Source organism: Aythya fuligula, chromosome 7, assembly GCF_009819795.1.
Source record: "Aythya fuligula isolate bAytFul2 chromosome 7, bAytFul2.pri, whole genome shotgun sequence".
NCBI lineage: Eukaryota > Metazoa > Chordata > Aves > Anseriformes > Anatidae > Aythya > Aythya fuligula.
In genome coordinates this window covers 24,093,139-24,148,401 of record NC_045565.1, presented here as the reverse complement: position 1 = coordinate 24,148,401, position 55,263 = coordinate 24,093,139, and the positions used below count along the sequence as shown (strand labels likewise).

At 66.2% G+C, this 55,263-nt stretch overlaps 7 protein-coding genes across 7 annotated transcripts; 5 read left to right on the top strand and 2 right to left on the bottom strand.

Annotated features, from left to right (window-relative positions):
* The first annotated feature begins 13,083 nt into the window (after positions 1 to 13,083).
* On the top strand, positions 13,084 to 18,855 carry SEMA4G (semaphorin 4G). The gene is given in 14 exon segments (XM_032190867.1): positions 13,084 to 13,155; positions 13,331 to 13,479; positions 13,607 to 13,669; positions 13,755 to 13,853; positions 14,477 to 14,570; positions 14,684 to 14,797; positions 14,955 to 15,121; positions 15,262 to 15,431; positions 15,517 to 15,661; positions 15,760 to 15,982; positions 16,061 to 16,176; positions 16,263 to 16,423; positions 16,500 to 16,558; positions 16,660 to 18,855. Coding segments are annotated over 14 exon segments (2,511 nt in total). The 5' UTR covers positions 13,084 to 13,085; the 3' UTR covers positions 17,541 to 18,855.
* On the bottom strand, positions 17,783 to 20,355 carry MRPL43 (mitochondrial ribosomal protein L43). Its single transcript, XM_032190895.1, has 3 exons — positions 20,219 to 20,355; positions 19,999 to 20,105; positions 17,783 to 19,130 (listed from the first exon to the last, which is right to left on the bottom strand). Exons 1-3 carry the CDS (start codon positions 20,347 to 20,349, stop codon positions 18,913 to 18,915), a joined length of 456 nt encoding a protein of 151 aa, XP_032046786.1. The 5' UTR covers positions 20,350 to 20,355; the 3' UTR covers positions 17,783 to 18,912.
* Positions 20,356 to 20,594: 239 nt separating this feature from the next.
* Positions 20,595 to 23,637, top strand: TWNK (twinkle mtDNA helicase). Its single transcript, XM_032190879.1, has 5 exons — positions 20,595 to 21,717; positions 21,947 to 22,187; positions 22,395 to 22,502; positions 22,644 to 22,785; positions 22,906 to 23,637. The coding sequence occupies exons 1-5, from the start codon at positions 20,610 to 20,612 to the stop codon at positions 23,164 to 23,166; spliced, it is 1,860 nt and encodes a 619-aa protein (XP_032046770.1). The 5' UTR covers positions 20,595 to 20,609; the 3' UTR covers positions 23,167 to 23,637.
* Positions 23,638 to 24,631: 994 nt separating this feature from the next.
* LZTS2 (leucine zipper tumor suppressor 2) lies at positions 24,632 to 28,603 on the top strand. The gene is made up of 5 exons (XM_032190872.1): positions 24,632 to 24,688; positions 25,645 to 26,121; positions 26,504 to 27,073; positions 27,489 to 27,758; positions 27,864 to 28,603. The coding sequence occupies exons 2-5, from the start codon at positions 25,684 to 25,686 to the stop codon at positions 28,533 to 28,535; spliced, it is 1,950 nt and encodes a 649-aa protein (XP_032046763.1). The 5' UTR covers positions 24,632 to 24,688; positions 25,645 to 25,683; the 3' UTR covers positions 28,536 to 28,603.
* A 1,167-nt stretch (positions 28,604 to 29,770) lies between these two features.
* Positions 29,771 to 35,237, bottom strand: PDZD7 (PDZ domain containing 7). The gene is made up of 15 exons (XM_032191219.1): positions 35,051 to 35,237; positions 34,822 to 34,962; positions 34,449 to 34,623; positions 33,999 to 34,175; positions 33,714 to 33,861; positions 33,446 to 33,506; positions 32,568 to 32,996; positions 32,272 to 32,475; positions 31,684 to 31,841; positions 31,488 to 31,579; positions 31,300 to 31,391; positions 31,146 to 31,217; positions 30,426 to 30,539; positions 30,046 to 30,146; positions 29,771 to 29,920 (listed from the first exon to the last, which is right to left on the bottom strand). The coding sequence occupies exons 1-15, from the start codon at positions 35,235 to 35,237 to the stop codon at positions 29,771 to 29,773; spliced, it is 2,301 nt and encodes a 766-aa protein (XP_032047110.1).
* Positions 35,238 to 36,920: 1,683 nt separating this feature from the next.
* SFXN3 (sideroflexin 3) lies at positions 36,921 to 40,245 on the top strand. Its single transcript, XM_032190888.1, has 11 exons — positions 36,921 to 36,966; positions 37,163 to 37,329; positions 37,425 to 37,595; positions 37,705 to 37,803; positions 37,887 to 37,962; positions 38,147 to 38,232; positions 38,376 to 38,503; positions 38,584 to 38,633; positions 38,749 to 38,798; positions 39,117 to 39,164; positions 39,304 to 40,245. The coding sequence occupies exons 2-11, from the start codon at positions 37,166 to 37,168 to the stop codon at positions 39,398 to 39,400; spliced, it is 969 nt and encodes a 322-aa protein (XP_032046779.1). The 5' UTR covers positions 36,921 to 36,966; positions 37,163 to 37,165; the 3' UTR covers positions 39,401 to 40,245.
* Positions 40,246 to 45,713: 5,468 nt separating this feature from the next.
* Positions 45,714 to 48,813, top strand: KAZALD1 (Kazal type serine peptidase inhibitor domain 1). Its single transcript, XM_032190889.1, has 4 exons — positions 45,714 to 46,277; positions 47,063 to 47,223; positions 47,963 to 48,110; positions 48,239 to 48,813. The coding sequence occupies exons 1-4, from the start codon at positions 45,776 to 45,778 to the stop codon at positions 48,322 to 48,324; spliced, it is 897 nt and encodes a 298-aa protein (XP_032046780.1). The 5' UTR covers positions 45,714 to 45,775; the 3' UTR covers positions 48,325 to 48,813.
* The last annotated feature ends 6,450 nt before the right edge of the window (positions 48,814 to 55,263 follow it).

Genomic DNA, 55,263 nt, shown 5'->3' with positions numbered 1-55,263 from the left:
GTGCTTTTAGTTTTGTCTGCCTGCTGCTTTCAGCCAGCATTTCTTCATCCCGGCAGCGAGGAAGTTGAAAGGGAGCGTGTTATCGGGTATCGAAAGTAGCGCCGGGTGGTGAGAGAGGAAAAACATTCCCATCTTCCTGCCCTGATATTTCGGTCCGGGTGCTGAAAGCCAGGCCCCATGCTTGCTGGGTGGAAGTGCTGCCTGCGGAGATGCGTTTCCACGTGGCTTTTAAGCAGCTTTTGGATGCCTTGTAGTTCTTTGTCTCCCCTCTCTCAGCCTGCTGAGTAACATTTTGTCTCCTCCAGCATCCCTGCCTCCCCCAGTTCCATGTGGGGCGGTAACGGGGAGGGAAATGGAACAACTGGAAGTGTTCCTTTGGCTGATATTGGGGTGTCTCAGGCTTTGCCACCAGCCCTGGAGATGTTGAAAGGCCACTGCCCTTCCCCAGGGTGGCAAGTGCTGGGAATTGGGGCTTGGCTCAGAGGCTCCAGGGCTTGGCTACCTGTCTCTGGCTCTGTTTTCTCAAAGCCTGCTTGGAGATGAAAGTCCTGGCTCTTGCAGCTCGGGCAGTAGCAGGAGGTCCGTTTCTTCCGCAGGCTGACCACCAGGCTGCTGTTGGAATCAAAATTCGAGCTGCAAGCTTTCAGGCTCGGCGCTGGGTCGAGGAGGATGGCTAGGCAGGATGTTCTGTGCTTTATTCACCCTGCAGGCTTTCGTAGAGGCGATGGAAATCACGCAGGGCAGCTGCGGGCTCTTCAGACAGCACCAGTCAGGCTCGTAGACACTGATCTGCGTGCTGAAACCGAATCTGTGTCCCCTGGCTGCAGGTGAGACCACGTAGGAGCTGCGCTGCGTATCAGTTCCCTTCCACATTTATGGGGGAGCCTCCTCCCTCCCCCGTGTGCTAACCTATTTCTCCAGCATCTGTGCTCCAGCACCGTCACGGCGCAGTTCGCGCAGCGCGTTTTTCATTCCGGCTGACTTTCTCTTCTTATTAGCCCACTTTTATTTTTTTTTTTCCCCTTGCCCTCATTCTGTATTTTTCTTTTCCCAGCGCTACGCAGCTGCTGCTCGCCGAGGAGCTGTGTCAGCCTGGCAGGAGCAGCCGTGCTGGAGATGCCACCCGTGGTTCGGAGCCGGCGGTGAGCTCCTCGGGGATGTGGGGCCGTGCCCAACGGGGCCGTGCCACAGGAGGACTGCGAGGAGCCCGCAGTGAGTACCTGGGGCGCGTCTCTGCTGGCTGTGGGATCTCGGAGAGTGGCCCCAGCCCTCGCCGGGGTGTATCAGCCTCTAGGCTTAGCCCTTCGGGTGGGAGCCTGCGTACGTGTGTGCTCCTAGGGTGGGGATAAAGCAAGGCGCCGTGCTCTGCGTCTGCTCAGCTCGGCCGTGGGTAATAGTGGTGCTGCTGGGAGGTGAGATGGGAGCTCTACAATCACACGGCCTAAAAAAAAGGGCAGAGAGAGGAGTTATTCAATGCTGCTCTGTAATTTGACTTCAGCCTCTGTAGAGCTTTTATTAGCGTGAAGGCTCAAAGCAAACCGAAGGAGACGGAGCTGGGAATCTTCCTGCCTCGGGATGCTGAAAGCCAAGATGTTCAAAAAGTGTTTCGTGGCAGAAAAACCCATCAGAGGCTACAAAAAAAGCAGCCATCTCTGGCTGAGAAAGCTTCAAGATGCAGATCCCTGGAGGGAGCGGGACGGTGCCAGGAGGCATCCCCACGTGCCTGTCCTCTTCCTGCACCCCCAAGGCCCTGGGGCTCTGGTCCGAATGCGCTGGGCCTTTGTTTTTTTTTTTTACATTGGGGGTGAAGCGAGGGGTTTTGTGTCACCCCGTCTCAGTTCCCAAAGTGTCACGTTCCCGATTGTCTCTCTCCTGCTCCTGAGAGATGTCACTGTCAGAGCTGTCACACGCCAGCCCTCGGGAGGTCTGTGTGACCAGTTCTCACGTGGCTGAGGAAAACCCAGTGTCCTTTTTTTTTTTTTTTTTGTTTGGGTCCCTAATGACATTGCAAGAAAGACTTGGAGAAACATCGTATGGTTCAGGATCTCCAGCAGGACGTGGTAAAGCCAAGCAGCCACCCACCAAAAGCCGCCTCCTCCCCTCCCACCCCATCCAGTAGCTGTTGGCAGCTAGCGGAGCAGGAAGAATAAGGGCAAGGCGCTATCTTTGGGGCAGAACTCGGGGTTTTTCCCTCCGTGCTTGCTGTGTCGGATTTGCCTCTTGGGGGCAACCTCGCCCTGCTCCAGCCCGGAGCGTGGCTTTTGTGCTTGCAAAGACAAAAGGGAGCTCAGCGGGCCTGGGAGAGGAGGGCTCGCTGTCCCTCCCTGCCTTTGCGTTATCAGGCAACTTTTGGCAGTCGCTGCAGTTATTTGCTGAAAGGATTTAAGGAAGGCTGCCAAGGCTGGGCTGCTCGCTGCTTTCCAGAAACGAGCCGCTTGGCTCCTGAAGGGCCCTTCCAAATCCTTCCTGCCCCTCTGTGGCAGGAGAGGGACGGCTCCTCTGCGGCTCCCGGCTAGCGAGCAGCACGTAAATGCACACGTGTAGGATTTGCAGCCATCTCCCCGCTGTTCTTCTGCCCGGGATCCCTTGGGCAATCCCTAATCCTATCGGCGCTGCGGTGAGCACACTCACTGCTCCAGCCCCGTTGTAGGGCCGTGCTCCCCAGCAGATGTGTCATCCGTGCCCGGTCCCTAAATAACCATTTACCTTTATTTAAAGGGCGTTGAGGTGCGTGCTGGAAGAAAGGGAGCATTATTCACGCGTCGTGCTCTGGTTCCTAATGGGGCTTTTACGCCCCGATGGGACCTACAAAGCCGCTCGTTCCGCGCCCGCAGCGCCCCGATCTGCTTCTTACCCTGTGGGTCAGAAAGGACGGGAATAAACGGCGGTGACGGGCACCTCGCGTGGCAGTGTCCTTGCAGGGGAGGCGCTGGGGACATTGCAGGCAGGGGGGGCACATGAATCAGCTTCGGCTTGCGGTGCAAAATCGATGCTTTCCTGTTTTGTGCCTTCATATTTCGTGCCTTCCCTGAAGAGAAGCCATGGCCAGGTAGGAGGGGGACCCCGCATGCTCCTCGCACAGCAGTGGGGATGGTGGCACCGGGGGCTGGAGCCCCACAGCCCCCCCCCAGCGTCCCGTTTGGGGCTGGTGGCAGCAGCCAGGGCTGCGGGGTGCCTGTGGGGACAGCGTCAGCCCTGCTGGGACAGCGGCGCTGGCTCCAGCCAGCCGGGGAGGGAACGTGGAGCTCATTAAGCCGGCCCTCCGGCGTGCGCCCTGCTGGCTTTGCCACCGTCCTGCTTAACAGCTCCCTCCTCTTCTCCTCTCTGCCTTTTTGTTTTGTTTATAAAGGTAAATGAGCTGTGCGGATACGCAGGGACATGAATCAAAGGAATTCGGCTGACTCCCGCGTGCCCCGTTTGCCCCGTCACGTAACAGGAGATGCGCCCTGAGTGCTGCCCGCTCTGAAAACACCCCGGGACAAAAAACTGTTTGGGAGGCGTCTCAGTGCAACTTCCCAAAATCTGGTTACGTAAGGGGAAAAAAAAAATAATAATAATCCAGCTTTGGAATACATTAACTTGGTCGGACAGTCCTGGGCGGAGGTAGCAGTCAGAAACAAATCAATTAGCGAAGGCTGCGGAGAAATTTCGCTGGTTTTGAGCTGCAGAGCCAGGCTGGGGAGGTGCATCTTCCACCTCTAACATTTAACACGGGGTGTTTGAAACATCACCCGTGTCTAAAGAGCCCACGAGGTGACGTGAGAGGAGCCTCGGGCCCATGCTGTGCTTTTGATGGGTTAACCCCCAACTTTAAAAATAAAAACGAAAGCAGGGGGAGGGGGAGGCTGCAGCGCTCCTCGGCTGGAAGCAAAAATCAGCACGGAATGAAAGCCGGGCTGCTTTTGGGACGCGTGCTGATGGCTGTGTTGTTAGGAGGGAGATGTTTCCATGGCAAAACCATCGCCCTCGGCGCTGCTGCACGGCGCGGGGATGCGGCGGTGGCCCTGGGGAGCGTCCTGCTGCGCGCTCAGCATCTCCCCAACGCAGGGTGGGAGCTCGGGGCCGTGCCTGCTCAGCATTTATTTGCCAGCCCTCCCGACTTTAAAGGAAAACTACAAGCGAAGGCGAGACCGAAATAGCTCATTTTTGTCTCAGCAGAGAAATTCTTGCTTTGAGCATCGTTGTCACTCAGCCTAAATTGGTTTTAAATGCTTGTCGGGATGGGGCAGCGTTTTTCAGCCGCTCGTTCCCCGGCACCCTGCTGGGGCAGAGTCTGGCTGTGAAGGCCAAGGACTCAGCCATCACCGTGCTTCTTCCTGACGTCCCCTCGGCTTTATCATTGGATTTCTGAGAGAAAATCCAAAATCCTCTCTGTGCCTGGCCGGGCCATCCCTCCAGGGACACCGTTTGCCACGCAGGTCTCCCAGATCCCTCCTGCAGAGGCAGGCGTGGCGCTGCTCGGGGCTGTATTTTTAAACCCACGCTGATAAATTTTGGAAGCTCCTTGCCTTCCCCTGCCCCCTTGCCCCTCTCAAAGTGTCAGAGACGAAGGGAAGCCCTGAGAGTGATGGACGAGCTCGGCTTCGGCTGCTGGTGGGTTATTTACTGTGCCACCCTTCCCTCGCAGTGCGGATGGGGTTAGCCGGGCTCGGGGGAGAGAAAAGTCCCGGCCCTACAAGAAACCCAGCCCTGAGCTGGCGCTGAGGCAGCAGGGGCCGTGCCGCTGCCTCCTGGCACGTCGCAGCTTTCTCAGACAAATCCCTCAGCAATTGTAATTTTCCTCGCTGGCTCCCAGCCCGCAGAAGGAAGAGGGGTTTGGGAAAGTTTGCTCCAAGGGAAGAGGATCCTTGTGCCCTGTGCCCCCTGGGGCATTTACCCCAGGGCCCACGCGGGGCATTTTGGCAGGGATCATCCATGGCTTTGTGCAGAAAAGCCGGGCTGGGAAGTCCCGAGAGCTGCTGGAGGGATGGGGGCAAAGAGGGAGAGGAAACCCCAAAATCAAGGGGCCGGGAGGCAGCAGGCACGGGGCGTGCTGGCGTGGTTGGAGCGCGGGGCTTTGCGGGTTTCATAAATCCCCGAGCGAGGAGGTTTTGTAACTCAGGAGGCAGCCAGCCAAATCCCCGGGCTGGGGGTTGTGTCTTCTGCTCCCGCTCGGGGCGAGGGTGAGGTTTTGGGCCAAAGGAGGTGAATTTGGGGCTCCGTGCGTGTGATGGGGAGAGCCCAGCTGCAAGGCATCGGGGTGCCGGGGCTGTCTTAGAGGTACCGGTCACCTGGGGGGTGGGGATGTGGGTGGAATTTGGGGTTTGGTGGTGCTGGCTGGGCATCAGAGGGGTGAAGCGGGCTGTGAGGAGGCACAGTGGGAACCAGCCCGGTTTTGGGAACGAGAGCAAAGCCCAATTAACGAGCAGCCAGGCTGGGCAGGGCACCACGGCGGCTCCTCTGCTGCCCCACGGGGCCGGGCTGGCTTCGGCTCCCGGCTGCTGGGACCCCGCCGAGGCCCCCGGGAAGCCGTGAGAAGAAGGCAAAGGGCGCCAGCGGGGCCCTAAATTCCTTCGGAGGATCTCACGGGGGCAGCAGAGCGAGCGGAGGGCTCTGGAAATAGATCTCCTTCCAGCTGCCGATGAGTCGCGTTAATTAATTAAAGCCTCGCAAGCTCGGGCCTGTAACTACGCAGCGCGCCGGGCTCAGCTCGCGCCTTGCTCATGCACTAATTACCCCGCTGCGAGGCTGGGAGCTAGCGCAACCCCAAATTGGGCTTGTAGCCACGTGGGTGGGCAAGGAGCCCTGCTGCGGGACGGGACGGGACGGGATGGGATGAGATGGGACGGGCCAGACCTGCCTGCCCTCTCCCAGGACAGCAGGCACGCAGGCAGCGTCCCCTCTGTGCCTTTTTTTGGGGTGCCTTTTTTTTGGGGAAAGCCTCCGGTGTTCACCCTGCTGAGATCCCTAAAAAGCAGGGCCCTGCTCGCTTCCCACGGGAGGTCGGGGAGAGCGCAGCCCACGGATTTCTGTGGGGTGGGAGGCGAGGCGTGGAGCCGCTCGGGTTTTGCTCAGGGACGGGAGGAAATGGCAATTAGCTGCCCGAGCGTGCAGGCGGGGCGGGAGGGAGGCCAACAGCACACGAGGAGGTGATTAGGGTCTCCCCTCTGCTCGTAGGGCCCCAGGAGTGCAGGTTGAGAGTTTGTGCTGGAAAAAAAAGGGCCATGGGGGCAGGCACCGTGCCCGCAGGAGCCCCCGGAGGTTTTATTTTGGCTCTGCCCCCCCCAGATTTCCCACGTCCAGGTGGTGAGGAGCAGTTTCCATGCGGGCTGACCCTCATCCCGCAGCCATCCTCCAAAAATCGCTCTCCAGCACCTCCCACCTGGCACCCAGCCCGGCTGTGGGGCGCAGGGGTAAGGGACAGGGGGGACACACGGCCTCTTTACCCCCTTTCCTATGGGGTTGGCGTGGAGAGGAGGGGCCACGCGGTGCCCGCTGGCAGCGTGCCGGCACCAGGTGCTGTACGGCTTGGCAAACACGGCGCAGCCACGGGAGGAGCTGCAGAAGCCACCCAGGACACCAAGGCTCCGTGTGGGGCCTCTTTGGGGTTACCCAGCCCCAAAAAGAGCTCCTGCTGGGTGACCACAGGCTGTAGGGGGACGCACGGTGTGACACGGGACACGGTGAGCGTGGCATGGCACAAGGTGGCACCGTGCCACGCACCCACACCACCAGGACACCCCAAAGGGCTCAGCACCCCTCCGGCGAACCCCCAATCCCCCAAAACCCAAACCCAAGCCCACGGTGGGGCCACCCCCATCCCCAAACCCCCCTCTCCGCCGCCCCTAAGGCCACGTCCCCCCCTGGGTGCACGCTTTGGGAGACTTTGCCCCTCTCCGCGCCACGCCGGGCGCGCTGCCCAGATACGGCAACCTCGAGGAGGGGGGGGTGCCACGAAGCAGGGACGGTCCCGGGGCCTCTCAATTGGGGTTTTTAGAGGGGGGCAGAGCCCCGGTGTCGCTCCCAACCCCACACAAACCCGGCCCGGTACCGGCGGGGCTGCGCGCAGCCGGCAGAGGGCGGCGCGGGGCGGCTCGGCACGGCCCACGGCGGGGCTGCGCGCAGCGACCTGCGCCGGGCGGCTCGCCCCGAGCCGAAAGGAGCCGAGAGGAGCCGCGCCGAGCCGCAGGCGAGTGAAAAAGGGGCAAGGTCGGGTTGGCCCGCATGTGGGGAGCGTGTAGGGGTGAGGATTTTTTGGGGGGGTGGGGGCCCGGCCGGCAGCGGGAGGGCTGGGGGTTGCGCCCGTGGGTAGGGTGGTGAGGGAGGAGGAGGGGGCTGGGAGCTGTTTGGAGGAGGGAGGGGAGGGTTTGGGGGGATGTGGGGCGCCCCATAGAGGGGGTGGGGGTGGGGGGAGCTGGAGAAGAGCCATGGGGAGAGGGGAGAATATGGGGGGGGTTGTGGTGCAGGTGGGGGTTCGGGGAGGCGAGGGCTGAAAGGGGGGAGGGATGCGTGGGGGTGGTGTAGGCGCTGGTGCCCGGCTTTGGGGACAGTTTTAGGGACAGTTTTGGGGGCTGGGGGACCTGGGTAGGGGCAACAAGGGGTGAGGTGACTGCAGCAGGCAGGGCTCCAGCTGGGGGGGGTTTGGTGCAGCCCCCCACGGCTGCAAGCTTGGGGTCACAGCTGTGCTGGGGGGAGCCCGGAGCTATCGGGGGCCCCAGCGGAGCCATGCAACCCTGCGGGGGGCTGCGGGGGGCTGTGGGGGGCTGTGGGGTCGGGGCTGTGCAGGGCTGGGGGCAGGAGGGACCCGCCGTGCAGCCGGGATCGGGGTCTGGGCTCTGTCTGGCGGCACGCACACGGCCTTGACATCGCGGGGCTCGATTTGGGAAATGGGGGGGGGACACACACACCGTGAGAGGGCTCTGGTGGTGCCAAGAAAAATCCTCCGGGGAGACAAAGAGGCTGCCCAAAATGGATGAGGAGCGCAGATTCCCCCCAGAGGCTGGGAAATTATTAATAACAGCGCTGCCGGGGTTTGTGCTACTTGTGCTGCCGCCGTGGGCTCCTGCTGCTTCTCCCCTCTCCGGCTGGGTAGGATCTGGCCGTGCTCCCCGTGCTCAGCCCCTACACGGACCCCGTCCCCCTTTTTGGTCCCCCCTGGGACGTGGCCTTGGCCGGGCCGGAGGTGCCCGGAGGGCTGCGGGGTGGAGAGCTGCCCCCCGCTGCCGTGATCTCTATCTTGGCTTTGGGGTTTGTGTTGCAACCCGAGGGGAAAAAAAAAAAAAAAAAAAAAGCAAAGCAACAAGGAAAATGAAACCCGACAAACCCGACGCAACCCTTTCGGTTCCTGCAAGCCAGGGCTTTGTGGCGTCAGGCTTTTTCTTTCCCCCCCCCTTTTTTTTTTTTTTTTTCCCAACCAACATCCACGTGAACCTTTCCCTGCTTTCCCCGCCAGGAATGCCGGAGCCGGGAGGTTTTTTGGGCAAAAGCTGGCAGCGAATTCGGGCCGAGAGCAGCCAGGTGTGCTCGGCGGGGCTGCCCGTGGCAGCGTGCACGGCCGGCACCCGGGGGGCTGGGGATTTCCAACCCCCCCCCGGGGCTCGGCACGGCGTCGTGACGGGGTTTGCTGGGGAGCTGGGGGGGGGTGAGAGGTTGTGGGGCTCTGCTGGGGGGTCCCCAGGGGTCCTGGTGCTTTGGGATGTTTCCTGGATGGGTTGAACCAGCTGGGGGGCAGCAGGAGGAGGGTTTTGGGGTCTTAAAGGCTGATGCTTGGAGGATGAGGCTGTCCCAAATCGTGCTGGGACTGGGAGTCTCTCCCCTCTTCCTGCTGCCGAGCCCATGCAAATCCCCGCCGGGGCTGGCTGCACGCAAACCACTCCGGGAAAGGCCGAGGGAAAAAGCTCAGGGCTCCGAGTGTGCGGGCTTTGGACCCGGGGTTAAAAAGGCCGTGGGCTCCGCTCTGACCCCGAAACCGAAGCTTCCTCGGAGGGCAACCCAAGCAAACAAGATGAGGTCGGGTTAAGCCGGGACCGACAAAAACGCTGCTGTCATCTGGTTTTGCTGGCCGTTCGGGAAGAGGAGAAGAAAAAAACAGTTTATCTTTGGGATAAATAAAACGGGAGAGGGCCGGGCTTGCGGTCAGAAGCCTTGAACTGGGGCGAGGCCGGCTTGGTCGGGCTCCAGCTGCCCCCGCAGCCTCTGATGTGCCCCAAAAGCCCGCGGGCCGGGAGCCCCCTCGCCGTGCCGGGCACCTCCGTGGGAACGGCGCCGTGGGCAGCACGCGGCTCTGAAACCTGAGAAGAAAGTGGAAGGCAAAGCAGCTCTGAGCAAACCCCCGCGCAAATTCACTGCCCCGCATTGTACGAGCCCAGCCAGACGAAACAAAGCGTCCACGGGGATGAAAACGGCCCCGAATTCACCCAAAAACCCGAGCGAGGCTACGCCGGCAGCAGCGGGCTCTGCAGCGTCCCTTTAAATTTAAGGCTGGGGCTTTGGGTTGTTTTCTTTCATTTTTTTTTTTTTTTTTTAATTGTTCCTGGGAGTCGAATTCTGAAACGATCCCGCTCGTTGTGCCGTGGCAGCAACGCGCCTCGGCCGCAGAGCCTTGTAAGGCTGAGCTGCAGCTCGCAGCCAGCCAGCCCCTTGCGACGAGCTGCGGCGTGTGAGCGAGGCGCCGCACGCCCCCTCGCTGGGAACCTCTGCTGTGGCGTGTAGGGCTGTCCGTCCGTCTGTCTGTCCGTCCAGCCGTGCCGTCCCGGCCTGCCACAGCGAGGAAAAAAAAAAAAAAAAAAAATGGCACAGAAAAATAACTGTTGATTTTTGGTGGCGACGTTCCCAGCGCTGCGTCTGCCTCTTCCTCCCAGCGCTTCCCCGGGGTGGTGCGGGGCGATGCAGAGGGTGCCGGAGGTGGGATCGGGGCTGGCTTCGTTCACCCCACGGCTGCTTTTCCCCCTCGTTCCCTGCAGAGCATCCCTGCAGCATCCCCCAGGTCCCGTGCCGAGGCTCCACACCCCGCATCCCCGTCCCGTACAGGGCAGGGCTGGCAGCAGGGGGAAGTCAGCGCCCGGCCGCGGCGTCCCGGCGGTGTCTCGGCTCCCTTCAGGTTTTGTTTCACTTCTCTGTCCCTTCGGCTCCTGCGGTGTCTCCGTGCAGACGCCGTGGGGATGTGGGGTGACGTGCTGGCTGGGGGGCTCGCTGCGTTCGCTCTCCTTCCCCTCTGCAGCGCCCGAATCCCTAATTTGGGGGAAGGAGCACCAGCTCACGAGCCACCGGCACCCAAACGCATCACAGAGCCCGTTTTCCCGGAGGACTTTTGGCAAGTTGGCATTTTGCTTGCTGCTGTTGGCAAAACCCCGGCCGGTTGGGAAATTTCTGTCCTGCGGCTCCCCTCCGGCCCCGGGACGCAGCCGCTGGGGCTGGCGTTTGGGGACGGTGCCGGGAGGAGCCGGTGCTGGACCCCGCGGCTGCTTTCCAGCCTGCAAGTTGGGAAAAAGCCGAATTAAAGTTGCCCGGCAACCCTCATCCCAGCTGCCCTCGCCGGGCGCCGCGGGATCTCGCAGGATTTCGCAGCCTCTCTCCAACCGGGGACGCGCTCGCGGCTCCTCGCTTCTGCCGGGCTCCCCTCGCCCGTCCCCATTCCCGCAGCTGCAGGGCTCCGAGGAGTTTGCTGCCCCACAGAGCGCGGATTTGGGATGTTGGGGGAGCTCCCTGCCTCGTCCCGCTCCTCGGGCAGACCCCAAAGCTCCCCACGTGCCCGTGTTGCTGCTCGATGTGGGCATTTTAAGGAGCCGAGGACCGGGCCGGCTCGTCTGGGTGTGCTGCGCAGAGCGGAGGCTGCCCCAGCCACTCTCCAGTTGTGACCCAGTAAACCCAGTCCGACCTGACCGGGGCTGGCTGCCGGTGACACCCTGCTCTTCCTTCAGCACCGCCCGGCAGCTGGGGGCGTTTTTGGGGTCCCCCTGCCCGCGTTGTCCTCGTGCCAGGCACGGGGAGCGCAGCTGGTGCCCGGCCTCCAGCACCGGAGCATCCTAAGGGTGCCGGGTGGTTTTCTCCTCAAATCCCAGGTTTTGGCAGAGCCGCCGCCGCCTCCTCTCTCCCTTTTGTCTCCCTCCCGTGGAGAAATCTCTCCGTGGCATTCCTCCTTCTGCCTTTTCCCCTTTTCTGACGGGAAAGCCGCGTGCGTCCCGTGGCCCTGAGCTCTCTGCCCCTGGCACGGAGCCTGAGCTTGGGATTTGCTTTTTGGGGAGCAGCGGTGCCGGGTGAGCCTGGCGCGGTGATCCAAGAAGCACCAGGGATGCTCTCAGCTCTCCTGCTCCTTCCCCCATCCTCAGGTGTTAAAAAAAAAAAAACCTCGCACACTAAAACAAATAAAAAAAAAAAAGAACATCTGGAAACAGCCCTTCCCTGGGAGTAAAACATTAACCAGCCCTCGGAGCGCAGCGATTCGTTTCCTTCGGGACAAAGTTAAGAGCGGAGCGGGGCCGAAGGAGCCTTTGCACATGGGCGCAGCCGCTGGGCTGGAACAGCCGCGTGCGCCCCGGCCCTGCCTCGAGCCCTGGCGGCGCTGGCGCGGGGTAAAGTCCACGGGCGCTGCGTGAGCGGGGGCAGGACGCCGGGGAGGGGGCACCCAGCAAAGGTCAGGGCTCGTTTGGGGGCAGGAGACGTGGTCTGGTCTGTATGGCCGCGCTGCTTTTGGTCGCGGTGTAGGGCTGAAGCCCCCCAGCCAGCTCTGGGGTGACACCGAGGGGTCGGGGCCACCCCCAGAAGGATTTGGGACCGGGACCGTGCTCCTCCCGGGCCCTTCTGGTTCCTGCCTTGTTTTGCTTTGCCCTCCCCTCTGTCTGAAGCCCGGCCGGCGAGGTATTTGCTTTAGGGAAACCGTCTGCAGCCGAGCGTGTTTGAACAGCTTTGCTAGAGGGCCAGGTATTTTTGGTGTGTGTAGAAGGAAACCCTAAGCAAACAGATTAGTGCCGGCTGCTTTGCGGGGAGGTCTCCCCGTCGGAGACACCCCACGGGCTCTGTCCTCCTCGGCACCCCCGAGGCCCCCAGGCAGCTGCGGGGTGCCGGGGGTCCCTTTTAGGAAACGGGGTGCCCCTTTCTCCGGGCTCGCTTCCCGGCCAGGAGGACGGAGGTGCTGCACCTTGATGGCTGTTTTAGGGGATCCCCAGCCCCGTGCTCCCTCCCCACGTCTCCCCATCCTCCTGCCCGGCCCCACTCCAGCCCGCTTGCAGTTTTGTTTCCCCGGGGCCGTGCCGCCCGCCTCGCTATCTCCCCGCTCTGGTTTCACACCTCCTGCCCGGGGCCGGCTGAGGTGGGGTTTGGGGGGAGCGGCAGCCTTTTTGGCCGGGTTTTTTTTTTTTTTTTTTTGCTTTTTGCTTCCTGGCTGGGAGCGGAGGCAGATGCTGAGCTTCAAGGCAGCTTTTGATGAAAGGGAAGCTGAAATGTAGTGGAAAAACATTGGGGGGGAAAACAACCTCCTCGTTTGGAAAGACCTGGTGGAGGAGCCAAATGGCTCCGGATCACTTCTCCCCTGCCCTGCGCTGCACGTGCCTGGAGCATCCTTCCCCGGCCCTTTGTCCTGAGCAGTTTCAGGCCAAATTTCCATGTTTTTGGGTTTTCTTTCCTTCCTGCCAGCTCCTCTCTCCTGCGGGGACCCCAGGGCTCAGGGATCTGGGGAAGGGGCAGAGCCCTTTGGCGTTTGGGGCGCACCAGCTGCCTGGGGACAGCTCGGGGACGGTCCCCACGTGGTGGCTGCCGGCCAGGTGCTGCTGGGGGCTTTTGGGGCACTTCTGCTCCTGCACCTGCTGCGGAGAGACGTGCGGTCTCGTGACGCGCTTGCCTCCCCGACCACGGGACCGTGGCATCCTCCGCCACTCCCCCTCACTGCGCCTTCACCCCCCGTGCACGCCTCTGGGGCTGAAAGTCCCCAAATCCCCATGGCTGGCAGCACCCCCGACCCCCTCTCTGCGTTTCAGGAGGGTCCCGGGGAGCCCGTCCCCAGCAGTGGCTCTGCCGGGCCCCCCCAGCCCGGGGGCCAGCCTCGCCGGGGGCCGGGGAAGATGCTCGGGGGCACGCTGAGGGTCCTGGCTGCCCTCCTGGTGGCCGCGGTCATGGGCTACCCGTCCCGGCGCTCCGCCACCGACCTGGATGCCACCCCCAGGACAACGGTCACTTTTGAGGGTAAGGGGGGCGCAGTTTGGGTGCCGGGAGGGAAAACGGGAAGGAAGCTCAGCCCGCTTTCGAGTGCTTTGCGGCGAGAAACCGCTTCGAGACTTTCCCCCGTGAAGCCGGATCCCAAAATCCGGGGTGGTGGCCGTGTGCCCCCCGCCCCCAGCGCCCCCATTTTCTCTCGCAGAGCTCTCCGGGGTGCGGCGGTTCAGCGGGCACAGCCTGAACTACACCACGCTGCTGCTGGAGGACGAGCGGGGCATCCTCTACGTGGGGGCCCGCGGGGCCATCTTCGCCCTCAACGCCAGCAATGTGGCCGACAGCTTGCACCGCACGGTGAGCACGGCCCCGTGGCCCCGTCCCCTCGTCCCCGAGCGGCCTCCAAACGGGGAGAGAGGCTTTTTGGAGCCTCCCCCGTGCCACAGGGGGGGTTGTGAGGTGGTGTCTGCTTTTCCCCGTGCAGATCCATTGGGAAGCGTCCCCGGAGAAGCAGCTGGACTGCCTGCAGAAGGGCAGAAACAACAAGGTAGGGCCAGCACCGGGCGGCGAGGGGGGGACACGGTGGCGGTGTCACCGGCTGGTGACCGGGGTCCTCCTCCTCCTCTCTGCAGACCGAGTGCTTCAACCACGTGCGGTTCCTGCAGAGGCTCAACAGCACGCACCTCTACACCTGTGGCACCTACGCCTTCCACCCGCTCTGCGCTGCCATCGTGAGTCCTCCCGACCCCGTTCCCGGCCCTTTTTGGGGCTCAGGGACCCCGTGTCCGGGCGCGTGCCTTTGGGGTGGCAGCGCCGCGGCGTGGTCAATGTCACGCAGACGCCGCCAGTCCCCACCCCGGCGCTGGGGCTGGACTCTGATCCCACAGCGGGGTGGTGCTGGGGACGTGTGGGGACACGGGGGGGGACAAAAGAGTGGGATGTGCTGGTGTTTGGGGTCTCAGAGCCGTGCTGTGTGTCCCTGGGGGTGTCCCACAGCCCGGGGGGGACAGAGGGGCCACGGTGCACGTCCCCACGTCCCCAGCTGCCCGTGGCACTGCGAGGCTGTTCCCACGGCCCTGCTGCCCGTCTGGTTTGTCCCCAGCCGCTGACGGAGCCGCCACGCCGCTTGGCCCCGTCATTATTTGAAGCGCTTTGAACTGCAAAACCCCAAAGAAAATAACTCCTGTGGTGACACAGCGACGTCGCTGCGGCCCCGGGGGGACCCAGCCCGGCTGGGCAGCGGCCACTTGGCCAGGCTGAGGCTTGCTGGGGTGCAGAAACCCCACAGGCGCTCGTGTGGGGTTTTTTTTTTGGGGGGAGGCTCGTCCCGCTGACGCTGCCCCCGGTCCCGCAGGACGCCGACAGGTTCACGCTGCCCGCCCGCTTGGAGGAAGGCAAGGAGAAGTGCCCCTACGACCCCTCCCGCGGCTACACCGGCCTCATCGTGGGTAAGCGGCCCCGTAGCCACACGGGACACTCCTCCACGTGGACGTGGGGGGGTTTTTGGGGCTGTCCCCGCTGCGCAGTGGTGGCCGTGCTGACGGGTGCCCGCCCCATGCAGATGGTGGCTTGTACACGGCCACGCGCTACGAATTTCGGAGCCTTCCCGACATCCGCAGGAACCTGCACCAGCGGCCGCTGAAGATGGAGGAGTCCCCGCTGCACTGGCTGAACGGTAGGGCTGTCCCCATCCCTGTCCCTGTCCCCGTCCCTGTCCCCTCGGACTGGTGGCACTGGTGCTTGCCCCAAGCGCTTTGCTGCAAGGGGAAACCGAGGCAGGGAGGGACCCTGGAGAGCCCCCGGGTGCCACCTTCCCACCCTGCGTCCCCCAGACGCTGACTTTGTGGCCTCCGTGCTGGTCCGGGAGAGCAAGGACAGCCCCGTGGGGGACGATGACAAAATCTACTACTTCTTCACGGAGCGGGCGGGCGAGGAGACCACCTCCTTCTTCGACAAGAGCCAGGTGGCCCGCGTGGCCCGGGTGGCCCGCGTCTGCAAGGTGAGGGTGGCCCTGGGGAGCGGGGCGCCGCTCCTCCAGCTGCAGGGCCTCCGAGTTTAACCCCCCCCCGGGGGGGGGGGAAACTGAGGCACGGGCAGGGCAGAATAACAGCCTGCAACATCCCCCGGCGTGCCCTTCAGAGCGACGTGGGGGGGAAGAAGATCCTGCAGCGCAAGTGGACGTCCTTCATGAAGGCCCGCCTGGTGTGCTACATCCCCTACTACGAGGTGCTGCGCAGCGTCTGCAGCCTGGACGGGGGCGGCTGGGCCAGCACCGTCTTCTACGCCGCCTTCACCCTCTCGGCGCAGTGGTGAGCGGGGCCGGGTGGGCACGAGGATGGAAAAAAAAAAAAAAAAAAAAAGGAAAGCCCGGGTTGACTTGAGCTGTGCGCCCAGGAGGACGATGGAGGCGTCGGCCGTGTGCCGCTACAACATCTCCGAGGTGCAGCGCGCCTTCGAGGGCCCCTACATGGAGTACCAGGACTCCTCTCGCAAGTGGTCCCGCTACGACGGCGCCGTGCCCGAGCCCCGGCCCGGCTCTGTGAGTGCTGGAGGAGTTTTTGGGTTTTTTTTGGGGTGGTGCAAGCGGGTGAGCCACCCGCTGATGGCTCTCTGTGTCCCCCTACGTTCCCCGGGCAGTGCATCACGGACGGCTCCCGCAGGAAGGGCTTCAACTCGTCGCAGGACCTGCCCAACAGCGTGCTGGACTTCGTCAAGCTGCACCCGCTGATGTTCGAGGAGGTGCAGCCGGCGGGTGGCGAGCCGCTGCTGGTCAAGAGGAGCGTGGCCTACAGCCGCCTGGCCGTGGACCGCGTGCGGGCCCTCGACGGGCGCCCCTACGACGTGCTCTTTATGGGGACGGGTGAGTGCGGGACGCGGGACGGGTCCCCGAGGAGCAGCGGGGATGGGGTTGGTGTCCCCTGAGCGCCCGGCTCCGCAGGGGACGGCTGGCTGCACAAGGCCGTGGTGCTGGACTCCGGCGTGCACATCATCGAGGAGGTGCAGCTGTTCGGGGAGCCGCAGCCCGTGGAGACCCTGGTGGTCTCCCGCAAGCAGGTGAGGGGGTGGAAACGGGGTTGGGGGGCTTGCAGGGGTGCCCCCTGCGTGGGGTGACGCTGCGAGCTTGGCCCTTTTCACCCCAGAGGAGCCTGTACGTGGGGGCAGCCAGCGGGGTCCTGCAGGTGCCCCTGGCCTCCTGCGCCAGGTACACCTCCTGCTACGACTGCGTCCTCGCCCGGGACCCCTACTGCGCCTGGGACGGCCGGGCTTGCCGTGACACAGCCAACAGGGACAGGTAGGGACAGCCCTGGGGGTGCCCATCGCCCCGATAATTTCGGGGCTGTGCAGGCTGCAGGGTGCTGACCCCCCTTGTCCCGCAGCACGGGGCTGGTGCAGGACGTGCAGGGCGGCAACGCGGGATGCCGGAGCGGCTCCGGGCGCAGTGAGTCCACGCACATAGGGGTGGGGGCTTCACGGGGTGCCGGGTGGCTCGGGGAGGGGATCCACGACACCGTAACAACGCGGCGTGCACCCCCATAGGCTCCTTGCCGTGGAAGAACCGGACGGTGCTGCGTGGGGACGACGTGCTGCTGCCCTGCGACCAGCGCTCCAACCTGGCGCGGGCCGTGTGGCTGCTGAACGGCAGCGAGGTGCCGGGCGCGGGGCAGGAGCGGCTGCGCGTGGGGGTGGACGGGCTGCTGGTGACCGACACGCTGCCGGAGCACGGCGGCGAGTACCGCTGCTACGGCGAGGAGCGAGGGCTGCGGACGCTGCTGGCCGCTTACAGCCTCAGCGTGCTGCCCGAGCTGCCCCGCGCCGCCGCCACCGCCGCCACCGCCGAGCCGCACGCCGCCTCCCGGCTGGCCGGCGACGCCAAGGTGGCTTACGTCTCCACCATCGTGGTGCTGGTGGTGCTGTGCGCCGTGCTGGCCATCGTCCTGCTCTACGTGTCCTGCCTGGAGAAGCGCAAGGGCAAGTACGTCCTGGGCGAGCCGCGGGCCGCCAACGCCGAGCTGCAGACGGTCTCGGCCAGCTGCCTCCGCAAGGGCCGCAAGGAGGAGGAGGAGGAGGAGGAGGATGAAGAGCGGCTCGCTTACCCCGACGGCTGCCTGCGCATCATCCCCGGCGAGGCGCCCACGGCCGCCACCTCGCCGGTCAAGGAGCTGCCGGCGGTGGTGCCGCCGCCGCCGCTGCTACCGCCGCCGCCGCCGCTGCTGCTGCCCTCGGAGCTGAGCAACGGGGTGGGCGCCCTGCCCAGCGTCCTGCGCAAGATGAACGGCAACAGCTACATGCTGCTGCAGCAGGACGAGCCCCTGGCCTCGCCGCTCTGCAGCGCGTCCTTCACCGAGGAGCTCAGCAAGATCCTGGAGAAGAGGAAACACACGACGCTGGTGGAGAAGCTGGACGAGAGCTCCGTGTAGGGGCCGGGGAGGGGGGGAACTCCCCTCCGGCCCCCTTCTCCCACCCCCCCCCCCCTTGCCAGCAGTGTTATGAGACTCAGGTGGAAACTACCTCCGGGACCGCCAGCGTTGGGCCGGGCCCAGCCTCGTCGGTTCCTTTGGCTTTTCGTTCACTTTTAAAGACTTGGGATGTCCGAAAACTAGAAAAAAAAAAAACGGAAAAGGAGAGGAAAAAAAAAAAAAAAAAAAAACCCAGAGAAGAATCTATTTAAATTTGAAACCTTTATTTAAGTACAAAAAACCCACTGACGGCGGTCACAAGCTGGAGGCAGGAGCTGGCGCCTGGCTGAAGGTGGACACGGGGCCGGGAGGGGAGGGAGCCTTTCTGTCCGTCCGTCCGTCTGTCTGTCCAGGCCAGAGACCCCATCCCAGACGTGAGGACGCCCCCTCGGGCAGCCCTGGCCCCGGGTGCCCGGCAGCCAGGTGGGTGCTGAGCGGGAATTGGGGGGCGCAGGGGGGGCTGTGGGGCCGCCAGCCCCTGCCCGCTGCCATGTCTGCTCCCCCCAGGGCTCACTCTTCTGGCAGGATGCTCAGCGAGGAAGAGGAGGAGGAGGAGGAAGAGGAGAGCTACCCCGTGCCCACCCCGAGGAGGGATCGGTAGCGCCGGGTGAGTTGTGGGATGGGTGCCACAGGGAGGTGGCCCTACAGCTGGGGGGTTAACCCTGATGGCACTCTGCTCCCTCCCCGCAGGGCGCTGCTGGTGGCACAGAGGGGACGTGGTGGCAGGCAGCAGGACGCTGGCAGCGAGGTTGTTCTGTCCCCAAGGGTTGTCCCTGTCCTCGCCCTGCAGTGTGGGAAGGGACCAGCACCGCTCCTGTGTCTTCGCGCAGCCCGGAGACGGCACATTTCAGCCCTCCCCCGCGGCACGATGGATGTTTGGGGGGTGTCGGGCACTGCCCTGTCCCCCGTGGCACAAAGATGTCCCCTCGGCGGTCCCTTGTGCACCAAGGAGGATCCCTGCACCAGGGCCTGCCTCCTATAGGGCCACTTCATGGCACTACCAGGGGCAGCCACCAGCCTTGAATCCCCAAATCCCGCCCCAACTCTCTCCGTGTCCCAGTGACAGGGAGGAGGTGACACTGGAGGACAAACCTGGGCTGGGGAATTCCTTTTCCATACCCCCAAGCGTTGCCCAGGGATCAGCCCCCTCCTGCCTCTTCCCTCTGAAGAGTTGGGGGGGGGGCAAAATCCACCCCGTACGCCCCTAAGGGGGCATCACCCTCCCTGCCTGCTCCCCCCTGGCACGGCCCCGGGGCAATAAACGTGATGGTCAGTCTGGAGGTGTCTCTGTGGGGACAGGGGCCGAGGTTTTTGGTGTTTTTTTTTTTTTTTTTTATTGGGGGGGTGCCAGGCGGGGACCCCGCAGGAGGAGGGCGGGGGGCTTGTTGGTGAGGGGGTGCCACTGGCCCTGGATGCTGGGGTTGTCGGTGTGGAAGGGCTTGCGGATGCGCACCATGTCCAGGCCGGACTGGTTGGCCAGTTTGGTGGCCAGCTGGGCGATCTCCTCGCTGCTCTTGTTGGCGATCAGCTCCTCCCGCACCGTCCCGTTCACTGCGGTACAGGGGGGTGAGGCTGGGGGGTCCCCAGTGCCCCCCCCTTGTGTGTCCCTTCCTTCTGTACCCCTCTCCCTCTGGTGCCTGCCCCCATTTTCCCCTTCTCCTCCTGGTGCCCCCCCAGTGCCCCCTCCCCTCCCAGTGCCTCCCTCCCAGTTCCCCCGCCCCTCCCAGTGTCCCCCCTCCCCATACCCTTCTCCTTCCAGTGTCCCACCAGTTCCCTCCCCTCCCAGTCCCCTCCCAGTTCCCCTTCTCCTCCCAGTACCCCCCCAGTTCCCTCCCCTCCCAGTCCCCCCTCACCCTTCTCCTTCCAGTGCCTCCCAGTCCCTCCTCTCCCTCCCAGTGCCCCATACCCAGTATCCTCCCTCCAGTGTCCCCTCTCCTCCCAGTCCCCCCCCTCCCTCCCAGTGCCCTTCCAGTTCCCCCTCTCCTCCCAGTTACCCCCACCAGTCCCCCCTCTTCTCCCAGTACCCCAACCAGTTCCCCCTCCCTTCCCAGTCCCCCTCCCCTCCCAGTATCCCCCCTCCCCATACCCTTCTCTTCCCAGTGGCCCCCCAGTCCGCCCTCTCCTCCCAGTGCCCCCCTCCCAGTATCCCCCCTCCAGTCTCCCTCTCCTCCCAGTTGCCCCTCTCCCTCCCAGTACCCCCCCCTCCCAGTACTCCCCATCCAGTCTCCCCCTCCTCCCAGTTCCCTCCCAGTATCTCCTCTCCCCCCCAGTCCCTCCCAGTCCCCCCTCTCCCTCCCAGTGCCCCCCTCCCCGTCCCCCCCCCTCCAACCTCCTCCTCCTCCCAGCTCCCCTCCCAGCTCCCCCCCAGTCCCTCCAGTCCCTCCCAGTCCCTCCCAGTGCTCCCAGTCCCCCCACTCACAGTACTCTGCCCGCAGCACTGGGGCCGCCCCCCCCTCGTTCCGCACGTACAGCACCACCTCAGGGTGCCCGCGGGCGAACTCCGCCGCCCTCTCCTCCACGAACTGCCTGCGGGGCGGCACAGAACCCCCAAAAAACAACACCCTCAGCGCTCAAACACCACCATAAACCCCAAATAAACCCCAAATAAACCCAAAACACCTCGATTATCCCCGCTCTACCTGGCCCCGCGGGCGTCGGGCGCGACGGGGCTGAAGAGGAGCTGCAGGCGCTGCAGCTGCCTCACGTAGCGCCCCAGCCCGCAGCACAGGGCGGCCCCCAAAAACCTGCTGGGAGCCCCCCGGGCCGTCATGGCGGCTCCTGCTGCCCCGGAAGAGGAGGAGGAGGAGAAACAGAGGAGGAGGAGGAGGAACGAGGGAGGCGGGCCGCGAAATGGCGGCGCCCGCCGGGCTCCACGCGAGGGGCGCGGCGTGAGGGGGGGAAGCTGAGGGGGGGGAGATGGCGGCGGGGCCGCTGCGCCCCTGCAGAGCCGCCGCCGGGTTCTCGGCAATTTGGAGCCGCGGGGGGGTGATGATGATGATGATGGTGGGGATGGAGAAGGCTGTGGGGAGGATGAGGCAGCGCCGCTTCAAGAGGGCCGTGCTGCCCGAGCCCGCTGCCTCTGTCCCCGCCGTGTCGGTCACCGAGATCCGCAGGTATCTCCGTGAGCAGGGGCTGCCCTTCCACGATGGCCACAGCTGCCTGCACGCCCCCAGCCTCTTCGCCCCCGGCCCCGCCGCGCCGCCCTTCACGCTCTTCATCGACAAGACGACCGGCGGCTTCCTCTGCACCGCCACGCTGGCCGAGGGCACCTGGCAGGACCTGCAGGCTGCCGTGGAGCTGCGCCACCGTGGGCTGCCTCCTCCCAGCCCTCGGGAGGATGAGGAGGAGGAGGAAGACGAAGGCAGGAGGGCGAGGGAGGCCGCCCGGCGCATCTGGGAGCGGGCGCTGCCGCTCGGGGAGCTGCTGGACGAAGAGGAGAGCCGGGCCACCAAGGCGGCGTTCGGCATCGCCCAGCTGGCCGACGCCACCCTGAAGCGTTTCGGGGTGCGCTACCTGCGCGCCGCCAGGGCGCTCGTCTTCCCTTGGTTCGCCCCCCGCGACGGCGCCCTGCGGGGGCTGAAGCTGGTGGGCGCCGCGGAGGAGACGTTCCCCCGCTTCGACGCCTACCACAACCTCTTCGGGTTGCCTTTAATCGGGCGCCGCGACACCGAGGTGGTGCTGACGGGGCGCGAGCTCGACGCCCTGGCCCTGCACCAAGCCACCGGGGTGCCCAGCCTGGCCCTGCCGCGGGGGGCTACCTGCTTGCCCCCGGCGCTGCTGCCCTACCTGGAGCAGTTCAAGCGCGTCACGCTGTGGCTGGGCGACGACCTGCGCTCCTGGGAGGCCGCCAAGCTCTTCGCCCGCAAGCTGAGCGTCAAGCGCTGCTCCCTGGTGCGCCCCGGGGACCTCCAGCCCCGGCCCTTGGAGGCGTTGAACCGGGGGCTGAACCTCACCAAGATCCTGCGCGCCGCCCTGCCCGCCGGCCACAAGTCCATCGTCTCCTTCAGGCAGCTGCGCGAGGAGGTTTTCGGGGAGCTGGCCAACAGCGAGCAGGTGGCCGGCGTCAAGTGGGCGCGCTTCCCCGAGCTCAACAAGCTCCTCAAGGGGCACCGCAAAGGCGAGCTCACCGTCTTCACAGGTGAGGGGCGCGCAGGGCGCAGCCAGCCCCCAAATCCCAGCTGGGAGATGCACGAGGCGCTAGGGTGATGCGCGAGCACCCAGGCGTGGGGTGCTGCCTGCTCCTGGTGGAAACGCCGGGTTTGGGTTGCTCTTGGCTGTATCCAGGTGTTTTTTTCCTTCAAATACCCTCCCGAGCGATCAGCACGGGTTGCAGCTTCTCCCCCAGCTCATTTCTCCCTTTCCCCCAGGCCCGACGGGCAGCGGGAAGACGACGTTCATCAGCGAGTACGCGCTGGACCTGTGCACGCAGGGGGTGTGCACGCTGTGGGGCAGCTTCGAGATCAACAACATCCGCCTGGCCAAGATCATGCTGACCCAGTTTGCGGCGCGGCGCCTGGAGGACCAGTTGGAGCTGTACGACGAGTGGGCCGACCGCTTCGAGGAGCTGCCGCTCTACTTCATGACCTTCCACGGCCAGCAGAACATCAAGTACGGCCCCGTTCCTTTATTCTCCCCAAAATCTTGCTCTCTGTGTGCTGGCGGGGTGAGGGGACATGTGGGGCAGGGCGTGCTGTGGCTCTCAGGGCTGCGTGGCAGCGTCCCTGCTGTCACCAGCGCTGTTCTGGCTTGCTTCTGCATCTCGCCGTGCCTGGCTCGGTGTCTGTGTCCCCAATAATTTTGGTGTCCCCCATGCAGGACGGTTCTCGACACCATGAAGCACGCTGTCTACATGTACGACATCACCCACGTGGTCGTGGACAACTTGCAGTTCATGATGGGGCACGAGCAGCTCTCGGCAGACAGGTAACACTTCTCTGGGATTTATAACACCAAATTGGTGTCCTGTTGTGGTCCCATCCAACGCGACAGCCCCGTTTTGGGGTGGTGGCTGCAATTGGGAGCGTGGGGCTGCCCCCGACGTGCCCTCGCTGTCCCCCCCCGCAGGCTCGCAGCCCAGGATTTCATCATCGGTGCCTTCCGCAAGTTCGCCACGGACAACACGTGCCACATCACGCTGATCATCCACCCCCGCAAGGAGGACGACGAGAAGGAGCTGCAGACCGCCTCCATCTTCGGCTCCGCCAAGGTGCCTCCTCCCGGCCGCTTTGGGACTGTCCCCACAGCTCACCGGGACGGGGTGGGGTATCGGGGGCGCCCCTTTCCCCATGCGGCACCCCCTGGAGATGTTTTTTTTTTCTCCCCGCAGGCCAGCCAGGAGGCCGACAACGTCCTCATCCTGCAGGACCGCAAGCTGACGACGGGCCCCGGGAAGCGGTACCTGCAGGTGGCCAAGAACCGCTTCGACGGGGACGTGGGCGTCTTCCCCCTGGAGTTCAGCAAGGCCTCGCTCACCTTCTCCTCCAGCAAGAGCAAGGCCAAGCTGAAGAAGGTGAAGGAGGAGAAGGCGCCTTCGGCCAAGAAGGATCCGGACGGAGGTTCCAGCACCGGGGGCTCCAGCAAGCCCTGAGCGCGGCGATTCCCTTCCCTGGCCATGGAGCACCGCGGTTTTGGGGTGCACCGGGAGCAGTAGGGCCATGTGCCCATGTTCTGTCCTCCTGTGTGAAGCAGCCCCGTTGTCCTGCGGGGTGTGAGGGGAGCAGGAGAGAAGGCACCTGGAATTTAGGGTCTCTGGATGCGGGGCAGGTCCTTAAATTGCTGCGAAAGCGGGGCCAAATGCCCGGGGGGGTCACGGTCCAGGTTTGCCTCCTGCTGCGTGCCGCGGGGCTCCTGCAGCTCTGCGGGGTCCGGCCCCTGCTTGGGGTCACCCCAAACCCCCCGTTCTCGTGGGGCATCACCAGCATCACACCCTCAGGGAGCAGCCCCCGGGGGACCTGGGGGCGTTTTATGGCAAAATACTGTGACGTGGCCCGGCCCCGCTGCGGCGGGGAGCCCGCGGTGGGCTCCGGGTCCGACCCTTGGGGTTTTATTAAAGCAGAAACGTTGAGTGCTGTGCCTGTGCCCTGTCCTCTGCTACCTGGGACCGGGGAGGGGGGTGTCCCTATGCTGTAACCCATCCCAAATCCCCCACATCCAGGCCGTGGAGCCCCGTTTCTCCCCGCGGGTGCGGGTTGGGCACGTGCCCTGCATTTAGGGTCTGGGGTCTGTGTTCCCGTGCTATGTGAGGACGGTGCTATGGGGCCACGCTGCCCCACATACTCCATCCCCATGCGCCTCCCACACCCCACAGCACCCCCAACCTCAAGGAACCGACCCCACAACGGGCAAAAGCAGCTGTGCCCCACCGGGAATAGAGCCCCGGGGGGTGACCCTATCCCCCCTAAACACCCCCCTAACCCCACAAGCGACCCCAGGACCACCTCCCCCGGCGGGGGGCAGCCTCCCAACCCCTTTCCCTTTTCGGCTCCGGTGCCGGTCGCTGCCGGGCGCCCCGGCCGTAGGGCTCCCCCCTGCCGCCTCCCGCTCCGCTCCGCTGCGGGGCCGGGGGCCGGGGGCGGCGGGGGCGGGCGGGGCCTGGCGGGGCCCGGGCCGGCGGGGAGCGGCGGCGGAGCCAGGGGTGAGCGGGGCAGGGACCGGGGGAGCCCCCCGGAGGGGGACCCCAAAGCTCGGCGGTGGGCGAGGAGGGGATGGGATAAAAGGGAAGGGGTCGGGGAACGGGGCGCTGGCGGATCGAGGGGGTCCGGGAGCCGGCTGGGGCTGCGGGAGCCCCCCCGCTGCGCACCGGGTGCTCGCACCGGGATATGGGGCGCATGGGGGGCGCGGCGCCGGCCCCCTTTTTTCCCTCGTTACCCCACAGAGGGAAAGAGGGAGGGGGGAAGAAGGAGAAGATGGAGGCGCCGCCGCCCGCCCCCGGCACGGCTCCCCCCCGCCGGCCGCCTCCCCAAAGCCGGTCCCGGGGGGGGGGTTCCGGGGGTCCCGGTGCGCCCTGACCCCATCCCTTGCCCCCCTTTTCCCCCTCCTCCGGCTCTTTCCCGTTGCAGGAGCCGAGCCGGGAGCCGGGCACACCGCCCGGATGGGCCTCGGCTGGCGAGGTGAGCACCGGGGGGGTCCCCAAAACACCGGGGGGGGGCACCCCGAGGGGACCCCCGGTGCCGGGGGGCAGCGCCCCGACCCCACAGCGCGCTCCCGTTCCCATGGGGCTGGGACCCCCGCTACCTATAGGCTAAGGGGGGCACCCCCCAGCCCAGCCCATCCTTATTTTTTAGTTTTTGGGGTGGGGGGCGCACAGGGTGGTTCGGGGGGGGGTCCCCCGATGGTGGGACCCGGGGGGGCGGCCCCGGGGGCGGCCCGGAGGGGACCGGGGCGGTGCCAGCCCGGCGGGCGGAGCGAGGCGGCCCGAGCGCATCATGGGGCGCCCCGGCCCAGGTGGGTGTAGGGCCGGATCTGGGGGGGGTCCCCGGTTATCCCCCTCCCCCCGTTATCCCCCGTAGCCCCCCGGTAGCCCCGGAGCTCGGGGGGATCCTTTAGGGGCCGCCCGTCGGGGCGCCGGGGGGCGCGGGGTGGTGGTGGGGGTATGGGGGGGGTAATGGGGGTGTGGGGTTGTGGTTATGGGGCTGGGGGGGCTGGGGGCTGTGGGGAGGTGGGTGGGGGGTGTGGGGCACGTAGGGGTGTGGAGGGGGTGAGTGGGGCAGGGTTTGGGGGTGCTTGGGGGTGTTGGAGCTGTAGGGTAGAGTTGTGGGGTGGGGGTGCTTTGGGGATGGATGTTTGGGGTGCTGGGTGCTTTTGGGGTGTTTGGGGCAGGGAGCTGGGGCATGGCAGCGTGGCGATGCTGGGGGGCAGGGTTTGGGGCAGGGTTTGGGGCAGCAGCACAGCCCCCCCCATACCCTGTGCGCCCCCCCCCAGTTAATCCCAGCTTTATTCCACTTCGCTCGGTGCCACCCCTCGCTCCTGCCCCGCGGCACCCCATTATCAGGGATGTTTGGGGTGGGTGCAGACGGGTTTTTCCCTCATGCCCAGTGTCCCCACACCGCCCTTCTCCTCCCCACAGGCTGCCTGCGCCCCCCAGCCCGCCGGGGGCCCCCCCGCCATGGCCATCGTGCAGACTCTGCCCGTCTCCATCGAGGCCGCCCCTGAGGGGGCCGCCCAGCTCCGCGCTGCCGCCCGCTCCCCCAAATCCTCTCGGGGCGCCATGGGCAGCGTGGGCAGCCTCATCGCCGGCCGGCCCTGCCACGACCGCTCCTGCCAGCCCCCCGCCACCAGCTCCTTCCTCCTGCACGACGGGCTGCTGCGGGCCAGCCCCCCGGACCCTTTGCTCCACGCGCTGCCCCCCAAAAAACCCTGCTCTGCCGCTCCCGGCGTCGCCCACGCCTACGCCAACGAAGGTTTCCACGGGGAGTGGTTGGAGGCAGCCTCTCCGGTCAGCCCCTGCAGCGATTCGGACGAGGCCCGGGATGAACGAGCCCCCGGTGGCAGCATTCGGGGGCCGCCCCCCAAGCTTGTCCCCGTGTCCGGGAAGCTGGAGGAGGTAGGGTGGGAGAGGTGCTGGGGTCTCTGCTCGGCGCCCGGTGCTGTGCCGGGGGTGGGGGCCTCGGGGAGGTGTGTGGGTAGGGGCTGTGTGGTCACGTTGTCCCTGTCCCTGGGGGTGGAGGTGGTCTCTGCGCTCCTGATGTCCCCTACATCGTGCCAGGGGTGGCACTGTGAATGTGGGAGCCTTCCCGACCCCATCTGGGGGCAGAGAGCGTTTGGTGCTTGTCCCCTTCAGCACGTGGAAGTTTTCGGGTTGGGGACACCTCCAAGCGTTGCATGGGGACAGGATCAGAGGGTTACCAGAGGGTTACGAGGTGTGGGGCCACCCTCTGGAGGCTGCCAGCTCCCGGAGCCGCGCTCTCCCCTCTTTCCCTCCCCAGAACGTGGAGAAGACCCTGATCCGCCCCATGGCCTTCAAACCGGTGGTACCCAAAATCAGGACTGCTCCGGGGCCGGCCAGCTTGGGGGTGCGCCCGGCGGCCCCGGCGCTTTCGGAGAGCCAGGTGAGCCTCACCCACCTGCTGGGGGCCGCCGGGGCTGAGAAACCCGGCTCGCTGAGCTGCCGCGCCAGCAGCCACTCGGGCACGCTCTCGGACTCGGGGCGCAACTCCCTGTCCAGCCTGCCCACCTACAGCACGGGCTGCAGCCAGCACGCCGAGGCGGGCGCCCTGCCGGCCACCCCACACGGCCACCCCGAGCCCCCGGGTGGCTACCGCCCGCCCGCCGGCCCCTCCAACTCGGACAGCGGCCGCTCGTCCTCCAGCAAGAGCACGGGCTCGCTGAGCGGCCGGGGGAGACCCTCCTCCGAAAGCGGCTCCTGTGGGCGCTCGCCCCTGCCCGGAGAGGAGGCCCTGCTGGTGCGGGAGCTGGAGGACAAGCTGCGGGAGAGGGAGGCCGAGCTGCAGCAGCTGCGGGATAGCCTGGACGAGAACGAGGTGGCCATCTGCCAGGTGGGTGCCCTCAGGGGCTAAACGGGCTTGGAAATTGGGGTGGGGGGCTCCTCGGTGGGTGCTGGTGGTGGTGGGGTGGGCATGGGGGTGCTGTTGGGGCAGGGCTTAGGAATGGGCTGGGAATTAGGTGGGGTGGAATTAGGAATATAATAGGAATATAATTAGGAATATAATAGGAATATAATTAGGAATATAATAGGAATTAGGTGGGGTGGGCTCCACGGGTTGAGGGAGCCCCTTGGAGACTCCGCATGCGCATTTTGGGGTCTGGCACGGGGGCGGCAGCACTCCGTCCCGTTCTGGGAAGCGCAAACCTCCAGGACACCCCTCCAGCCGTGAGGACGTGGGGGTGGCAGTATTTGGGATCCCATCCTGGGGTTGCTGTGCCGCTTATCCAGCACGTTCCCGTGCCCAGGTGTACGAGGAGAAGCAGCGGCGCTGCGAGCAGGAGCTGGAGGGTTTGCGGCAGCGCTGCGCGGCCCAGGTGCGGCAGGCGGCGCAGCAGGCGCAGCGCGGGCAGCAGGTCCTGCAGCTCCAGGTGCTGCAGCTGCAGCAGGAGAAGAAGCAGCTGCAGGAGGACTTTGCCCAGCTGCTGCAGGAGCGCGAGCTGCTGGAGCGGCGCTGCGCCTCCTTCCAGAGGGAGCACACCGAGCTGGGACCCCGGCTGGAGGAGACCAAGTGGGAGGTGAGCCACGGCGCGGTGGTCCCCCTGCACCGCGGGGCGACCGCGGTGTCCCCGTCCCCGAGAGGCTGGGATGGGGACGGGACCTGAGTCACCGCCGCCCCGCAGGTGTGCCAGAAGTCGGGGGAGATCTCCCTGCTGAAGCAGCAGCTGAAGGAGTCGCAGGCGGAGCTGGCGCAGCGGGGCACGGAGCTGCTGGTGCTGCGGGCGCAGCTGCGGGAGGCGCGGGCCGAGCTGCAGGCGGGCGAGCAGACGGCGCGGGGGCTGCAGGAGGCCGCCCGGCTCAAGGCGCTGGAGCTGGAGGTGTGCGCCAACGAACTGCAGCGCCGCAAGAGCGAGGCCGACCTCTTCCGTGCCAAAGCGGGACGCCTGGAGCAGGAGGTGGCGGGGCTGCGGGAAGCCGCCCGAGGACGCTGCCCCTGCCCCGAGCCCGGCGAGGGCTGCCCGGAGCCCGGCGAGGAGGCGCGGGGCACGGCGGGGCTGCGGAGGCAGCTGGAGAGGCTGCGGGCGGAGGTGGCCCTGGAGAGGCGGCGCGGGCAGGAGCAGCGGGACGCCTTCGAGCAGGAGAGGAGCACGTGGCAGGGCGAGAAGGAGCGGGTGATCCGCTACCAGAAGCAGCTGCAGTACAACTACATCCAGATGTACCGCCGCAACCGGCGCCTCGAGCAGCGCCTCCAGCACCTCCGGCTGCAGGGCGAGGACCCCCCGGCCTCCTCCGAGCCCTGCGAGCCCCCCGGGATGGACCCGGCCTTCGAGGAGATCACGGCCACCGAGATCTGAGACGCTGCCTGCGCCCCGGCCCCCTGCTCGGACAGCGGGGGGGCTCCAGCCCCTTGGATTTTGGGGGGTCCCCGCTCCGCAGAGACCGCCGGTGCTGGGAGGGGGCAGAGGGGACCTCGGGAGCTGCCCCCTCCCTGGTGTTGAGGCATTGGGGTGAGGTTGTGGTGGCCCCCCCGCTGTGGCAGGGGGGTGCCCCGGAGCTGTGGGGTCTTGGGGTGCTGCGTCACGGCCCCGGGGCCTCTTGGGGCTGGTTTCCTGCTGATCCTCTTAGCGCCCGGGGATTAGCAGCGCTGCCTTCAGCCGGGGTCACCTTGGGCACGGGGAGGGTGGCTCGTCCCCTCCCTCCCGTCCCTCCCAGCACTGTCACCCAGCCGCTGTCCCCTGGGGGAGCGCTGCCCTGTCCCTGCCTTCCTTCCACCCGCCCGCCCCCTGCGTGTTTGTCAGGGGATTGGTTTCTGTGCCATTTTAAAGAACTCTATTTTTATAGGACCTACCAAAAAAAAACAAACAAAACACAAACCAGCACCCGCTCCGTGCTCACGCCCTGCCTGGCTGCGGACCCCTCACCCCCGCCACCGGGCGCGTTGCCCTCAGTGCCTTCCCCGTGCCCTTGCCCCCAGCATCCCTGTGTGTCTCCCCCCAAAAAAAAACCACCCAAAATCCCAGCCCGTGCCCCTGTGATGCCCGGCCTGCTCGGCCCGGGGGAGAGGGGCTCGGTGCGGGGCAGCCAGCGCCGGCCACCAGTGGGGGACACCTCGGGGACACCGGGGTTTTGGGGGTCAGGCTCTGTGCCCGCGGGGTCAAACCAAAGGAAAAGCCTGGCCGTGCCCAGCTCTGGCTTGCTCGCCCCCGAGTTGTTTTTGGGGGAGGTGGGGGGGGGGGGAGAGAGTTGGAATTGTATTTTTGTACTTTTATTTCCGTTGTGTCCCATTTCCAGAGCCCGGCTCGCCCTTGTACCACCTGGAAACGCCGATTAAAAGCAAGCCCCCGGCTGTGTTTTTTTTTTCAGGGCAGCGTCCGTGTGGCTGGAGCCACTTGTTCCGGGGTCAGGTCCGCTTGTTTTCCCCCCTCCCCACCTTCTTTTCCGTGCCCCCACCTCAGTCCCTCTCCGGGCACCTCTTCGGTCCCCCTGTCCCTGCTGGCTGAGGCCGGCCACAGCTCGGTGCAGGAACGAGCCGGCTCCGTGGGGTCCCGGGAAGGCTTTTTGGGTCCGGGGGGGGGAAATATTTTTGAAATCACTCCGGGGGGGGTCCGGGCACCCTCACCACCAGCTCCATGGGCTCCTTGGCTTTGTTGCGGTAGGCCTGGCGGATGATGTCCACGGCCCGCTGGTGCGTCACGTTCTGCAGGCTCTCCCCGTCCACCGACACCAGCTCGTGGCCCGCCTGGCCCCAAGGGGATGGGGGTGGTGGGGGGAAGGCAGCGGGGTGAAACGCAGCCCCAGGAGGGGCTGGGGGGCAAGGGGAAGGGGCCCTGTCCCACCCTGTCCCCAAAAAGGCAGGCGGGGTACCTTGAGGACGCCGCTGAGGAAGGCGGCTCCCCCGGGGAAGATCTTCTCGATCTTCACCACCGGCTGCGCCCGCGACTCGATGCCTCCCGAGATGCTGATCCCTAAAAGGGAGCCCCGATGCCTTTGGGTGCGGGTAGATGGGGTGTTGTGCCCCTCCCCCCCCAAACCCCCATGGGGCTGTATGGCCTCTCTCCGTCCCCTACACGAGGGTATGGGGCTGGAGGAACGGGGACTGGCACTGCTCAGGGCTTCACCCATATCCCTGCCCCCATAAAGAGCCCAAGGGGACCCCACCCACCCCAAAGGTTCAGATGGGGGGGTCCCCATCCCACCCCAACCCTGCGTCACCCCCCAAAACCCTCCCAGCAAGACCCACGCACCCAGCGAGTGCTTCAGCTTGGAGAGGGTGACGGTCAGCAGCCGCTCTTCCTCCTCCTCCTCCTCCTCCTCCTCCTTGGGGCCATTGGCGGCCGGCGCAGCCCCCACCTCCCCTCCTGGCCCCCCAAAAAGGGGCGCGAGGGGGGCCCGCGCCCTCCGGGGCTTCCCCAGCCCCTCACCCACCCTGGGGGGCTCTGTGCGCCGGGTGGGCTGGGGGCTGCGCCTGCGCCCTTCCCGGGGGGGCTCGGCCAGCAGCCAGCTTTTTTGGGGGGGGCCCCGGTCCTGGGGTGGCCGGGGGGCCGCTGGCGCTGTTGTAGGAGTCCACTGGCACGTCGGGGAGCGGGGTGTAGGGGCGGGGGTGAAGCCGGTGAGGGCTGGGGGGTGCCCGTGGCCGGGCTGGGCTCGGTGGCAGCCCCCCGACATCCTCGGGATCCGGGGTCCCCGCTGGCTTCAGGAGGAATCCGCCGCGGTAGTCTGCAACAAAAGGGGTCGGGGGGGCAAAGAGAGGGGTCAGCGGGGGCACGAGGTGTCCACGGCCCCCTTGGCACCACGGTTCCGGGGTCATCCTCCTCCAGGAACCCCCCCAGAGCCCTCTCTCTCCGCAAAGACCCCATAACGCCCCGCACCTGGTGCCCCCCTCGGAGCCGAGCTCCCCGTTTCGCACCCCCCCCCGGGCTGTCCCCAAAATCCCTGCCCCTTCCTGGCACCCCGCTGGCACCCACCAGGCACTGGCGTGATGAGGTGTCTCTTGGGGGGGACGTCGTGGTGGGCCGGGCGGAGGGCAGGCGACCGCACTGCGGGGGGGGAGAGCAGCGGGGGTCACCCCTGCGCCCCCTCCCCAAACCCTCCCCACGGTTTTTTGGGGCCGGGCTCTACCCGAGCGGCTCTTGAGGGCGTCGAAGGCTTCCAGCTCCAGGGGCATCACCATGCTGTCGAAGCGACCCAGGTCCGTGGGGGCCACCACGCTCCTGCAGGGGGGGGGGGGACACAAAACGGGGCCGGGCTGCGGGTGCTGACCGGGACACGAGGTTTTGGGGCCGCCCCGGGGTGCCCGCAGCCCCCACCTCACGTCCCGAAGCAGCAGCACCTTCTCGGGCCGGTCCAGGATGGCGAGCAGCGGCCTCACCAGATCCTCCACGCCGCCCTCGTGCAGGTACTGAGGACACAGAGCGGGGATCAGCGGCCGGTCCCCAAACCCTATAACCCCTCCTGACCCCCGATGGGGTCGCGGAGCTGCCCGGTGTCCCCGCGGTGCCGTACCCGGGTGCAGTGGCGGAGCACGGCCGTCACCTCGTCGGGGCTGAGCAGCCTCGCCGCCGTGTCCTGGATGAGCGGGAGCCGTGCCTCGGGGTCGCTGCCGTTGGGTTGTGGGGCCGTGGGGCCAGCCAGGGCCAGGATGCTGGCACGGCGGCTTTTCTCTGCGGGGAGGCAGAGCACGGGGTGGCCAGCGGGGTAGGGACACCCCGTGCCCATTGCCAGCCCCAAACCCACGCACCCCCACCGTGGTGGGTGCCGGGGGGCTCGACCCGTGCCAAAATCACACAGGCATGCAAACACACGCAGCCCCGCATTTGGGGACCCCCTCCCCGGTGCCACACCGTGCGGGGACAGGCGCATGCAGGAGCTGCCCCGCAGCCCCCCCGGGGACGCCCCCGTTACCCCGCTTCAGGCTCCGGATGACAAACTTCTGCACAGCGCCTACTGCAAGGGAGACGGAGACGGGTGAGCACGCAGGGGGAGGGCGAAAATGTGCACACGGGGACCCCCCCTCTCCACGCTCCCCCTCTTTGCGGTGCCCCATAAGGGGGGAGCTGTGCCAGGCCGGTTCCCCGTCCCCCTTCCCGGTACCTCTGTCCCCATCGGGGCGCCCCGGGGACTTGGCGCGCGCCCGGCGCTCGGAGCCGGGGGGGTCCTGGCTCGGGGGGGCCCAGCTCTGGCTGGTGGCACGGCCGCCCTTGAAGAAGAGGTTGACGAGGGTCTTGGAGCGGTGCAACCCGGGGGGGGCCCCCCGCGCCCCCTGTCCCTCCGGCTTCTCCTTCTTCCGCTTCTCCTCTGCGGGCAGAGAGGGGCGAATCGAGGGGGTCGGGGGGGGCACCGAGTGGAGGAGAGCCCCGTAGGAGGGGGTGCAGCACCCCGGTGCCTACCAGCCACGGTGAGGTCGCTCTGGGAGCGCGTGATGGGCTGCCGAGGCCGGCTGAGGGCCAGCAGCAGCGCCGTTTTGGGCGAGTGGCCGAAGGTGCGGCGCGGGTGGGGGCCGGGGGGCTCGCGGGCGCCCTGGCCCCGGATGGCCGTGTCCCGCAGCAGCTCGGGGGGCCGCATGGTGCGCCGCGTCTCCGCCAGCCCCTCGGTGGCCGGCTCGGTCTGCATGGCCCTCTCGGCACGCTCCCGGCTCCAGCCCCTCCGTGGCCCGTCCTCGGTGGAGATGGCCACGTCCACGGTGCGGGCGGGTGGCCCCGGGGTCGCCGTCCCCAGCCCGTTCACCGCCGCCGCCGGTGGGGGTCCCGAGGAGTAGGAGGAGATGGAGGAGCTGGTCTCTGATGTCTGTGATAGCTGCTGCAGCTGCCCGTTGGTCACTGCAAAAGGGACACATCGTGGGGACACACCGTGGGGATGTGGGGACTTGGGATCCAGCCTGAGGACGGGGGACGTGGGGGCTATAGGGCTGTGGCATGGGGAATATAGGGCCGTGGGTACTGCAGGGCCATAGCAAAGGGATGGGGACGTGTGGGGCCATGGGATCACAGAGCATGGGGCTGTAGGCCATGGCACGGGGATCTTTGTGTCCCCTCCACGGATGGGGACACGGGGGACCCTACAAGGCCGTGGGCACTTTGGTGATGCCGATCGTGGCCCGGGGAGCTTTATGCCCCCTCCCAGGACAGAGGGCACGCGGGGACCCCATGGCACACGGACCTTCTCCCTCCCAATTGGGCATTGGGGCCCCTGTGCCCTGCAGATACCCCTTCCAGGGGGGTCCCAGCCCCTCCACGTGCCCCCGGTACCCGGCTGGCCGTGTCCTTACAGCGGCTGAGCCAGCAGTACTCGGCCACCAGCTCCTTGTAGGCAGGGAACCGCCCGGTCTCCTAGGCGCAGAGGGAGAAGATGCGGGGGTCAGCGCGTGCCGGCCGAACCCGATCCGGGTGCCAGCCATGAATAATGCATCCCCCTCCCACCTGCCTGAAACCCAACCAGCCCGCGGCCGTGCCGAGCCTCCCCCCGGCACCGGGATCAGCTGGGGCAGAGCCAGCGTTGGGGGCACGCAGACCCCCCGGGGGGTTGGGTGCGGGTACCTTGATGGTCAGCATGATGTGGGTCTGCCCCTTGAGCACCTCCACCGCCTTGCTATGGCTTATGTCTTCGAACTTGACTCCGTTGGCTGCAAGGACTTGGTCGCCCACCCGAATGCCGTTCTGCTCCGCCAGCCCCCCGGGGTCCACCCTACGGGCAGCAGAGTTGGGGGCAGGATGGGGACGGAGCCCCACGCCTCCCCCCGGGCGGCTCCGTGCCCCGGCACCCAAGGGTGCTGAGCCCCAGCGTGTCCCCCTCGTGCCCCCCGGGGTCTGAAAGGGCCGTACTTGGAGACGTAGATGCCGAGGCCGAACTCGCGGCCGCCGCGGATGTTGAAGCCCAGGCAGTAGTCGTCGGAGGTGGTGTAGAGGTGGACGATGCGCCGCAGGCCGTCCTCGGAGCCGCTCTCCGACGGCGTCGAGCCGCTCTTCTCCACCACCAGCCGCCTGTTCACCACGTCCACCCTGGGGCACGGTGTTGGTGGGGGGGCTCAGGGGTCCAGCTCGTGTCCCCCAGCGTCTCCCAGTGGAGGACGGTGGTTGGGGTGGTGAGGATGGGGCTCGCACCCACCCTTCCTGCTCCAGACCTTCCCATCCCCTCCTGCACCCTCCCACCTTTTCGGGGACCTCCAGCGCAGCCCACCCCGAAGCTCCCCCCACCTCTGCGTCCTCCCTGCCCCACAGCATCCCTTCCAGAGCCCTCCACGGGGGTTTTTGGGGTGCGGGTGCCCCGCTCACCAGGCCGTTTTCTCCTTGGAGAACTTGATGCCCGGCACGCGGCCCATGCGCCGCACCACCATGCGCAGGCGGTTGTTGCCGGTGAGGACCTTGACGGCGCTGCTCATGGTGATGTTCTCCAGGCTGACGCTGTTCACCTCCGTGATCTTGTCGCCCACGCACAGCCCAGCCTGCTCTGCGAGGGGCGAGCGGCTCGGACGGGCACCCAAAATTGTGCCGTTCCCCTTGCGGGGTGCCCCGTCCCCAAACGGGACCGGCTCAGCCCAACCCAGAGGGTGCAGGAGGTGCCACCACCCCTGTGGCACCACGTCCCTGGTGGCTCTCCGGAGCGTTTTGGTGGCCCGTGTCCCATCCCCAGCGGTGTCCCACTTACCGGCAGCGCTGCCCTCCTCCACCTTGCTCACGAAGATGCCCAGCCCGTGCTCGGAGCCGCCACGGACGCTGAAGCCCAGCTTGCCATCCGCGCTCTTCTCCACCGTGATGGCGTTGATAACGTCACTCTCATTGCTGCTGGCTGCGGGGACAGCCGTGTCACCAGGGGATGGCACCCAAACGCCCCTTCCCTTGGGCCGGGGGAGGGTCCGGGGGGGGTCCCCACGCACCTTCGATGGGCGAGTTGATGAGGATGACGCGCCCCATGGGGGAGGTGGCGCGGGCACCCCGCACGGTCCCGTTGAGCAGGCGGCTCTGCTTGCTCAGCAGGCAGCGGGGCGCCAGGCTGGCCTCGCTGCTCGAGCTCCGGGACCTCCCGGGCACCGTCATCTCCGCGTCCTCCCAGCCCTGGGCCATGGCGGTGGCCGAGCAGCCGGGCTGGGACTCGCCGGGTGCTCACGGGGCCGGGGCTGCCCGCCGGCGGGGGGGAGCCGTGGCACCCTCCAGCAGCACATGCCCGGGCTGGGGCGAGCTCCTCAGCAGCGCAGCGCCGGGGCCGGCTGGGGGCTGGCTGCAGGAGGGGTCCCGGGCACGGTGGCACGACCTGCGGGGACAAGAAGCGGCGTGGGGGGGCCCCCTTTAGTCCTGTGTCCCCCCCCTCCCTCCCCACGCACCCCGTCCCTTTGCGCCCCGGCTGTGGGGCTCCCGGGTGGCACCGTGGGGACCTGGCGGCCGGGCAGGATCCGGCCCCGTGGGGATTTGCACCGGGATGGGGCAGCCCCCACCCTCCCCGTGCCCTTCCACGCCCCCCCCCCCCCACGCTCGCCCCGTTCCCGCGGGGGGGATTTTCCCAGCGTGGGCGCACCGCCCCCCGCTCGCCCCGGCCTGACCCCCATAAATAAGTGATGTTGCCGTGCCTGCGGCGACAGCGAGGGGGACACGGCGGTGTCCCCGCCACCCGGCAGCACCCCCCCACGGCCCCGTTTCCACCCCCCCAATATCCCCAAGCCCCCCTCTCCGGCAGCCCCCAGCGGTGCCCCCTCCCCCGACGGGGCGCACGGCTCCGGGGGCCCCCTGCAGCCTCCGGGCTGCCCCCCCCCGTGCCCTCCTCACCTGTCCCCATGGTGCCACCTGCGAAAGAGACACCGGCAGCAAGGGGGGGATGGAGAGGACGCGGGGGGGGGACACAGCGCCGCCTCCCCCCGCCGCTACCCGCGGGGATTGGCCGTCCCGTGGCTGTGCCGGCCGGGGGAGCTGTCGCTCAAGCGGCCGGGGCTGGCCTTGAACGAGGGGGGGGAGCCCCGTGTGCCCCCCCCCAACCCCAGGACACCGTGGGGGGGGCGCAGGGGACGAGGCTCCCCGCGGGGGGGCTGCGCGGGGCTTTGCGCACAGGGGGAGCGAGGCGCGGGGTGGGTCCTCGGGTGGTTTTTTGCGCGTGGGGGGGTGCGTGTGGCCCCCCCGCGATGCCAGCCGCTGCCCCCCCTTCCCCACGGCATATTTCACCCCCACAAACCCCCCCCCCCCGCGACCCACGGCGGCGCCGGCGCCGCGAACCCGACACCGCGGCGGTTTCAGGTGATGCGCGGCGGCGCAGAGCGGCCGGGGGGGGGGGGGGGGGGGGGGGGTTTAAAGGAGGGGTGGCAGCCCCCGCAGCGCCGCGAACACGCGTGTGCCCCCCCACACACACAGCACAGCCGATGGGACACGCGTGGACGCGTGCGCATCCGTGTCCCGAGCCCGCTTTGCGCAGCGCTCGTCCCCTGGTGCCACCCCGTGGCGCGCGTAAAACACGCGCGGGCGCACACGGACACGCGTGGAAATGACACAAACCCCCACGGCGGGGGGGGGGGAGGAACGGGCGTGCATAAACACGCCTGGACGCCCCCCCCACGATAAAAACACGCGTGGGGATCGCTCGGTGCCGAGCCGTGCCGCGCAGCACGTAGGGGCCGCCCGGCGCAGATGGCCCGGGCCCGGCTTAGCGCGCCCCCCCTCCGGTGGCCCCCCCCCGGTCCCCGGTGCCCCCCCCCGTGTCGGGGCGGCCCCGTGACGGTCCCGGACGTCAGCGGGGCGGGGCGGCGGCGGCGCCGAGCGGAGCGAAGCGAAGCGGAGCGGTGCGGAGCGGAGCGGGCGCTGCACCGGAGCCGTGAGTGCGGGGCGGGTCGGGGGGGTCCCCACAAAGGGGATGGGGATTGGGGCTCAGTGCCCACCCCAGAACAGGGAGGGGGGGTGCTGGGGCATGCGGGAGGGGGAGATTTTCCGGGGGGGGTGCGTGGGGTGGGTGTCACCGTGTCACCATGTCGCCCCGTGTTGGTTTTTTCGTGGGTCCCCCCCCCACCTAGAGGATGCCCCCCCCGCTGCCCGCCTCCATCGATATCCGGGAGCCCCGCTGGGACCAGAGCACGTTCCAGGGCCGTGCCAAGCACTTCTTCACCGTCACCGACCCCCGCAACCTGCTGCTCTCGGGGGCCCAGCTGGAGGAGGCTCGCCGCTTGGTGCACGACTACCGGTAGGGCACGGGTTGGGGGTGGCACCGTGCGACCCCCCCCCTGCGCCCTTAGGGTGAGCTTTGGGGGTGCCAGCAGCTCCGTGCCCCCCTCGCAGGGCCGGCACCGTGCCCCCAGGGCTGACCGAGGAGCAGCTGTGGCGGGCCAAGTACATCTACGACTCGGCCTTCCACCCCGACACGGGCGAGAAGATGCTGCTCATCGGGCGCATGGCGGCCCAGGTGCCCATGAACATGACCATCACCGGCTGCATGCTGACCTTCTACAGGTAGCCGAGCCCCCCGATCCCCTCCCAGGGCACCCATGGGTGCTCGCCCTCAACCCCCAGCCCCTTGGGGTCCGTCCCCATGCTGCGGGGTGATGCTGGTGCCCGGCAGGACCACGCCGGCCGTGGTTTTCTGGCAGTGGGTGAACCAATCCTTCAACGCCATCGTCAACTACACCAACCGCAGCGGGGACGCCCCCATCACCCCCAGGTGAGCGGCCCCTCCGCCACGGGGACCCGGTGCGTCACAGGGGGGTGGCCCTGGCTCATCGGTGTCACCTCCCGCCCTTGCAGCCAGCTGGGGACAGCCTATGTGAGTGCCACCACCGGGGCGGTGGTCACGGCGTTGGGGCTCAAGGCTCTCACCAAGGTAAGGGGACCCTCGGTGACCCCGCTACCCCCCGGGGACCCCGTTGTCTCCCCGCTGCGCCCTGCAGCTTTCGGCAGCAGGGAGTAGCAGGCAGGGGGGGCAGTTTTCCTTGGTGGCCGACCTGGGGACAGCTGGCTCTGTCCCCAAAACCTCTCCGTGACCCTCTCCTTGCTGTCCCCCCCAGCACCTGCCAGCCATCATCGGGCGCTACGTGCCTTTCGCGGCCGTGGCCGCTGCCAACTGCATCAACATCCCGCTGATGAGGCAGAGGTGGGTGCCTGAGCTGGGGGGGGGGACACCCGGGCTGTCCCGCTGAGCCCCCCCAAAACATCACACAGCCCACGGATGGGGAACACGGAGGGGCACCAGCCTGCCCCCGAGCCGTCCCCGTCTCAGCCCCGCTGTCCCCGCAGGGAGCTGAAGCTGGGCATCCCCGTCACGGACGAGAACGGGAACCGCCTGGGCGAGTCGGTGGCGGCGGCGCAGAAGGCCATCCTCCAGGTGGTGGTGTCCCGCATCGGCATGGCAGCCCCGGCCATGGGTGAGTGGCCGGCCCCCACCCTACACTCGGGTGCCCTTCGTGGGGTCCCGCGGAGCTCATTTCCTTCTCCTCTGCCCCAGCTATCCCCCCCGTGATCATGAACGCCCTGGAGAAGAGAGCCTTCCTGAAGGTACTGCTGGCTGCTAGGAGGGCAGGGTGGGCTTGGGGGCGCCCTGCTGGCACCCAGCGGGGAAATGGGCGCCCTCCTGCCTGCTGACACCAAATCTCCCCCCGTCCCCCGGCAGCGGTACCCGTACCTCAACGCCCCCCTGCAGGTCGGCCTGGTGGGACTCTGGTAAGTGACCCCCTGGGGCCACACGGGGACACCCTGCTGCTGCTGCTGCTGCTCCCCAGGCAGATAGGATGGGGGGCAGGAAACGTGTCAAGAGCTTTTCTCGCTCTTGGGAGGACATCTGAAGCCTCCAGCGGGTTCCTCAGCATCCCCGTGCGCCCCGTGTCAGGAAAAGCAGGGTCTGGGGTTTGGAGAGGCCCCAAAGCCCTGGCGCTGCCCGGCACGGTGCTGGGCTGCCTCCTGCCTGCCCCAGGGACCGGCTGCGGGTGGGAGCAGGCTGCTCAGCCCTGCTTCTCCTCTCCTTTTGTCCTCCCCGTGCAGCTTGGTGTTCGCCACCCCGCTGTGCTGCGCGCTCTTCCCGCAGAAGAGGTAAGGCCGGGCACCGCACCCCACGGGCGGGCTCCTCGTGCCCTCTGACCCCCCCAGAGGTGCTTTCGCTCACCTGAGCGGGCAGAGGCTTGGAGACGCGCGTCCCCCTTTCCATCCCCTGCACCCCGTGTCCCCGCAGCTCCATGCAGGTGAGCCGCCTGGAGCCCCAACTCCAAGCTGGGATCCGGGAGAGGGACCCGCAGCTGCAGACCGTCTACTTCAACAAGGGGCTGTGAGCCGTGAGCAGGGCTCCCCGTGGGGCTGCTGCGTCACTGAGCTTTACCCTCGGAGCCCCCCGGGGACCCCACTGCTGCCCCTTGGCTGTCCCCTGTCCTCCTGTCCCCGTGCTCGCCCCCCCGGGGCGTAGCTGAGCCCCCGAACAAACCCGGAGGGGCTCCCACCCCGGCACCTCCCCGGCGCTGTCCCCCCCGAGCTGGTTTGCTCCTATCCCTGCTGTGGGGCTGTCCCCAAGGCCAGCAGCCACAGCGTCACTGTCCCCAGTGCCAGGAGGAGGGGAATAATTCCCTGGTGACGTGTGGCTGGCAGGCAGAGGTGCCAGGGGCTGGGGGAGAGGCTGCAGCAGCGCTGGGTGCTGGCACGGCGCGGGGCACGGCACGGTCACGTTGTCCTTCCCAAGGACAGGGCCAGGGGGGCCCCGTGTGCCACTGCGGGCACCCACGGAGCAGAAATGTCCCCGTTCCCTGCGTGTCACCGTGTGGAAGCCCCATCCTGCGTGGGGGGAGGCAAATGTCCCCGTCCCCGTCCCCATCCGTGGTGCCAGCGCCAAGAAAGCTTGTGCGCACCGGGGCGGGGGCACCCCCAGGGGTGCTGCGGGGAGGGAAGCTGGCACACAGCACGAGTTAATCTCGGCAGAGCCCTCGTTTTATTCTCTTTGTAATGCCCTCTGTGCTCCCCCAAGGGGTTACCCTACATCCTCCTTCCCGGCGGACCTTCTCCAGTGGCTTTAAGCACCCCACCGTTTCCTCCGGTTGTTTTTTACATACAGGCTCTGTTCCTACACCCACCAAATAATAAAGGCAGGCTGTTTATACAAAACCAAAAGCAAAAAGAAGCGTGGCGCCAGTTCCTCCCTGGTCGAAAGGGGCCGGGGGCTGCCCTCTTCCCCCCGGGGGCTGTCTGCAAAGAGGGGCGAGGATGGGAACAGGGTGCCCCGGGGCCGGCCGCGCTCCCATTTCGTGCTGTGCCAGCCGTGCCGGGTGCTCCAGCGGGTGCTGGAGCCTGCTGCCCAGCTGTCAGGGCGGCTTTTTTTAGCACAAGCAGCTTAGCACCTCGCCCAGGGCTCTGCAAGCCCGTGCCTGGGATGCTGCACGCTTGGAGAGGCCACCACGTTGTGCCCAAACCCACGGGGCTGGATGGCCCAAACCCATCACCACGGTGCCAGCACCCACCCGGGACGGGGGGCAGGAGCGGGGTGGGCACGGGGCGGCTCCAGCCCCCCTCCTCCTGGCAGCCCCAGCATATTGCAAATATCTCCCCCGAGCCAGCCATCGGCGGCTTATAAATAATGCAGCCCCTCGCCGCGCAATAAGGGCTTGTCAATTGCTATTCTGCTCTCATAAATTAAAGATGAAAAGGTACAAGGCTCTTGCCAGAAAAATGAAGACAAATTTTTAATAGCTTGCCAAGACGCGGGGAAGATGGAGCGCTCGGGAAAAATGAATTACGTTTTTATTATGTGTTTTATTGTGCTGTAATTGAACGGGATTAGCTGAGAACACAATATATTTCCAGGGCGGTGCGAGGAAAACAAAAATAATGATGACACCTCTCCCCCCACACCTGTGCGGGGACAGCTCCGGCATCCAGGGGCTCAGATAGGGCTGGGGGGGCACTTATAGGGCCGGGTTCACCCCAATTCCCCCCCCCCCCAGGCTGTGGGGCAGGGTGGCACAGAGCCCCGCACAGGGCGCCGGGCGTCTCACATCCGTCCCCACGTCCCCACCGCTGCCACCCCGGGGGGACACTGGGGGCACTTTCCGAGCTGTCCAACCCCAAAAGTGGCAGGGCAGGCCCTGAGAAGGTGACAGCCACATGTCCCTGGGACTCTGGGGGTGTCTGGGGGGGGGGGGACATCGATTGGTCCCTGGCATTTTTAATGAGCCGCCCGACCACAGGCTTTAACCTTGCCCATAATGAGGGCGAGCGGCAGCAATCCCTCCTGCCCCAGCCGGCTCCCCCAGCCTTAATGAGCTAATCAATACTTGTTCTCAGCTTAATTTCCAGCTAATTGCTCTTTAATGACGCCTGGAAATGGGCAGCCTGCTCGTGGGCCTCCCCCTTCCTTGCTCAGGGTCCCCAGGGTGGGGGTCTCGGGGTCCCGGCCGGGTGCGGGTCACCTTCGTCCCAGCCCCGCTGGCGCTGGGGGTCCCGGCACACGGAGCCACCTGGGCGACCCCTTAGCGTGTCCCATGGGTTTGGGGGTCCCCAAGGCACTTGGGGGAGGGCAGGGGGACAAGGGGGGACAGGGCACGCTGTCACAGTGAGGGTCACACAACCTGGGCAGGTCCCCAAACCCCTACAGGGTCCCCAAACCCCTCTTGGAGAGGGGCGCGAAGTTGCCGTGGGGTCCCCAGGGTGGTTTTGGGGAAGGGGTGCTTGGGGTGGGGGGGGACCTGCAGGGGCAGGGCTCGGGTGTAGGGACAGGGCGGCGTGGCAAGGGGATGGGGACGAGGCCAGCAGCGCCCTGGAGGTGGCAGCAGAGACCCCAGAGCCTGTCCCCTGCCTGTCCCCTGCCACCCCCCCAGGGCAGTGTCACCCCCCCAGGGAGGGCGTTTAGGGGCTGAGCGCAGGGTTACATCTCTGGGCCACCAAACCCCAAATGGGGACCCCCAATCTCAGCTGTAGGGTGTAGGGAATGGGGCACCCCATAGCCATTTAGGGGCAGGGTTCCCAGTTCGGGTGCCCACGCTGCAGCCAGAAATGGCATTGGTGCTGGGGGGGGACACACAGGGGTGACGGGGAGGCCATCAACACCACGCTTTGGGGGCAGAACCGTGGGTGATGCCACTTGTATGGGAGTGGGGTGGCGAGGAATGGGCCCCCCCTATCCAAAATACCCTGCCATGGGGCTGCAACCCCAAAAAATCCCAGAGCCTGGCCCCATTCCTGGGGGACAGGAGTGCAGGGGGGACCTTGGCACGTGGGGACTGCCCCAGCCCCAAGGTGTGGAGCCCCACGGGGATGCCATACAGAAAGAGGGAGCCCCCACAGCCCCCCAGAAGGAGCTGGGTGCCCCCCAAAACCCCCACAGATGTGATGGAGACCGCTGGGTGCCCGGGGACCGGAGTGTCCCTCGCCACCTGGCCACCGTTCCCGGTCCCCCCCCCCGTGAAGCCCCCGTCCCTCCCGCGCACAGCTGCAAACGCTTCCCCAAGAATTTGCTGACGGGCTCGTTCCGGGGAGGAATTTGCTCCGGAGAAGCCCCAGGAAACCTGAGCCCGGCTGATTTATGGCACGGGACCCACCTGGCACACGGGGCAGGGGGACCTGCCCGCGCCTCGTCCCCGTTGGGGACCCACAGGACACGTTTGGGACCCTTTGGGAGCCCTGCGTGGCTCCGGGGTGGGTTCAAGCTGCTCCGAAGGGCAGGAGACAAAAAGGGGCAGGGGTGGGTTTGAGCTGAAAAAAGGGAGATTTGGGGGTTTACCAGCCAGACCCTCACGGCTCCGGGTGCAATCCCTGCCCCACGGCCAGCGGACACGTGCTGCTGCTCCCGCCCCGGAGCCTCCCTGCCAAAACTGCCACAACCCTGACTCATTTGGCCCACGGCTTCGTTTCCAGGGTGGGATTTTCGTCAGCCTTTGGCCCCCCCTTTGGGATCGCCTGGGCCAGCAGCCCAGCGCCGGGGCAGGACCGGGGCACCCCGGGACAGGCAGCGAGCAGGATGGGGCCACGTCCCCACGGCACAGCCAGGAGGGGTGCCACGTTCAGGGGGACGTCTGCAGATATTTGGGGCAATCACTAGGGGAAATACTGGGGCCAGGAGCCCTGAGGTGCGCTGTGCCGGGGGCACGCTGATTGGAGCGGGGTGTGATGGGGGTACAGCTCCTCCTGCAGCACAGGTTAGCTCTTCCACCCCTAATTCAGAGCTGCTGCTATTTATTAGCACGTTCAACAGCCTCGTTAAGCAGGAGGTTTAATTATCTGCCGGGCTGTAGCTCCATCTTGATTTTAGGGCCGAGCCCTGCAGTTTTTAGGGGCAGGCAAGGCAGCGCTTGGCACAGGGGTGCCTGAGGATGCGGGTGATGCTTCCCCTTAGGGCTGTGGCTCTGGGGGTGCCTAAAAGGGTCCCTCAGCTCTCCCCTGCTCCCCAAGTGGTCTCAGGGACCCCTGAAATCCCCAGCAGCTGGGGTTGCCAAAAAAACCTGCAGCAGGGCTGGGCCGGGCCAGAGGAGCTGGGGGGGGGGGCTCGGCCCCGAGCCACGGGGCTGGGGGCCGCTAAGGGGGAGCAGAGAGGGGCTGAAGGCAGAGCCAGCAGGACCCCCCCTCCGTGACAGGCTGCTGGAGGGGGATTTTGGCCAGCAAGAGTGGGTTTTTGGGGCTGCAGCCCCGTGGATTTTCCGTCATTAGCCACGGCCGGGTTCGCAACGTGCCGGAGCCCGGAATGGATTTGCAGCGGGGGTTTTGGAAAGCAAAAGCAGATTTTTTTTATTTTTTTATTTTTTTTGCAGCGCAGTGAAGGAAACCAGATCCTGCGAGGGCTCCCGGGACGGCTTTGCCTCGGCTGAGATTCGCCGTGGAAGCAAATCCCACAAATTCCTCGCTTGGAAAAGGGGAGGGGGCTGCGCCCCCCCCCCCAGCACAGTGGCGGAGCAGGGCGCGAGCGCGCAGCGGGTTTGTGCTCAGCCCCGTGTCCCCCTGCTTGGGAAGGGGCTGGGGTGTCCCCCCCCCCAAATTCAGAGCAGGGGAAACTGAGGCAGAGGGGGATCCTGAAACCCTGTGGGGGGGTTGGCAGTGCACCGCTGGGGCTCGGGGGGGGGGACCCAACCAAAGCAATGCCACCACTCGTGTCCCCTCTGTGCCCGTTCCCTGGGTGGGTGGGGGGTGTCACGGGCATCCCCCGGGAATCACCCCCCTGTTTAATCACAGCAGCTGCCCAAATTCCATCCTGTGGGGTGCTCCTGCTCCCTGCCCCGGCTGTGCCAATCCTATTTCACCCACATCTCCCCACGGATCCCCAAAAAGCCCCCCCTGGGGACGGCATCCCACAGCAGGGGGGTGCCGGCCGTGGCACCGGGGGGTGACCCCGGTAACCGGGGGTCCTGCCGCAGCCCGGTGGGTCCCGGCAGGGAAGGGGTGGCCGCCAGCTCGGGGCCTGTCCGGGGTTGGGACGGGGCCCGTCGGGGGGCGTGGGGACTGGCGTGGCGCTGACATCACGGCCGGTGGCAGCGGGGCTGTCGGGGCTGGGCGCACCGAGCCATTGCGCACCGGAGCCTCCGGTAAGTGGCGGCTTGGGGTCGGGAAAGGAGGGGGTCCCGGGGGGATTTGGGGAGCAGGGGGGGGTGGCTTTGCATGCTGGCTGCTTCCTCCCCTTTTCCTGGCCCCAGCTGCTGTGGCTGCTCGGGGTTGGGGCTTTTCGCTGTGCAGGAGGAGGGTTGGGGGCTCCGGTGGATGTTTTGGGGAGTGCTGTGGGATGAGGTTTGTTGTCCCTTTTGTAATCCGGGGGGGGTTTAATGGGGGAAAACAGGGAGCTGGGGAGGGGGCTGCAGCCCTTGTTTGGGGGAAGACATGCAGGGATAGCTCGCAGTAGATATGGGAAGCCTGGGGGCCCCCTGCTTGGGGACAGGGATCCCACGGTGCCGGTGCAGGCTGCCCACTTGTGCACTGAGTTCCCCCGTGCTCAGCCAGCAGTGTGACAGCTGGGGGGGGTTCACAGAGCTTTTTGGGGGGGCTGAGCCCCTGCTTGGGTGAGATACGGGGTGGGAGGTGAGATCAGAGAGGGGTCATGGCAAAGAGAGGGGGGGACAAAACCAGGAGCGAGCGGGAGCATCCTCCTGGCTGGGCTCCTCTCGGCTGGCTGCCTCCAGCACGGAAAGAGCCCCTTGTCTGCTGGATCCGCCGCTCCACTGCGCTCCTCCGGGCAGTGACGGAGGGGAAAAAAGCCTCGTGACTCCTGCGGAGAGGTGGGGAAAGGAAAGGGGCGCCCGGCTCCACAGCAGCTTCCCGAGAGGAGCCGGGCACGAGGCCGGCGGGGCGGCGTGGAGCAGCCTCTCGGGTGCCTGGGCCACAGTGGGGTTGGAGCAGGCTGGGCTCTGCCTGCCAGGGGAATGGGGTGAAGCTGGGTCTGGGGTCAGCAGCCCCATTTGGGGAGAAAGAAGGGGCTGTGTGATGTCACGTTTTGGGGTGGTGTCACGTTTTGGGGTGGTTTAGGAGCCTGGTAGGAGGTGGGGAGCTGCAGGGTGGGAAGAGCCCCCCCTGCATGTCCTGCTGTGCTGCCCAGGGGGCTGGGGCGCCCTCTCCATGCCCCTAAAACACGTTCTCCCTCCTGGCAGGCCACGATGGCAGCTCAGCTCTAACCCGGGAGGCCGGAGCGGTGCCGGAGGTCCCCGTCCAAGTGATGTTGGCCCCGTGCTCGGGGAGCCGCCGCGAGGATGCCTGAGGCCAAGCCCCTGAGCTCCTCCTGCCTGGTGCTCTCCTTGCTCTCCGCGCACTGGGCTTGGCTCCAGCTGGGCCAGGCTTTCCCCAGCACCTCCGACTACCTGCAGCGGGGCTGGCAGCGGCTGCTGGAGGAAGGGGAAAGCTGCTCCCAGTGCCGGCCGGACGAGTGCCCGGAGCCGCGCGGGTGCCTGGCCGGCACGGTGCGGGACGCCTGCGACTGCTGCTGGGAGTGCGCCAACCTGGAGGGGCAAATCTGCGACCTGGACAACACCAACCACTTCTACGGCAAGTGCGGGGAGCACCTGGAGTGCCGGCTGGACGCCGGCGACCTGCGGCACGGCGAGGTGCCCGAGCCCCAGTGCGCCTGCCTCTCGCACCGAGCCCTCTGCGGCTCCGACGGCAGGACCTACCCGCAGCTCTGCCGCTTCCTCGAGGCCGCCCGTGCCCGCCCCGATGCCAACCTCACCGTGGCCCACGAGGGTCCCTGCGAGGCAGGTAGCGCCCCGGGGGGAGCGGTGGGAAGAGGGGGCTGGGTGAAATCTTCCACCCGGGGGCCCTTCTGCTGCGGGCACGGCGCGCGGAGAGCTCCGGGAGAGGCTTTGCCAAGTCCGTGCGGGATTTACGGGAGGCTGAGCGCTGCTGAGGCTGCTGGGGGAGATCCAGGGCGTCGTTAGCGAGCTCTTGGCTGCGGCTGGAGGGCGGCTGGTGCCAAGAAACTCCCCAGAAACGCAGCTCCTTCGCCCTGGCCGCCGCTTGCGTGCGGAAAGCTGGCCCGGGTCGGTTTGCTGTGCGATTTCCATCTACGAACTGAAAGCCAGAAAACCCAGAGTGTGGCTAAGGGGTGGGGGGCAACCCGTGGGCAACCCCGTGGCACTGGTTGCCGCAGCCCAAGGGGGTGCCAGGGTTGGTTTTATTTTCTCTAGCTCGTCTTGTCCCTGAGTTTTTCCTCCAGGAGCACGCTCTTGGGCACCTGTAAGAGCCGGGCCGCTTCTGGGACAGGTGGGGGGATTGTGGCCGGGACAGGGGACCTGAAGGGGGCAGGAGACGTGAAGGCTGTGTCCTGGGGGGCTCCGAGGTGCAGGAGGGGCTGCAGCAACCGTGGGTTTGTGGGGAGCTGGGGGTGGCCCCCAGCCCTGGCCGGGAGGAAGGGCAGCACCCTGGGGGCACAGCGATGCTCTGCGAGGGTGGGCTTGGAGAGGGGTCACGGGGAGGGTCCCGGCATCGCTCCCCCGAGCCAAATTCTCCCGGCTCGGCTCTCCTGGCCCCTCTGTGTCCCCCAGAGCCCCAGATCACCTCCCCTCCCTACGACGCCTGGAACGTCACCGGCCAGGACGTCGTCTTCGGCTGCGAGGTCTTCGCCTACCCCATGGCGTCCATCGAGTGGAGGAAGGATGGCACCGAGATGCTGCTGCCGGGGGACGACCCCCACATCTCCGTCCAGGTGGGCGCCCTCCCTCCCCTCTCCTCTCCTCTCCTCCAAACCACCTCTGGTAGCTTCTGAGCTCCTCCTGCTCCTCGTGGAGCAGCACAAAGGGAGCTCCCTTTGGCTCGCCCTGCCTGCTGCCTTCGTGCCGTGTCCCCTGGACGAGGGGACCAGCCCCTGGACACCCTGCCAGCTTCCTGACCCCAAATATAGCACGGAGCAAGCCCCGTGGCACCCAGCCAGGCTGTACCCTGCCATTATAGGGTGTGGGCAGCAGCACGGGGCCGTGCAGCCCAGCTGGGCACCGGTGAGGGGGAAATCGTGGTGGGGAGCACCCAGCGCTGCTGTAGGGTGACGTGCCGGTCCCCTGCACCTTTCTGACCCCAATGCCCTGCTGTAGGGCCTGGCTGAGGACCCTGCCCGGCCAAGGGAGCCTCAGCTCTCCACCCTCAGCCACTACATGGCCAGAGCAGCCTGCAAACAGCTGCAGCCCAGCTGGGGCCGGAGAAGGTTGTTTGGTGCTGGGGACAAACAAAAAAAAAATATAGCCCAGCTGGCGCCAGGGAGCTCGGGGCCCCTCTGAGCCACCCCTGTGGGGTTTGCAGAGCTGCCTCTCCCATCCAGGGGGCTGTGCCCACCCCCAAAACCATAATTAACGGGGGGGGGGAAAAGGCTTTCCCTGGCATCCATCCCCCTCCCCGCAGCCCGGTGGGGCACCCCGCTGGGATTTTCCTCGCCCAATGTCCCCTCCTTGCAGTTCAGGGGCGGTCCCCAGAGGTACGAGGTGACGGGCTGGCTGCAGATCCAGGGCGTGCGGGTGACCGACGAGGGCACCTACCGCTGCTTCGCCAGGAACAAGGTCGGCGAGGTGGTGGCCTTCGCCAGCCTGACCGTCTTCACGCCGGGTGAGCGCCCCTTCCCTGTCCCCAGGAGGTCCCGTGGGGTGTGGGAGGGGACTTTTGGGATATTGGGCACAGCCACGGCGTGGTTTGGAGGGGGGCGATGTCACCCTGTCCCTGTGCTGCTGTTCCAGACCAGCTCAACCTGACGGGCTCGTCCCTGCCCAAGCCCCGCGTGGTGCCCGAGGACTACGGGGACAGCGAGGAGGACTACTACTAGCCCGGCTCTCTGCTGGGCTCGCCTCACGGGGTGCCACCTCGTCCCACGGGGCCCGTCCCTGGGGAGCAAACACCCCCAAACCCGTCTGCATCCCCTGGGTAGGGACAGCCAGGCTTCGCCCCAGGAGCTCGCTGCAGGAACGCCCTCCCTTTCCCGTTTCGTTTTTAAGCAGAAAAGTAGTGATTTGAGGAAACCAGACACTTGTGGTTTTCACCACTATCTTCCCCTCCCTGGACAATGCCGGCCCGAACGTCGACGTGGCCAGAAACACTTTTTGGCCTTTTTTTTGACTGACTTTGTCCCTTCCAAGCAGCTCTGCGTCGGGACGTTTCGGCGAGCGCTGGTGCGCACGTGCCCGGATCAAAGCTGACCCAGGGCAGCGAGCGTCCCGCACCCCCAGGGCTCATCCCGGGGGGGTCCCCTTTGTGCTGGGGATCCTGCTGGCTCTCTGCACCCCCAGCTCCTCGCCTCCCATCCCTGCCACCACCCGGCCCCGGCCCCTTCCCTCCTCCCAGCTGCGGGGAGGTCTGGAGCCGAGGCCAGGAGCCAGCGCCTCGAGGAAGGAGCTGGCGGGTCCCCAGGCAGGATGCGCCCAGCCTTGGCTGCTCCGGGGTCGTCCCCTGCTCTCCTTCCCCTTTTCTTCTTTTTCTTTCCCTTTCCTCTTTCTCTCGAGAGCTGGCTCGGACGCTGCAATTACAGCATCAAAACCTGAACAAGCAAATAAAAGGGATTTGTCTGGAGTTGGCAGCAGCCCCAAATTCCTGCAGCCGGTGAGGCTGGGCCAGCCCCGTGCCGCAGCCAGCAGTGCTGCTGCGCCTCCCCGGCCCCTCTGGCGGCAGCTCCTGTCCCTATCCCTGTCCCCACCATGTCCCCACACCTTTGTGGTAACCCTGGGGCCCTTTTTGTGATGGGGAACCCCATAAAACTGGGAGACAGGACATGCTCCTTGCCCCTGGGCTGCTTTTGCTCCCCAGGCAGCGTGATTTTTCCATCCTTGCTCTTTACTTTTGCCTTTTTTAGGTGCAAAACCTGCTTTTTTTTTTTTTTTTTTTTGAGAAACTGGGCCACTTCCATCACTCCTCACCCCCTCCCTCCCCGTTTGTGTGTTTGGTGGAACGGGGCCATGCTGGGGCTGCGGCTGCCGCGGGGAAACCCGAGAGCATCCCATGGCTCCCAGCCGCTCGCTGGGCTCCCCGCCTGGCCCCGGGCTGGCCCCCAGCCAGGCTCCCGTGCCAATCCTACCCCGAGCAGCTCTGCCCGGGGCCACACGGGCCTGGGACACACCGGGCTGGCCGGGGGCTGGATGGGCTGGATCCCTTCCAGGGGTCAGGATGGAGCTGGGGCTCCGTTCCCTGCAAGGCGAGGGGGTTGGGGTCCCCCGTGCCCGTTCCCAGCCCCTTTAAAAAATTCAAGGAGCCAATATCGCTGCCTGGCTGGAATCGGTCACTGCCACCGAGCCTAATTGAGGTTATTTGTTGCCTCGGGAAGCTTTCGGTCAGCTCTGACACGGGCTGTGTGAGTGCCTCCCCCGGGGTCTGCGTGGGGACGGTGCTCGGCTCCGGACACCTGGGGACCTGCATGGGGACAGGGCTGGCTGCCCTGCTTTTTGGGGTGGTTTATCTCTGCTACTGGCTTGTCCCAGAGCTGATGTGGGGACGTATCCAGATCCCCAGGAGGCGGTGGAGGTGCTCGGTGGCTGTCCTTGGATGCCACCAGGGTGCTCCTTGGATGGCACCGGGGTGTCCCCCTCCCCAGCGCACGGCCTGACCCCAAAGCCCTTGCCAAAAACTCACATCCCCGAGCCACCCGGAGCTGGTGCCGGCCCCTGGTCGCCTCCGTGTCGCCAAACAGTGCCACCTCCTGGCAAAGCCACCGCCGCGCCACCCCGCTCCCCCAGTCCTCCGGCCCCGCTTGGGAACGGGGAAACTGAGGCACGGAGCCACCGAGCCCCGAGGGGCTCAGCAGGGGCTGCCACCTGCACCCCGACCCCTGTCCCCAGCCTGTCCCCGTCCCCGGGGACCCCAGCTTCCCTCGTGCCCTCTGCGTGGCACCTCTCCAGGCTGGCTGGGGGAGAGAGAGAGAGAGAAAGGAGCGGGACCCGCAGCACTTACGGCGTCTGATAAATAAAATGGAAATAAATCCTCCTGCGTTTGCAGCAAAGAGGTCTCCGCGGGGGGTTGCTTTCAATAATTCAAATGCCGCCGCAGAGCGGAGCCCACGCCGATGGGTTTTAATAAACAGCGCCGTAATGTGACATGCAATTTATTATTAAGCTTAAAACAGGAAGCCAGGAGTTTAATAAAAGCGCCGGGTCCCCGGTTCAGGCACGGCGAGCAGGGGGTGCTGGACTGGGGAGGGGGGGGGGACACTGCGGGGCTGGCCCTGGGGGCTCCGAAATGGGGTCGTGGTGACCCTGGGCAGGGGTAAGGCACAAAATGCTGCCTGTTCCTAACACAGCTCCACCTGGGCAGCCCTGCACCACACCATCGGGGTGGTTTAAAGGCAGGCAGAGCGGGCTGTGAGCCTGCTGGGGCCGTGGGGCTGTGCGGAATGGGGGCTGTGGGGCGCATCGGAGGATTGGTGCCTGCTCCTGTGGCGGCCAGAAGAGGTGGTGCAGAGGCTGCCTGTGCTCTTCCCCTGTAGAAATGGGGTTTGGAGAGGCTGATCCCTGCGTGCCAGCTCATTTACTGCTGTATTACACAGCAGCAAGCCCCCTAAAGGCTGTGGGGTTTGTCCCAGCGCAGAGCCGTGGAGCGGGGCACCTGCGGCTCCCCGAGCCCAGCGAGCAGCCCTTATCTCAGGGGGGTTTTCCAGCCAGATAAAGCCCAGCAGGCAGCCTCCTTCCCCGGGCTTATCTGACGTGCTGGCAGGGCTGTGCGTGGGGCAGCACCAGGGTGAGCTGGACCTTGGTGCAGGGCAGGGCCGTGGTGTCCCACCGTCCCCTCCAGGTGACCGTCCGCGTGCCAGCAGCCCGAGGACGGGGGGAGCTCCTCCTTTCGGGGTTATCTCGGCAGCGAGGAGGTGCTCAGCAGGGACCTGCCTTATCGGGGAGCTGGTTGCTGTCTCTCCTCGCGGGCTTTTTCTGCCCCGGGGCTGCTCTCTGTCACTTCTCTGCTCCGTAACAGCCGGAGGCAGGAGGAAATGGGAGCCTCCGTGCCTGGTCCCTGCCGGAGAGCGCGCGGCTTCGGAAGTGGTGTGGGGGGGGTGGATCTGGCTTGCAATTACCGTGCCTCTGGCTTGGCAGGCCTCAAAGTGTGAGTGATGGGGCTCCTGCAGAGCAGCCCCCCAGCCCACGCAGGCTGGAGAAGTGCTCGCACCCCTCAGCAGCCTCCCGGGCTGTGGCATCCACCTCCTGCCTGGGCTTGGCTGGTTTGGGGGTGTGGGATGCCAGAGGGGGCACGGCACAGCCCCGTGGGGAGCTGCAACGCCTGGGTACTGGAGAACACCCCAAAATATTCACATCCCATGACCTGGGGTGTCCTGGGAGCGCAGGGGATGGATTGGAGCCCGGTGTCCATATACAACATGCAGCTGATGGGTTTTGCAGGACGGGAGCAGCAGCTCACAAGCATTTTGGGAAGGAGGCCGGGCAGCTCCGTGCTTGCTGCTGGAGGATGGAGGAGCCGGGATCAAACACTACAGATCCCAGCCCAGCAGGGCTCATTTCAAACGTGGGAAGAGGACCCAAAGCGCCAAGCACATTAGGCCGGTGTCCCCCAGCCTCAAGAGGCACCCCAAGCTCCATCTCTCTCCCACCACCACCTTGCCCTGGCGGTGGGGACGGAAGGGTTAAAGCCCGAGGTCCCGGCAAAGCAAATGCTCACCAAAACAGCCAGCAGCTGCCCGGGGCTCCCCTCTGCCCCCTGCCCTTATCCATCTCCCTTATCCCCGGGCAGGAGCGGGGCGCTTCCCCTCTGCCTCCTGACGAGGAGCAGAGCTGGCGGAAGCCGGGCTGGGGTCCCCATCCCTGGGCAGAGGGGGGGGGATGCTCAGGGTATGGGGTGGGGGCTTGGGGGGGGGTCAGGCAGGGGCGTTTTGCCCCTCCTCGGAGCATCTCCGGCAGCACGGAGCTGGAGCGGCGGCGGGCAGGCTGGGACGGGCTGTTTAATTAAATGTGAAGGGCTCCCGAGCTCCAGCCCTCGCTGCAGCCTGAGCGACTTCGGGAAAGAGGCCTTTTATTAAAAGAGAGAGAGGCTCGGGCTCTGCCAGGCAGCCATCAAACGGCACATTTAATTGTCTCGCCTCGTTTAGCCGCTGTGTGGGGAAGGGGACGCGCTCCAAGCCCTCCCCAAAGGTCCCCGGGGTGGCGAAGGGGTTTGGGCACGGGTTCAGCTGCGGGTACCAAAGCGGGGCTGGGTCCTGGGGACGTGGTGGGATCCCCCAGGGGACAGCCACAGCCTTTCCCCCGGCTGGGCCGGAGCAGCCAGGGCCAGGGCTCCCCGTTTGGGGAGGAAAACGAAGATCTGGAGGGGGAGGAAATGCGGGCTTTTATCAAAACCTCCGACTTCAAAGTTGTCCAGCTGAAGTGCTCCCCTCTGGCTTAATTTGAAGTGATGTTTCCTTCAGCGGCTGCGGCTAAATGGCATCAAACGAGGCTGAAACGGCCGGAAAGCCTGGGAAGGAGGCACAATGTTTGGGAACGGCAGGGCTCGGGCCTTCCCAAAGCCTTTCCCCAGAGGTGAAAACCTTCTGGGGTGGGGGAAGCCTTTTGATCTCTCCCCTTAGGTGATTTTGGGGGCTTTGTGCTGGCCCCGAGGCTCCTGGCCAGGATGGGAGGTGATGGGTTTTGGTCCAGCCCCATGCACAGAGGAGGGGTGCTGAGAGCCAGGTGCTGTCCCGCTGCTGGGGCTGCTCACAAACAGCTCCCCAAATCCTCCTGCCGCCCAAAAGGGGTTTGGGATTGCTCTCAAAAATAGGGTTCCAGTGACCCAAAAGGGCTTTTCTTGCACCAAATCTCAGGGGGGAGATTGCAGCCATGGGACCTCCATGGAGCAGCAGGCTTCTGCCCACGTGCCCAATTTTTTGTGCTCAACCTCAGCCCTTGATGCTTGGTAAAATCAAGCACCAACACCACATCAATGCACCAAGCTCCAACCTCCCACCCTTTAAAGGCAAGAAGGGGGGAAAAAAACCCACCCTCTCCCATAAGAGAGGGCTGAGTGGAGCTGCAATTCCCCTGCTCCCAGCCCAACAGCTCCGCTCCGGCGCTGGCAGGGCTGCGGCTGTTTCCACTCGCCCCCTCCTCTGCCTCCCCCAGCCCCGCTCCCAGCTGCTGCGGGGTGCTGAGTTCACGGGAGCCGTACCTGTGCTTTGTCTTCATCTGTCACCCCTCCTGACAGTCAGATCCATCTTAAACTGGGAGCGCGAGGGGAAGAGAGGGAAGCAATAATTAACCTCTGCGCGGGCCGCTCCCGAAATGCTGCGGTCTGCTGATGCGCGAGGAGACGGCCCTGACACTTTTATTGCTGCTCCAGCGCCGGGCAGCGCGTGGAGGAGGCGATGTGGCCGGGCTGGGACACCTGAGGCTGTCACTGAGCTGGAGGAGCCGCTGGCACACGGCTTATTTGGGGGCTATACGGGGTGCCCGGGGTGGGATCTCATGGCACAGCCCTCACAGAGGGGGATTTGGGGGCGCGGGTCGGCGCCCTGTGCGGTGTGGCACCCACCTCGTCCTGGATGGGGAAGTTTCTTCAGCAGTGCCATGAGCTGGGGAGAGGGGCTGGGGGCTCCCAGGCTGGCCCGAGGTGCCGTGCCCAAACCCACCAATACACCAGACAACAATCATTTTCCCAAATCCTATGAGCCCAACACCAGCACGGACTGATCCCCTCAGCTGAGGTACTCAGGTACGGTGCTGGTTCTTTTTTTTTTTTTTTTTTTTTTTTGCAGAGAAATCAGGGACAAAACCTGCAGGGACTGGTTTCTGGGCAGTTTGCTCAGTCCTGGTGAGGAGCGTGAGCTGTAGGATCGCCGGGGCCGTCCATCAGAGCAGTGGCTGTGCTTTCCTACATACTGATGCCCAGCCAGCAGGTGCTGCAACTTTCCAGCTCAGCCTTTTTTTGGGGTGCTTTACAAGAGGGGCAGGGGGGAATAACGCCCCCAAACACCTGACGTGCCCACGAGTGCTGCCAGCTCCCTCGCTCCCTCGCGGCGGCGGGGCTCGCTCCCTGCACAGATGGGGGTTTAATCAGCCCCGCTCTAAGCACATGGGTGTTCGGCGCTAATTGAGTTTCCCTCCGTTCATTAGGCTGGTTATTCATCACTCGGGAATGACGAAAGGCTGCGAGTCTGCCGGGTGCTGGGAGCGGCGGTGCCGCTCGAGGCCGGCGTGCAGCCGAGCATCCTTCCCTTGCCGTGGGATTATTTGGGGTGGGGACAGTCCCTCGGCCCTATAGTGGCACCGATGGGGTCTGGAGGCCGAGCTGTTGTAGGATTGTCCACCAAGTGGCTGGGAAAGCAGCCGGCCCACGAGGTAACACGCAGACCCTGCTGTGGTCATCCCCCCTGGCCCTAAAGTTGCATTTGGTGGCGTGGTTTGTGGTGGATGAGAGCCACCAGGCTGCCCCCGGGGGCTGGCAGGTAGCTGCCAATTAGTGGTTGGAGTTATTGGGTAATCCTCATTATCACGAGGTGCCTGGGGACCGCTGGGTCATTGCCACGGGGGCTTGGAGCAGGGATCTAATGGGGTTCTGCAGGGAACCGAGTGATCTCCATGTCCCGAAGACCTTGCCTGGAGTCAGCTCTCTCCTATGGCATCCTCCGACCCCCCCCAGCACCTCGCAGCCCCCCGAGCCCCTCTCGCCCCCTCCCCAGCACCCTCCTCCCCGTGCCCGGCCGCGTGGAGCAGCGCCAGCGCCGGCACCCCTCTACCTTCCGAGAGGGGCTGGTGCTCGGGTTTGATGGGAGCAATCCATCTCCATCACTGTAATGACCGTTCCC

Bases quoted from the DNA above. Each gene is read 5' to 3' on its own strand.
- KAZALD1 (XM_032190889.1), top strand. From the start codon at position 45,776: ATGCCTGAGGCCAAGCCCCTGAGCTCCTCCTGCCTGGTGCTCTCCTTG. The intron at 46,278-47,062 runs GTAGCGCCCCGG...TGTGTCCCCCAG, and splicing joins CGAGGGTCCCTGCGAGGCAG to AGCCCCAGATCACCTCCCCT. The intron at 48,111-48,238 runs GTGAGCGCCCCT...CTGCTGTTCCAG, and splicing joins CCTGACCGTCTTCACGCCGG to ACCAGCTCAACCTGACGGGC.
- MRPL43 (XM_032190895.1), bottom strand. From the start codon at position 20,349: ATGACGGCCCGGGGGGCTCCCAGCAGGTTTTTGGGGGCCGCCCTGTGC. The intron at 20,106-20,218 runs GTAGAGCGGGGA...GCCGCCCCGCAG, and splicing joins CCCGACGCCCGCGGGGCCAG to GCAGTTCGTGGAGGAGAGGG. The intron at 19,131-19,998 runs GTGAGTGGGGGG...CCTGTACCGCAG, and splicing joins AGTGCTGCGGGCAGAGTACT to TGAACGGGACGGTGCGGGAG.
- TWNK (XM_032190879.1), top strand. From the start codon at position 20,610: ATGAGGCAGCGCCGCTTCAAGAGGGCCGTGCTGCCCGAGCCCGCTGCC. The intron at 21,718-21,946 runs GTGAGGGGCGCG...CCTTTCCCCCAG, and splicing joins CGAGCTCACCGTCTTCACAG to GCCCGACGGGCAGCGGGAAG. The intron at 22,503-22,643 runs GTAACACTTCTC...CCCCCCCCGCAG, and splicing joins GAGCAGCTCTCGGCAGACAG to GCTCGCAGCCCAGGATTTCA.
- PDZD7 (XM_032191219.1), bottom strand. From the start codon at position 35,237: ATGGCCCAGGGCTGGGAGGACGCGGAGATGACGGTGCCCGGGAGGTCC. The intron at 33,862-33,998 runs GTACGGCCCTTT...TGCTGCCCGTAG, and splicing joins CTCGGCATCTACGTCTCCAA to GGTGGACCCCGGGGGGCTGG. The intron at 30,540-31,145 runs GTGGGTGCCAGC...TTGGGGGGCCAG, and splicing joins CCTCATCACGCCAGTGCCTG to GAGGGGAGGTGGGGGCTGCG.
- LZTS2 (XM_032190872.1), top strand. From the start codon at position 25,684: ATGGCCATCGTGCAGACTCTGCCCGTCTCCATCGAGGCCGCCCCTGAG. The intron at 26,122-26,503 runs GTAGGGTGGGAG...TTCCCTCCCCAG, and splicing joins TGTCCGGGAAGCTGGAGGAG to AACGTGGAGAAGACCCTGAT. The intron at 27,759-27,863 runs GTGAGCCACGGC...GCCGCCCCGCAG, and splicing joins TGGAGGAGACCAAGTGGGAG to GTGTGCCAGAAGTCGGGGGA.
- SFXN3 (XM_032190888.1), top strand. From the start codon at position 37,166: ATGCCCCCCCCGCTGCCCGCCTCCATCGATATCCGGGAGCCCCGCTGG. The intron at 37,963-38,146 runs GTAAGGGGACCC...TGTCCCCCCCAG, and splicing joins GGCTCAAGGCTCTCACCAAG to CACCTGCCAGCCATCATCGG. The intron at 38,233-38,375 runs GTGGGTGCCTGA...CTGTCCCCGCAG, and splicing joins ATCCCGCTGATGAGGCAGAG to GGAGCTGAAGCTGGGCATCC.